The following is a 72089-nucleotide window of genomic DNA, read 5'->3' on the forward strand; positions in this document are numbered from 1 at the left end:
TACAAGAAATTTGGGAATTGGACTATCATGATTTTAAGATTCCTTTGTTCAGATGTAAGTGGGTGAACAACCGTACAGGTGTTCAAGTTGACAAATATGGGTTTACACTTGTTGACCTTGCAACCGACGGCTATAGATCTGAACCATTCGTTATGGCAAAACATGTCACACAAGTTTTTTTTGTCAAGGACCCGAGCAAACCAAGATACCACATTGTCTTTCAAGGTAAACGACATATTCTTGGTGTCGATAATGTCGTTAACGAAGAGGAAGATGACCACTTTGATGATCTACCACCGTTTTCGGTCGATATTGAACCAAGTGATTACGAGAATATGAGGCACACCACATACTTACGTGATGACATTGATGAGATTTATGTTGATGAAGGTTTGATATAGTCAGTTTATTAATATAATTTATCTTTATTTTTTTAAAAATTTTAATAACCAGTTTATTAATAATTTTATTTTATGCAGAATAAACAAGAATGATGAAGATAAATAGACGTGTTTGATTATGAGTGTTAAGGAGACATTGTCGATTGTTTGTGTGATTTCATTTAAAACTTTTAAAAAATATGTGTTTTATTTGTTTGTTTTATTATGAGTGTTCTATATTGTATATTGTTAAGAACCGAACCGAAATCAAACGGTTTTAGAAAATCATAAAACCGAAAGTTTGGTTTTCGGTTCGGTTTTAGTCACAAACCCACCGCACCGAAAAAACCGAAACCAAACTTTTTTTTCCATCAACCGTATTTTATTGTTTGGTTATAATTTACATAAATTAAACAAATTATTTACGTAACTTAAACACCACTAATGTTGTTTTAATAGCCATTTAATAAAAATGTTATCATTTACATAAACAAATTATATTTGGCTTTATATTATGCTGTACACCACAGTCACACCGCCAAATTCCAAGTCACCGCCAAATTCCACCCCCAAAAGTCAAAAGTATTTGACATTCCCTCCAGTGATCTATATCCATTCAATTAGGCGCCAAACTATTAAGTACACCGCCAATCTATTCACACACCACCCCTAATTGCAAACTCTAACTTATCAGTAACTCATTCAGCCCCAATCGGACCACCCACTGAAATAAGCCCCACCCACGACGAACTGTTGACTGAAATTGTACTGCTCGTCAGCCCTCTTTGCCTCTTCAACAAGCACAGTAAGTCACATCTTCAGTTATTTTTGTTAATTGTTTAGGCAGTGGGGAACCTGAACCAAAGTTATTGTTTTGTTTCAATTTCATTATTTATATGTTTGGGCTGATGTGGTTGTGAATAAATAAAGGGTTGTATGTGGTCCTGGCCTGATATTAAAGTGTATTAATTGCACGTGTAGTAGTTTGTTAGATTATATTTAATTGCAAGTGTATTAATTTGACTTTCACTCACCATAGGTATGAGTAACATAAAGAAAACCTCACGCGGGATTGCTGCTTTTTTAACTAAAATTCCCGAGGACAAGTTACCTATGAGATTTGATGAAAATAATATGCCGCTACATGATGATCCAGAAATACTTGGCAAATTTAGTTCATTCTATGGGATGACGGTTCAACATTGCTTTCCAATTCATATTCAAATGTGAAAATTCGAAGACAAAGAGTTTGATTACGTGTGGTCAGAAACGAAGGCACGTATTATATTTTTAACTTAATATGAAATACCTATAAATTATTGGTTATTATTTTAACTTGGTGTTTTTATTCTATAGCAATTTTGGAAGATTGAGACTGATGCGCCTAAAGAATATATGAGGAGGTGGGCTGTGAGACTTGGCACAAACTTTCGATCTAGGACTGCTACAAATTATATATATAATCCAGACCCTAGTCCAGATGCCCCGAAAGCTTATGAAAAATTTCCATTTATTGATGAAGAAGAATGGAAGTTGTTCGTTATACAAAAGACTAGTGAGGAGGCTATGGTATATTTGAATTGTTTATTAATATTAATAATATTATATGTATATGTTTGCATGTAATTAACGACAATTTGTTGACTTATGTAAAGGAAAAAAGAGAAAAAGCAAAAGCTAGTAATTCAAAGAGAAAAAACACGCCTAAGGTAGGACGAGAAGGCTATAGAGGTTTGAAACGAAAGCAAAGTATCAAATGGCCCCAGCTTGAGGAAAGCTACCCGGGACTTAAAGGAATACAAAACTCACGTTCTAGGTTGTTTATAATGGGTCATGCAACAAAAAACAAAAAAACCAAGCTGTATTCACTTGATGATGATGGGATTGAGAAGGCTGATGCTTTGGTAAATGATTATGCTATTTAGTTATATGAAAATGAATTCAGTTTGATTTATTAATGTTATAGTTAGATGTTTTAACAAATGTTTTTTGTAGTATCGAGTCGAGCAAGTTATGATAGCTGATGGAAGCTATAATGAAAATAAAGAAGACCCGCTTGTTCGAGTTGTTGGACCCAAGCACGGCGGGCGATCAAGAACGGTGTCCCAGATCATAGGTAATGACTATACATATATACATATATTTGTTGCAAAAAATCTTTTGTACGCACATTCTAGATTTGTTAATTGTTCATCGGTTATTCCAAAAAAATAAAAAATAAATAAAGATATATATTTTTGTTGTTATGATGCTTGCTATTATATTTTGTTATAATAATGTTGCTATATTTTTGTTGGCACCAAAAAGTTGGTATGCTGCTTCTTGTTATAATAATGTGGTCATGATTTTTTTGTTAACCAAATTTTGCATAGAATCCTCCCCTTTTATATATATATAAATTGATAAAATTGATATTGTTATAATGAGTTTATAGGCTACACTAAAGTTCATGGAGGGTTGTTTAAAAATGTGAACTATGGTAGAAACTCGATACGACAAGTGGACACGTGTACTGATGGACATGTCAACTATCCACCTATCATGGTAATATATTTTAATTGTTTGCTATATATATGTACATATATATTAAAAATGTTGAATGGTCTTGCAGAGCGAAACCCGATGTGAGTTGCTAATAAACGTGGGTGACTCACTAGTGAAGGTGGCTGAAGGTAAGGCGTGGCCGACCATCGGTGCGGTTTTACGTTGTAAGCCAATAATGGTAGATTGTGTCAAGGTTTTCGTGGATGGCATTGTTGATTCATTTAAAGATTTTGAAGTCTACAATGTAACAAAAACAACAGAAGTTAATACGGTTGAGACGTTGGTTGGTCAAATCATTCAGTGGCCAAGAATATCGATAAGGGTATATTTTTGTTTATATGTTTAAATTTATTTTAGTGTTAAAATATATTTTAGTGCATCAGTATTTACTAGAATATATTTTTGTTAAATTGTAGCTTGTGAACCAAAGGGCACCAAGCAAGTCACCAAGTTCCCCGAGAGTGGAGTTGAGTTCTTCTTCACCGAGTCATACAAGCAACTCGCCACAAATAAATGACAATGACAATGACACCGCGAACGCTTTAACTTTATGTTCACAAAAGGTCAACCGATTTACTCTAATATATATTTTTTAATTTAGTTTGATTTGTTTATATTATAACAATTTGTTTGCTATTTTAGACTAATCAAGTGGGTCGTGTCTCCCCACAATTTCACGATGAGAACTTCGCGAGCAGTTCATTTTATCAACCGGTAGCCGGCCCATTTACTCTCATATTTTTTGTTTATTTAGTTTGATTTGTTAGTGTTATAACAGTTTTTTTGTTAATTTAGGTTGATGAAGACAATTACGAGCCTGAAGTGGTAAAATCAAATCTCTTTGAAGATGGTCATTTAAATGCGGTTAGTTTTCAAAAACTGGTTTATATAACAATATGTATGTACACACACATATTTTTACGCAAGTACTAATGTTTTGATAATCGTATATAGTTAATATCTATGGACCAACAACAAATTGGTACAAATGCTTGAGGGCTGGACTGCTGAGGCATCTCAAGGTTAGCGCAAATTCTACCATTTTTAATGTTTGCTTATATCCAACGGCTCAAACCTAAAAGATAACTTGCTGTTGACTAAAATTGTCATAATTTGCTGACTTAATGACCCATTAACAAACTGTCCTGAAATGATATTGTGTGCTAAAACCTGTAGTTTGACTTGTGAGAAGTCGGATCATAAAATATATGTTATGTGCTCAGTTTGCAATAACCTTGAAGCTTGTGACCCAAAATTGCCTAATACCAGAAATACCCTTGATAAGCAAACAACCGATTTGTTTGGAAATTAACTGTAATTTGAAGCTGACATATTTATTCGTTTATGTTCATTAATTAATGCTAGTGAACCGTTTGTTTATTTTGTTAGCGAACAAACATAAACGAACACTTACATTTTCTTGTCGAAAACACTTACATATTTTTAAGCTTCATTTTACTAATGTAATATGTTTTGTTAGGTGATTTCTATGGTTTGACTTGTGATAATAAAGACGTCGGTTCAAGTTGCAAGATTGAAGACATCGGTTCAAGTAGTTAGAATGAAGATGTCGTTTTTGAAAGTTATTATGTATTACTTTTACTTTTAACCTATATATATATTTGTGACACAATGAAACTTTTTGTATATTATCATCTTCGGTTTTTCAGGAAATTCATATTTCATATTATGTTATTTATAATATTATTTGTTTTCTGGAAACTAAAAAAAAATAAAAAAGAATCAAATGGTGCGGTCACAAAAACACCATCTTTTGGATTGGTTCATATTAAGAGGGTTCATATTAAGAGGTGCAGTTCATATTTGGATGCAGCATAAGGTGCGGCTCTCCTTTATATAAGCAGAAGGTGCGGTTTGAAGAAGATGCGGTTGTATTTTAACAGATGGTGCGATGGTATAAAGTGCGGTCCTTGACCCGCACCTTCTAGGGAAATTAACCGCATCTTCAGGCCTCTTCTGTACTAGTGTGTTAACATGTACAAAAAATTTTAAAAATATTTTGTTGTTTAGAGTTCCTAAGAGTTTTTAACTTTACACACATACTAATATAATATTATCAAACCCCAAACCCACACTGGAGATAAAAACTCCTCGCCCCCGCCCTCCGGGGGGGTTGTTCCCGCCCCTTATCGCCCAGATTTATTGCCCACTACTTGTGGTCTTAGTGTGGAATAGGGTTATTAGTTGTCTTTATTTAACCCAATAGGTTATTGATTGTGACAAGTATGTTGATATGTAACCATTATGTCGCCTTTGAGGTTTCAAATTGTCATATTTATATCTTTAAAACACCATTGTATTTTTGTTTATATATATTATGGTTAGTTTTGTTGTTTTTATTTGTATTGTTGTGTTTTTATTTGTATTGTTGTTGTACATGTTGTAAACTTGCTTCATTTGCAAATATAAAGAACAAGGTTATGTATACAAAGTGTTGGATAAAAATTGGAATGACGAGGTAATTATTGAGTTTTGCCCATTTATGATTGGGGAATCAAGTAATTTTATATATTATTAAATTTGTAGTTGGAACTTAATAGTATGCACACATTGAAGTTATAACTGTTAATGGGCTGTACGGGTTTTAAATGGGAAATTAAACCCAAAAAATGAGTTTTGGTGTTATATGATGCGTACTCTACACCCATGCGCATGTAGTGGATGTTCACACTCAAGAGGGCTAATCTAATTCTACGCCAAAAATGCAAGTCAGTGTAGGCTGCACTCAACCCAGCATAGTAGGCACCATTCTTGTTTTCAGTTTCGATTTTTGTTGTTTTTGAGTTGGAATTTGCACATATCGTTGATATATGATAATTTACAACACAAATACTAATTTGTGCTGCTATAATACCTTAGGTAAAGCTCTACGCGGTTGGTGATTAAGCTCTCAAGACAATTACGGAAAACACATCTCGATGTCGGGTTTAAATGTGTCAAAAGATTAAAATGTTAAGTGATAGGGTTCCAGGGGCAACACATCAAATCGGCATGAATGACTAAAAAGTTGCATAAAAATAGTATTCGGAAGTTACCAGACTAAAGCAACAAGTAAGCAACTTGCTACTGTTCAATATCAACTTGTTGATTACAGGCACTTAGCTACTTGTGGGTCAAGGGGGCACCAGACATGATTCCAAGGTTGTGCATACGGCGTTCAAAAGACAATGTTGTTAAAAGAAACCAGGATAATTAATCCCACCAAATACTACCGGTTTACAACATATAACCCGACTCTGAAAGTCTATAAAAGTACAAATAACAACCGTTGACCAAAGCATAAACCAAAAGGGTATAGCTGTAAAATATACCGGGACCGAGACTAAACTAACAAAAGCACAAGCATCTTTTGCTATCCAACTGATCTCATCACCTACCCCATGTACACTTCATTTAGACTCACCTCCTACTACGGTGATGGCGGTCTTCGTTTCGATCCTTCCGGTGAGACAAATAGTCAGACGAGTAAGGGTTCCACCGATCATCATCGTGACTCGAACCCGTTTCACGCACCAACGGGCTTCGTCTTCCATAACTCGAGCCTCGAGAGTCGTAACCAGGGTACCTAGGCGAGAAGCTAGACGGCAAGGACCCGCCAACTGGGTGATCAACCCCAGGCGGTCCATCGTCTCGGTTATCACGGCTCCATCGTTCTTCAGAAGAATAATGATGATGTCTACTAGATGTAAAAGATTCGGTTGAATTGTTGAATCTGTTGTTTGATGATCTACTTTTAGGTTGATCGAACTTCCAAGCCCGTGCTGCCCACCGCCACTCATCAGCATTCTCAGGAATCGGGGCGTTTACTCCCGGAAACAGAACGCTCATTTTCTTAGGCGGTTCTGGTTCGTGCTTAGGCGGCTCTTCGCCACCATGAGGCGGGGATATATCCATATCAAGAATTTCACCATCCTCAGTTTCTTGCTTAACCGCCGGCGCCACCACATCACCAAATATCTCAATCCCGGATGGCTGATCATCGTCTTCTGCATCTGCAGTTTTAAAACACGGGTTTAGAACAAATTTACAAAAATAGTTTCGCAAAACATGAATCGTTTACCTAAATATCCTGGTGGGTAACCGATCTCACGCATTCGGTTAAGCCATGGAGGTGGATCCCGCTCCTAATTAACATAATAATATTAATAATGATGATGATGATAATAATAATAATAATAATAACAACAACAATAACAATAACAATAAATCAATAATAATGTTAATGACAATGTCAAAAGGGTAATAGAATAATCGAAAAACCGTAGAATTTGACTTTTTTTTCTTACCCCAAGGCCGAGAAGATTTCTTGTTTCTGGGTCTAAAGAACCGGGCCTTAAACCATCAAATTTTCCTCCAGGAGTGTCTTGATAGTATCGGGTCGGGTTACACAAAATTGAATTCTGGTTACGTTTAGCTTTGTGTTGTTTACGAGCGTTATTAACAGCAGCATTATCACGAGGCTTTAGGCATTCTTTTAGTGCATGGTTATAGGAACCGCAATTAAAGCAACGAGAACCATCTACTATTTCCAGTCCTCTAATTACAAGAAACGAGACCACCATGAACACATATAATAATGAAGCACTTTAAAGAATATAATTGCATACCCCTCTAGATTACTCGGGCCATCTGTTGATGTTAAGCCGAAAGAATACCCACGATCATAAAGCGGGATTGAATTGCTATCTAAAGTTATAACTTCCTTGCTTTGAAAATTACTAGTTTGACCATCCATCCAGAATGACTACATAAAACAAATAAAAGTAACATTCAGTATCAAATAAAAGTGAATGATCAGTAAAAGAATTAAAAAAAAAGATAAATATACCACTGAAGAAGATTTGTCCAAACCAATACTAAGACCAGGATAATAGGTCCCTTCACCAGACTCAAGCTCAACCTTTGAATCCTGAACAGTAGAGAAATTCAAAATTTTAACAACGTTAAATCTTGTTAAATGACTACTGAAAACCAATACTTCATACAAGTGAAAAAATGATGTGTTTAATTCAAGCATCTATGAAGTAAGTCAAGTAACAGAATTTACAGAAATTAATATGCTTGAAAAAAAACTAAATTAACCTTTTAACTGAAAGAAAATTAATACAAATGCATGCACTTGATTGGTAAAGAAACAATGAAACTATGGCATCCTAAGGTGTGTTTACAATTAGTTACAAGATTTGTAAACTTTGATAATAAAATATAAGTAACAAACAAGCTTACACTAGATGAAGAAGTATGTTTAGCATGCCACTCAGACCACTTTTGTAATAACTCCTCAAGCTTTCGTTTACTCTCTCTAATACACATAAGATATTCGGTTAGAGCTTATACGAAGAACAAAAACTCTGAACCATAAGCCTCTTAAGAGGATATTAACCAGGTCAGAAACTGTCGTTAAAAAACTTGAACAGAAAAGACAAAAAAATTTGTATTCACATATCAGTACTCCATCTGTTCCTACTCAGGTGTCCCTTTCACCTCAAGCAATGATAAAGATAATTATATAAATATGTGGAAGAAAACGAAGGGAAATTATAGATTCTTAACATTTTGAGAAAATGAAAATACAGAGGAGTTGAAAACTGAACATCTAAATAGAAATAACAGAAAGTGTTAAATAATAATGTTTTCCTTAATACCTCGTTATAGAATTATAAATGATATGGACTGAAGCTTGCTGTTCATCAACAGTTATTCGGGGTCTTTTAAGACCAGAAACGGCTAGCATTGCAAGTGAAAACATATTAGGAAACTTACTAACATACTGCAAGGAATTAGATCCATACATGTATGAACCAAAGAAAGAAAATATATAATTATAATTTACCATAATACCAAGTAAAGTTAACAGAAATACATAAAAATTAAAAAGATGTTGAGAAAGCAGTTAAATATACCATCAATCTCACGATTGCCACCTGGACTTCCATTTCTCTTAAGAACTCCATCTTGAACTGATGAACCGTTCTCAGCAACCACTGAAACTCTATTCTCTATAACTGCAGACTCGTTTACTTCAAAACTAAGAGTTAAATCATGTTCCTTATTTTCTGCTAGTGTAGCTTCAGCATGTTCGACTTTGTCAATAACCAAGACATCCCCATTAAGTTGACCTTCCGTAACACCATCACCACTAGGTTGACTTTCAGCTTCACTGTGCATACTATTACCATTATTTCCATTTACACTTTCACCCCCTGGACTATTAAATTCAGGAAGCTTAATGAAGTCCTCCTCATCCTTTTCCAAATCAGGCAAATTTTCCATTTTTCAACAAATTCTAGTAAAACACCCTGCAACATATTCATTTTGTTCAATTCTCGTTAAAGATACAGTAAAATAGCTATACAATTTCCTAATTGCTACTTTTTTTATATAAAAACAACAAATTTGGCATGAAATCTAGATTTTAAATTGACCTGTAACCGACAATTTCACATTCACATATCTATATAACAGAAAATCAGAACCAATTTGCAGCTGCAAAATCTTTAGAAATGAAACACATACATTCAAATAGACATCTAAATTCCTATCAAGACCGCAATATAAAATCATCTTTTGGCATAAACCCAAACCTAAAAGCCTAAATTATAAATCAGGGTTTCCGTAAAAACTCATAAACATTCTCTAAATCTGGCAAACTTTTCATCTTTTTTTTTTCAACAAATTCTACTCAAACGCCCTGAAACATTCATTTCATTCAATTCTCATAAAAGATAGGGTAAAACAGCTATAACAATTTGCAAAGTACTACTTTTTGTATATAAAAACAACCAATTAAGCATGAAATCTAGATATTTATAATTTTACACCAATTCGCAGCTGCAAAATCTTTAAAAATTAAATATATACATGCAATTACACATATAAAAACTCCCATCAAAAACCCAATACACAATCAGCTCCTAGCATAATCCTAAACCCAAACCCAAACCTAACCCTAAAAACCCAAATTAAAAATTAGGGTTTCGTTACAAACTCATAAACATTCACGGCACAGCTGCAGTTCACTTAATTCCCATCAAATTAATAACTAATCAGACAAATGCAGCAATAACACAGCTGAAACATAACTAATTAACCGATAATCGTTCGAATCGTTATCTCGTTTCTGGGTTTTTTATTCAGAGATAATAATAATAATAATAATAATAATAATAATAATAATAATAATAATTAATAATATTCGAAACTGAATCAAGAAAAAATAAGGGTTTACCTGAATTGGGGGAAAAAGATGGCTGTGTTGTGTGTTGGGATCTTGGAATGGTATGGTATGGTTAGTCGAGGAGTAAAGATGAACGAAAGGTCATTTGGGTGTCAACAGGAATCAACGAGGCTAGATATAATTGATTGGTGATTTTAGATGTTTTTGGCCGTACGATTCAGATTAGATGGTTCAATCCGCCAAAAGTTTGCCTCACCTCATTGGGTTATTATTATGTTAGGAGATTCAAAAAAAAATTTAATTTAGTGGTATTTATTTTTTAAAATAGGTCAAAAATTTGAAGGTGAGATAAAGTTTTAAGAGGTTTGGTTCATCCTAGATTTGTATGACGATAATAATAATTTAGAAGCAAGACTAGTCGTCTAGCTTAGGGGTAAGGTTAGTAAAACAAGGGCTTTGAACCCTGACCTTAATGTTATCATATTGGGTTAGACACTTGGAACAATCCACTCAATGATGAGCGGCACATGTAGCATTCGTGCTCGGGTAAAGTGTTGTCACTTGATTAACGACAGAAAGCTTATGCGTTTGTAGAATGTCTCGCGGAACAATCAAAGATCATGTTACTAGTACTAATCATCTGATTGTTTAATTGAACTTCAAAGTACAGACTATGAACTTTTGTTGCATTCTTGCTCTTTATAACCAAATCGAAGTTGTTAGGCTAAGTGTTGTGAAGAGGTTAGTTAATCAAAAAAAGTAATGTCACGTCATGCCACAGTGTTTGCCACATAGGTAGTGAGACGTTAACTAACCAACCCAAAAAACAAGTGTAACACCAAGCGTGGTCCACAACGCTAAAATCCCCCCCCCTCCTTTTTCCATTAGTTGCTTTCACTCATTGGGCCCCACCCTTCCTCACCATCTACGTTGGGTAAATATTTGAAGCTCGAAAACGGTCGGGGCGACGACGTCCCCCAGTGTTTTGGGCCAAAACTCTCTATTACGCTTGGTCTAATGAATGAGGTTAGTTAACCAAGATATTAAAGAAAAATGATTGGTTGAAATGGAGGTGGACCCTATAAAAGAAGCAGCGAGAGAAGGGAAGGTTGGTGGCGCCAAGAAGGTGTTGTGGGAATTGGGAAGGATTGTTGGAGTGGGGCCCCTCCACCTCCGTAACACTTATTAGTCTTAACTGTCTTATGTTTTGATTAGGTGAATCAAAATCTTACATCAAAGTTGTTTGGTTGTGATTTTCAATTAAATTGTCAACGTGACTTTTCTCTTTGAAGGTACACTGATTTGCTTTTATATTTATTGTTATGCTTTTATGTCTGAAGCTTTTCTTTTTGATAATGTTTTTTGTTGGTTTCTCTCGATTATTTCAAAACTTTTCCTGGTTGACAATCGGTTTTGATTTTGCCAAGTTAATTAATGATTATCTGGTCATTGGACTCATTGGCTTAATCCAGAATTCATATAAATGATAGTGTTGTTGAAAAGTATTATGGTACTATGCTGCAATGCAACATAAATCATTATCAAATTTAATTTACACAATTGATAATGCTTTGTGTTTCACATCCTGTAAAATGGTCATTTAGAGTAAAAGTTTGTGGATGGGAAGTGCAATATTCAATATTCATCTTAGTGGACAGAATTAAATGCATTTGGCTATAAAATATCATCACTAGAAGACGTAATTGAGCGCGCAGTTAGTTATGCTGTGCTGCCACAACACTTGGTCACAGGGCGATTTGATTGACCAAATCTGTGCTGCAACATGTGACGTGGTCCAACCAATCATATTTCGAAAAGTGCAGCACAATGCATTTGTTATAAAGCTAATTTTGGAATTGTGATTAATGTCCATGACCCATTCTTGTAAAGCTCAAACAACAAAACATCAAATAAATCTCCAGCTTAAGAACTTGAAATCGTATGAAGTCATCAAAGAGACCATCTCCACCATTGAAGGCAATCAAGTTAAGATTAAATTTAACTTACAGTACACATAGCATTAAGTTCTATATCAATCCTTATTCTCATCATTGATTCTCCATGAAAACACCATCACTACCTGAACCACCACCGTTGTATGGCCGAGATGGGTGAATTAAGAAATGGAGCATATTGGTTGATGACTGGATTAGCCACCCTCCCAATTTTAGACCACACACTTTGATGGTAACCAGCGGTAACAGGCGCATGATACATGAGCTTCAATAACTGCCACAAAAGAATTCAAATTATTTAATACATGTACCTCATTATTTTTACCTTATTTTGGGTATACTACAGTTTCCGTCCTTTATGGGTGTAGCCTACAGGCTACAAATCATGTCCTTTAACTTCACTAAGTATAAATAAGCCACTAGAGTTCCTATGTTGTCACACTTTTCGTCATTTCCACAAACTGATCTTAACTTTTTCCGTGAGTTTGTTTTTAAATTTGTGTAATTTTCACAATTCTTTTCTTTAGTTGTAAGAGAAAATGGTCAATTTGTCAACCTTTTCTTCCTTCACAGTTCACACTAACTAATGTTAGCCTTTTCAGTTGGTTTTTACAGAAATGACCATTTTGCCCTTACAACTAGTAAAGAACATGTGTGATTTTTACAATTATTTTCTCTAGTTGTAACGTCATTTTTGTCACACTTTTTATTCTATTCACTAACTTTCATTAATCTTTTTTTCAGTTGGTTTTATATAATGACCATTTGCCCTTACAACTTAAAAACAAAATGTGTATTTTTTAACAATTCTTTTCTCTAGTTGTAAGGGCAAAATGGTCATTTTTAAAAAACTAACTGAAAAATTAACAAAAGTTAGTGGAAAGAACAAAACGTGTGACAACATATGTGCTTTACAGACGTTTGTTGTACAGTTGAAGTTAAAAGACAAAACCTGTAATTTACCCTACTCTTTTAACCACTTTAACCCAATTAATTAGAAGAATGTACTAACCTGCCAATACATGAAAGTCTGTACTATGTTACGCTGCCACCTGCATTTACAAATAATAAATTCAAAACAACAGCTTACATTAATGTTTTGTTTTAGATTATAAAAGCACGATAACTTACGATAAAAGAGAGACAATCAAAAGAAAGACAACTCCAATCTCAGATTGCGAAGTCAGTATGCTGAGTGTTGCCGTGTTTGACTCCACCCAAACACAAACCTCTTCCAAGTATTTCCTGTATAAAAAATAAATAAAACACAACTTAACATCATTTATACGATCACATTGTTTTACAAACAAAGATAATGTAGATAATGTTTACCTATACATGGAAGAACGACCAAAATTCCGCCTAGTGAAAGCAACTAACATGTAAGGCGAAGATTTGAGGTGACAAAAGTGAGGCAGTAAATGAAATAGATGAAGTCCTTTGTTGTGACTACTGATTGAAGCCAAACTTGCACTTCTTGCATATTCCATGCTCTTGGTTTCTGCAAATGAATGACATTAATATTATACCATCAAAAAATCATAATCATGAATGAAAAAAATGATTTTTATGAGCCAAAAACATTACCCCGTAAAGAGAGTAGAGTGAATAAAGCGAGGAGCATGCAGTCCCCATAAACGATAGTCGATACGCCCTGTTAGAAAGGCTTTTTGGAACGAGTGGGAACATAGCAAGCACAGCCACAACAAGAACCTGCAGAAATAAACATATTTAATAATCAGATTACAAATTTAAACTTCAAAATTATATACTAAAAAATGGATTTAATGCAATAATGCATTACCCAAGCATTGACAGAAAACTGAATCGTTTGTCGGTCCCAGCGCAAAGGCGTTGAACTTGGAGCCGGCGATGCCCCAGTGGATCTTGTACTGGACCCTACAATGATGTCATCGGTTAAATTATAAAACACACGAGTTGCCGTCTTTATAATATATATTTCTAGTACCCAGGAATCCAATATTAGTACCTGAAGTTGCAGGTGGCCTACGTTCGGTTGCAGTTGACGATGACGTCGTGGATGATCTTGTAGGTGGTGAGGTAGTATTTGTAGTCATTGGTTCCACAACAAGATCAGGATCCTGAAGTGAACATCAAGATATATATTTAAGATCAGTATAATAAAGTTAGTTAAAGTCAAACACAATTTATATTGTAATCTCACACATCCCACAAAGATATTTCAAACTGAAACTAACAACATCACTATTTAAATGCAAGTATAACATAGACATACAGGTCAAGTTATCCTACTCCGCCTCCTAAATCTAAGAAGGGTACAAAGACACAACGGATCGCAAAATATAACACCATGCTAAGTAATATAACACAATGTCGAGGAAAAAAAGACACAATGATGAAAATAAACAGAAGAGACAGTGATCTAAACAATATTTTAAAAACTACAAGCTAGATATCAAAAAGCAAAAACCTAAAATCTAGTATCGTAAAGTCCAATGCCGCTGGAGTCCATTTAATACCCTTCCTACAGCTTCCTAGTTTTAAAAGACCAACAAAGGGGATAATAACTCTAACTACAAAGAAGCTAAAAGGATAACAAATTCGAGACTCCTGAGGCCTAAACAAATACGATTCAAATTGGAAAGTAAAACCCTAAGTTGAAGGTCAGAATGAAATTGAAAACCAATTAATTAATATTAATAATAGAGAAGAAAAGAGTACGGACGATGAAGCGTTGGTAGAATTTGCGTTTGAAGTGAGTGATGACGTCAGAGCGAGAAGCCATGTGAGGAGGGATGAGAACATTGGACCAGTAATCAGCCCAACGAGGGTCGTTGTCGTAGTCGTAGGCCGCGGCTGCAATCCTCTTCAACTTCTGCGGATCTTGATCGTCGCCCATGCTGGATTGGATTGGATTGGATTGATGGGTAGCAGTCCCGTGGTTGGTGCCGCCTCTTATTATAGTCGTATTCGGGGATAGATTCTCCTTTCCTTGATAAGCGGTTGGTTGCGGCTAAAATATTAGTTGACCTGTTTGGGGATTCGGGTGGTAAAATTGTGAAACGGGTGGCTTTATCTTGTATTTTGAACGGATTATTAGAGCATTCTCATTCCATACACCGTCTCTATCCCTATAATTTAACTAAAAACACACTTTTCTCTAATATTTGATTATCTTCTAAAAACCTTCCACATCCAATTCTCTATATTTATCCCTATATTATTTTTTTATTAATTCTTTCTCTTTCTTCTACATACAATCACAACTACTAACTATTTTATCTTATTATATTAACAATAAACAACCCAAATTGAAATATTCATTTGCATAATGCAAGATAAAATAATTATAAATGTGACCCATAAGGACTCAAATTAATAATAAACAAGGTTTTATACCCCGCACGTTGCGGCGCACGGGCATGTTTGGTTATCTAGCTTCGATTAGAATGGATAACAATATTACATACAACAAAGCAAGTAAATCATTTTTCAACACTGCTTTAATTTCTTTGCTTAATTTCATCCACCCATTTGCCTTTTTCCTATACTCGTTTTCTATATGCTCCTTTTCCAACCAATGCAGCCTCGAACACTTGCTTCACTCTATGCATTTTGCTTCTTAAATCTAGCTTCTGACTCATTATTGACCCGAACCTATGTTTAAATGTTTCAACCCGGTTTTGGATGGTTACCACCACAACTAACTCTTTTTCAAAATAGAAATTTTACCTTCTTCCAGTTTCAATATGCAAAAATTGAGATAGAAGAGGCACACATTCCTTTCTTCACCTGCCAATAAAAAGAAAAAGTGAAACACAAAGGAAATCTAAGTAAAATGGACAAATTAGTACTTTGATTTCACATAATTTAAACAGAATAGTATATGTATTTCCAGGGAACTCAATATCATACATTTGAATGTCAAGAACTAATTGATAAGACCATAAAACAAACACTGATTGAAACTTGTGAGCGAATATTTATGAACCTCCGCTTATGACCTGCAAAACAAACGACAAATAAAAAAAAGTTGAAATGCAACAAACACATAAGGTGGTGGATGAAGAAATTATTACTAAAACAACATTTGACATCTCCAATTCCGATCCCATCATTCACATATCAATTAATATAATCAATAATTGTGTAAGACTAATACAAATTCAACTTGCACCACATATTCATTAAGAGGATAGTGCAAGCAGGGGAACACTCTAATCCATTGAATACGTTAATGTTATTCTGTTAGAATGGGTTACCGTACCGAATGTCACATGTTCATGAGTCATGACCTGCAACCCCTTTGTGTTCCTACCAAATAACACAGGTCATAATAATTAAACATGTGTATGTGCTCGTCTGATCCCAGTCAAAGTCATTCAAAAACTAGTGCAGGAGAGGGCAAACAACAACCAAAAAAACCACATGAACACAATTTTAACTACACCATAAAAAAAAACCAACTACATAATTTATACATCTAATCACAATTTTAAAGAAACTAAGATATTAAAATAACAATGCAAACACAATGACAAAACATGACTATTTCAGCTTCTAAGCAAGTACCCAACATGAACTCGCATACAATATCATACCTTTCCATCCTTGTAATATCCATTTCCCATCTTTATCAAACACGAAACCTTTATGCTACCTGGCCCGTTTAGAAATCTTTATAAACAAGGCACCACAATAAATGACCCATAACCCAAATTAAAAAAATATGCAGATCCAAGAAAAATTTGATGTTGTGCATATTTTGTGGACTCTTACATAGATCTTAAGATACCTTTTAAAACATAACGAAATTGAGAGATAAAGAGAGAAAAGTACCTATTGCAGGTTGTATCGATGAACACAATTGCTTCGATTTGAACAATAACTCTTTGATTTTGGTGCTTCAAAGGGAATGAAGACAGTAGAGAGGGCCGGTGATTTTCTTCAAAGGGAATCAATTGCCTTCTATTTGCTTCGATTTCTTCTATTTGCTTAAAGATGGTAGATGAACCTTAGAAATATGAGCGGGAAAGAAATGAGAGGGCGGGTGAAAGTACTGACTTTGTTGAGATGGGGTGCTACAGTAGCTTTTTATATATGAAGAGTTACTGTAGCATATTTCCATATTTTAGAGTTGGGGTATAAAGATAGGGAAGGGGATGAAGAGAATTATTGGCTGATTTTTCTAAATTTTAAGGATAGGGGGCATTTTAATGGAGGGAATGAGAATGCTCTTAGTAATGTATGTTTGTATTTTGAACATTGATACACAAATTGATTAAATTAGCATATGTCACGGTTCTCATTTTCTTCAACAACGAGATCGAGGTTACAGGTGAACCGTATTTGATTTGCTCATGTGGTGCAGCTACGTGCTATCGAATTTCCAAGACGGATACACACCCTGGTCAAGAATTCTTGTGATGTGTCAAAGATTGTTATAACTTTTTTTTGTTAATTTTGGATTATATGGTTTTTAGGGTTGAATGTTGTTGGATGCTTGAATCTAATGTATGAATCCCGTTGTTTTTTTAATTTCATTACATAAGGGGAGTTGTGGACAGCTAAGGTGGGTTGATGCTCTCATGTGCCCCAGATGTGAGAATAATCCCTTATTTGGTCAGGACTATTCACAAGAAAAACAAATTTGGAAAAACCAAAGCTATGGAAGTTACAAATTGAAGATTGTGTTATGAATTAACTAAATGTTGTTTGTTTTTTTTGTATTTAGCTTTTGAATAGTCGTGTAGTTTGTATTTGTCTTATGAAAACCTCTAATGGTTCTATTTCTAATGGTCAAATCTGCTCACTATCTTATATTATATTAATAATTTTTTGTTTATTCACATCTTGTATTTTGTGTTTAGATAGTCATCTAGCAACCATCCTGAAGTTGGCAAAACCGATAAGCAATTTGGCACGTTGTAGAAAAAGAAGATGTGGAAAAAGAATATACCAATACATAGAAAGAATAATAACAAAAAGGAGTTGTTGGATAGAAGATCACCGGATGGGGTTAAGGTATAACCACAGGGACACATAGGGTAAAATTGAGGTTTGGGTGCAAGATTACATAAGTGCCCTTATTTTAATGACAATTAAGATAGGGACAGAAACCGATTATGCCCGTGTAAACCACATGGGCATCATTAGTTCTCCTTAGACTAAGTGCAATCCGACATCTTTTTTTTTCATGAACGAGGTTTCAAGCGTATTTCACGCTTACTTTAGCTAGGTCTTCGAGTTCCTGAGTGTGATCAAGAACTTAATCTCCGACTGTTGTCTTTACGATGAATATCGCAAGACCCGCTTTCACCTGCCATTTCCTAGTACTACCATCAACATAATTTTCTGGTTATCTATTCTTGGTGAAGTTCATTACCTACCATATCTTGCCCTTGGAGATACAATTTGATACATGCCGCCCATTGTTTGTAGTTTCTCTGTTTCAACTTTTTGATTCCTCCAACATCTTGTAATTTTGCCATCTATTTGCATTCTCTAATCTTGTATAAGTTCTTTGTTGTGATCTTCTTCAATTAGTTTCTTTAATCACCATGTTTGAAACTATAAAGAAAGAATCCTAAGATCATCAGGAGTTGATACCAAATGTTAACCTAGGAGAGAACAAAAACACGAGTTTGATCACAAATGATCGTCTTTTTTTCTAGTTTGTATTTAGACTAAAACTAATACTAAAAACAAATAGACCCTATGAATTAGCCTTATAGAAAACAAGAAAACTAGATTTATGAAACACAAACAGACTCAAATTCTAATTTTTATTATTATAACATTGTTTCTATTAGTACTTTCAGTTTAGATCTTATCCAACCGCGCCCCTTAAGATCAGTTGTGTCCTTTTTAATGTCCTATAAGCTTATCCGCCTACGAATACAATATTGCTTGTGATATATAGAGCATGAAGGTATGGAGTTTCAAAATCTAGTACCTCTGTAGTTCTATAGCCTAGACCGAATCATTACTACACTAGGTATTGTAGTATAGTATAAATAATTCTATTTTAACCTCATATAGTCATATTGTTTCATAGTTGAAACTCGATACTTGTTGATGCAAGTCCGTTCATGAATTTAAGCTCCTTGATTATTACTCAATTGCTTCATTATCATGAAATAATATAATTCCATTATTTGGTTTATCCAATATAATTTGGTATTTTTTTTATTTTTTTTACTAATTTTTAATTTTTTATTAAATAGAAACATATAGCCCTGCTTGCGGTGCGCACATATGATGTACATATGTGTGAACCCTGATTACTCAATTGCTTCATTATCATGAAATAATATAATTCCATTATTTGGTTTATCCAATATAATTTGGTATTTTTTTTATTTTTTTTTACTAATTTTTAATTTTTTATTAAATAGAAACATATAGCCCTGCTTGCGGTGCGCACATATGATGTATATATGTGTGAACCCTCGGGTGGGCAAAAGTGAAATTGCACTAATTTTGACGTTATTTTACTAATCTCGTGAAAATAACGTTAAAAGTGACGGACGGTTAATCAGGCATCATGTAGTGGCGTTGATAGCCGAAAGACAAGGGTACATGCACCGATCAGCCGGTGTCCCGATGATTGAGTGCTATGTGCCTTATGTCCAAGGCTTGATGCAAAACTACTATCGAGCCGGGGGTCTCACCGGAAGCAGCCTCTCTATCCTTATGGGGTAGAGGTAAGGCTGTCTACATCTTACCCTCCTCAGACCCTACTATAGCTTTGCTATTGGTGGGATATACTGAGTACGATGATGATGATGATGATTAAATAGAAACATAGATATTACATCAACATAGCAGGTAGGTGGGCAACAAGCTGCGCCGCCACCCCCTTTTGAATTGCAAACCCTAATCTGCTAAAGACATACCCCTGCCCCTTTTGAGTCGACACATTGCTATGCACAACCCGTTGGACCCTGGTTAGGAAACAGATAGCTTCCGGTGCCAAGGAGCCAAAGGTATCAAAAGCCAGAAGGACAAAAACATGTTGGTTCTCTTCGCAGGCTTTAACATGTTTCTCCACCTTCTTCGTTTCAGCCCTTTTCATTGCTTGCCCAGCTACAAACCCATTATCCCTCAAACCAGCTAAGGGAGATACCCCTGTGAGGTCAACATAAGCGTGTTTTCCCTCGGCCCAACCAAAGACGAGCAAATTTGCCGGTCGTAGATTGGATCTCCCTTCCGTGGGGTCTGTAAGGAAGTTTACGGGGGCTTCCTTTTTAGCTGATATCCCAGCTCGCCTTAAGATGTCCCAAAGAACGTCCCGCACCCAATCATGTCGGTATTTGAACCCAGGCATCTCCTTGCAATGTACCGCATGCTCTCCGAATTTATCCAGGCAAGCCTTACGGCAGATCGGACATGTTTCGTCTTCTCGGTACATTGAGACCATCAAACGGTACTTAAGAATGACCCTATACTCGACCGCAGACATGCTTTGGCCCAAGCCATCAATCGGGATAACGGTCAGAAAATCTTGGGCATGAGGACCTTATAAGCATTCAATAACCACCTTCTGTCGGGGGGACAATCCAAAAACTTCTCCCAGGCTCTGAGCGATTTGCCAAAAAGGACATTCGCCAAAGTTTTTTGAGGCTTTGGTGGGGCGGTGTCCTTATTAGAGAAACCGCCAATGTCAAAGTCTGGGAGAGCGCCATTTAGGCGTTCCAGGGCCTGCACGTAGTCTGAGTCCAGGTCGACAACTCCGCTATTACTTAAGATGTGATGTGACATTCGTCAATTTCGGGTCACTTTTGTTATGTAAACCGACCCGTTTGTAACCCGAACATTTCAAATATATAAAATATTGGATCTTGTCATTTAAAATATATAAAATATATAAAATATTGGTTTTTTTATATTATGCATTGTTTGACCATTTAAACATACCCATTTTTATGCAAACCATAAAAGAATCTTTATACCCAACCCTTCACTCCTTCCCTATATATACACACCCATCTTCTTCATTTTACTCTTGCTACATCTCCAAAAACTCTCTCAAAACTCCATAGATTCAAGGTTGTTATTTCTTATATATTCTTGAAGTTTTGACTTCTCAAGTCAAACTAACTATAGTCTTTCATTCTAACTTGTTCATCTAACATTACTAACTCTTGAATATGGTGGTACAACATATATATAATACACACCCCTTGTTTCCTTTATTTGTTACTTCACCGACTCTGGTTGGTTAAGTTTCGAATGTCATAAGACAAGGCTTCATGGAGGACTTCGTGTTCTTGATATATATTTACACACACATAACTTATTATACATATCACTTATGACTAATTTCTAACCCTTTAGTTTGTTCATCTTATTTACAAGTTCCATGGTGTGGGTTTGTATAAGACTAACCTCGGTTTAACCGAAACTAGTCCAAACCGGAAACCGAACTTTTGTTTACTAGTTTTGTTAAAATAGTTGTTTAAACATGTTTATTGCTAGATTTGAGTTTCAAAAATCATTTTTACAAGTTCTTTGATATTAAGCATATGGAATCCATCTACGAACTCGTTGGGAGATGGAAACCGAACTAAACCGAAACTTTTGCTTAAAAGACTTGTAGTTAACTTTTTTTGTTGGAAAATTTAAGTTTTCTTCATTTATAAACCAATATACAAGTTCTATGATATTTGGGCATGTAGAAACCATCTATGAACTATTTGTGAGATGGAGACCGAACCAAACCGAACTATACCGACTTTTACTCGCTTAACGTGCGTTGTTAGTTCTAAACAATAGATCTACATACTTGGTTAAGTGTTAGTATGTTTTAATGAGTTATCTCATAACAATTAATATTTTGAAAAGTTGACTTTGGGTTTGACCATTTGTCAAGACCCGAACCGACAACCCGAACACTCGTTAAAAACCCGTTTTAGTATCTTTAGCCTAATGGAACTTGCATTTTAGCATTTTCCCCACCTTATTACTTAACATTGGTTAAGTAAATATTAAGGTTAGATACTTTAACCCGGTTTTGAGCAAACTTACATTTTTTTAAAGGGTTATTATTATAAATTCTTAAATAGTTACATTTTAAACCTTGAACTTTAATTGATTAGTTTTTGCAACAATTATTTTATTTAAAGATCTTCAAGACAACCTTTCTAAATCCAAGACTTTCTTTTATTTAGGCTTCATACGTTAAACTCGTGGTTCCGGCAAATCTCCAAATAATCAATCTTTCAAGTTTATACATGAGTAACTTCATACCCCGTTTTTTATCTTTTATTTTGGGGGTGACATTTCAACTTATCTAAACTAAATGTTTTATACTTGGGTCTTAAACCACCAACGTTGTTGTATACCTTACTTGAATAATTGCTCGATTTGGTGTTCTATGCTTATTTGACTATGCGTTTATCGCTTTTGGATGGTGGAACTATAAATCCTAGACCATGTGGCAACCCCTCATGGAAAGGTGTCATTAACGTAATGCAATTAACGATAACTATAAAATCCTAAACTATTTTGCAACCCCTTATAGTTGGGTGTCGCTAACTTGTTAGCGATAACTATTTATCCAAGTTTATAGCTATTATTTATGGTTTTTGTATACTAGTTTTGTGGCTTTTTATATTATATATTTATTGGTCAGACTTATGAATTGCTCACCAACCTTTGTGTTGATAAACTTTATTTTATGAAATGTTACAGGTTTGCATCTAGGTTGATTATGGAGTTCGGTGAAGAAAACGTCACAAATACCGTTAGGATATTAGCAAAAATGAACAATATTTGATTTGCTATATTTTGTTATATTTTGTTGTATTTGAGTTATGAATATTTGGTTATGTGACATTTTCGATGTTGTGAAATGAAATGAGTTTGTTAAATATTGTCGCTTTAAATAGTGTCATGCGCTTGTGAGCAATCGTTGCACCCCGGCATGTTCCGCCGCCTTTGGTCGGGGTGTGACATGTGATTCTGTAGCTTCCAAGACTGAGCCCTCGACGCTACAAAAGCGTAAACCCCAACATCATGAGCCGAAAGAAGGCCTAAACCCCCCAAGCGCATCGGTAAAGATGCAAGTCGCCACTAAAGATCACCAAAGAATGGGCCTCCACGTACAACTATGTCTTCAATGGCTTCTCGAAGCCCCTTATCAAAACAGGATACCACATCATCCATCATATTGGGGTGGCATGTTCGTAACCCAAAAAGCAACTTAGCAATCCCCATGCAAGACCTAAGCAGGAGGAGTTCGATCTGGGGATCCCTAAGGCAAGGTAAGAGTTTCATAAGATCAACCGCACGAGATGCTCTCCGCCTCGCCAACTCCTTAATAAAGTAGGGATCTCGACTAACAGCCCCTCCAAGGAGCTTTACCCCTCTCTCTGGTCTACCAATCCCACTAGGGAAAAGCCCATCTTTGACTTTCACCCCATTACACGCTGGCCAAAACACCTCGGTTTTCTTAATATTAAGTTGCAACCCCAATGATGGCCCTTCTGAGCTGATAATGTCTAGGACTTTAGCGACTTCGTTGGCACCACCAATAATACCAAGCATGATATGGGAGGTTACATTCATTTTGTACCTGGAGAACAAGAGGGTGTAATGCTAAGGCAAAGAGGAAGGGCCCAAGGGGGTCTCCCTGCTGAACCCCAGTAGTAGCTCCTATACAGTCATCACCAACATACAACCTAGCCTGCTGGGCATAAAGGAACTGGACCCATAGATAGATAGACGGGCAATGATGATGAACCTCCCGGAGAAGGGTTGTGCGATCGACCATATTGAAGGCGTTGGAGAAGTCCACGGTAAGCATAGCTAAAGAACCATCAGCGTGAAAGGAGTTAAGAAACCGGTTCGCGCTGTGAAGCACCGCCTCTGCCCCATTAGGGGTCCCTACCCCAAACTGAAAGTCCCCTAAATACTGAGTCATTTCCTTCCCAACCATCTTCATAGCCACTTTAGAAACCAACCTACGCCAGATAGCCCCCACAGCAATGGGCCGAATTCCATTATCCGGCTTTAATAAAGGGGTAAGGGGGGCCGAAGCAATAAACTCAGCGAGCACCTTGGGGCACAGACCCCCTAGCCATAAGTTGACGACTTTAGTGATGGCTGAGAGCTGACCCATGGAAGTCACTGATCCCTCACCACTAAGAGCGTCCAACAAGTGTTGCGCCCGCATCCCGTCTCTCCCGCATGAGGTCCCTTTAGGAAATGATCGGATACATCGAAGCACACAGTCCCCATCCACAGAGAGAGTAGGCAGGGCGACAGAGCTAGAAGGCAAGGACGGAGGCGGCACCACTGGGTGTTTATCAATGAGGGCTTTCATGGTTGAATCTCCGAGAGGGGCAACCCCACTTGAGCATAATACCTTGACTGCAGCTGTGAAATGACCATCCCTGACTTTCCTGAGACATTGTTTAATATTGAGGCTGTTTTCATAACCCTCCTCCCCTCCCACCTCTCTTTTAGAAAAAGTGTTTCCCCCCACGTTATCAAAGAGAGAAAGAACCAAGTCAGCAAAACCAGATCCATCTTTCCACACCGCAAGTGCTTGCTGAATGCTACTATATTGCAAAGACTTTCGATTCCCTAACCTGCGTTCCTGCCTAGTGGAAGGTTTCACTACCCTTAAAGTACAACGCGGCAACAATAGTAATTTGACCCAATTCTCAATCGAGCCTGGTGAATCCACTACCTTGCGCAAAGCGCATGCCAAAGTCTGAGCAAACGCCAAACGACAACTTGGGGACCCTTAAAGTACAACGCGGCAACAATAGTAATTTGACCCAATTCTCAATCGAGCCTGGTGAATCCACTACCTTGCGCAAAGCGCATGCCAAAGTCTGAGCAAACGCCAAACGACAACTTAGGGGGATGCTCTTAACCGTTTGAATGGGAAGAGAGAAAACCCGTTCCAAAAGGGATACATCCCCAACCACTCCTACAGATGGACCTGGGTCCCTATCCACAGACACACGATTAGGTTTCTGGATCCCAACGATGAATTCTCCAGCATCTCCAGAATCCACAGAAAAAGAATAGACACCATCAGCATGCTTGCACCCCCTGCTAAGGGCATGCAACGTCATGCACCTCCCACATAACCATTTATCTCCCGCCCGAAGGGTTTCCCCAACATCTATAAAAAGGTCCAAATCCTTGGAGATAGCATCTTTTAAAAGGTTCTTCCGAGTATCCGTTTTGAAAGCATTTCCACGAGTGTAAGGATGGTAGACCTGGGTCCTCGCATCTTTTAAAATGCTTAAAGGGGCATGACCTTAAACCGTAAGTGGAGCTAGGACCAAGCCCTCCTGTATTTACGTTTCGAATTCTTTTTATGGTAGCCATGTAAACACGAGAACAGAAAACAAACAAATCACAAAAGACACCGGATCCCTAAAGACCCCGACTCGAGATTAGTTAGAGCAAGAATCAAAGACCAAACCCCTCACACTCGAATGAGGGGAGCAACTACGGGTTGCTCACCCCCCATCTAGCACCCCACAACAACCGCTAAGGCATAATAGGAGGGGGTATAACTCCAAAATAAAGCAAATTGGGTAGAACTCCAACTCAAAATACCCCCTTAAGCACCCAAATGCAAGTAAACAACCTTTAACTTATCCGAACGTAAGTCGTAATTTCGTCGAACACCTGGCGTGCAACACGTATTAACCACCAAAATAGATAATTTGAATCAACAATCTGGGCAGGTGGTTAGGCAAAAAGGTATCTTTTTCACCTCTGACAAAGGACTGGGTTCGGTTGAACACAAAACTAAGAACTTAATGAACAGCGGTGGTGTATTAGGGCGGCAAGGTGTGGGAGTGATTGCCGGCGGTGTTGATGTCAGTGGTGCGGTGGGATGGCGGTGGTGACTGTGGAAACGTGGAGGTGAAGTTGGTGCGGTGGGAGAAGGATGACGGCGAGGGTGTAGGTCGGCCGGAGATGGTGAGGTGGGGGTTTGGGATTTCCGGCGGTGAGGAGAGAGAGAGAGGTGACAGTCGTAGATGGTGTGTGGTGGAGTGTATGTTAACTACGGTGGAGGTTGATGGTGTGACGGTGAAGACGTACCGGAGGAATCGGAGTTGAGTCGGAATCCAAGAAAATAAAAATTATATTGAATAAGATAAATGCTACTTTCATCGAAAATTATTTACAACATGTTGACATATACCATACACACACTGATACACATATAACCTTTTGAATTTCAATGACAATAATGACCATACCAACAATGCCTGCCTCCTCCCTCATAACCTTCATCACCTTCATCTCTACTATGAATCCACCACAACAAGTTACTCATAGAATTCCCATCATCATGCCCACTCAACTTTCTAATCTTTTCAAGAGCAGCCTCCTCATAAACACCTTCCAATGCATACACAAACCCCTTCCACCCTTCACCTGCACCATCCCTATTTACCGCCGGTAAAGCCCACTCCACAAGCTGCCTCACAAACCGCACATCCGAAAACAAAACCTCGGTGATCGGCAACAATGGCAGCACCTGAATACCCAACCTGCATTCCTTCCATTCCCCTGGAGCAAACCACAACCCACTGTCCCTTTTATTCGCCCACAAAACACCCACCACTCGGTTTTCACGTGTGAAATCTTGACTATACAAACTATCCTCTTCTCTTACATGCCACCATGTTTGAGCTGCATGGATCTCCATGGCTAGTAGCAACGAACTCGTCGAAACAAGATGCGTGTCTCCATACGCTAACCCCATCAACGCGGCTGAATAATAAGCGTTCACTGCTTCACTCGTGCTTTCTTGATTCCTACCATCAGCAAATTCAGTCAGACCGCCAGCCCATGAATGCAACTTCCACAAATCAAAGCATCTTAACCTAGTATACTTTGGGTTTCCACCTCTGCCCAATGTCATGAAATCCGCCATTAACGAGTAAGCTTGAGGTCTATACGTTCTTCCCCAGACAGGGTCTAGTTTGGCTAGAACCGCGATCCCATAAAGAAAGTAACCGATATGGTAATGGTGGTCATTGTATATCCCAAACCCGAAATCAGCACCCGAATCTTGACACCCTTGTTTTGTTATTATTCCACCCCATGTTTTATCATATAGAAAACCATTCCCATTAAAGGTTCCATCTAACCATGGTTGGATCATATCTTTCAAATACTTTACAACTTTAGGTATTGCATCAACTTGACCGATTTCCTCAGCGATTAACGCTAATCTTGCTGCTCTAGCAACCAACTTTCTGTAAAAGTACGATGATGTTGTCGATATTGAAGTTGAATCCAAATCATTGACATCTTTCACAAGAGCATTAACGATTTCAGGGTATGATTCTTCTCTAACTCCTTTGATCGAATGCCACGTAACTGAAACCGGGTCGGTTTTCAAAACCCATGAATCACCGATAACACCAAGAAGTTCGCCATCGATGCTTTTGTATTTACAATCGTCTAGAATCTTGTTCGAAGAACTATGATCGAGAAGACGGAGATGAAGAGGGTTTGCTAGCATTAACAAATCACCCCAGCCTCTCTTTTCCCATTTGTATTCAACGCAAAATGGCGAACTAAACACAGCGTCACCGGATACAGGATAACAAGAACTGAATTGATCAAGAACCTGTTCGAAGTTTGGGTCGGAATTTGGAACTATTGCGATACGGATTATGCCAGAAAATGGTAAAGATGTGATCTTTGACATCTCATATGTTAGATCAATACGTGAAGATGAATACAACACCCATGTTTGACCGTTGTTGAGATTGAATTTGTATTTGGTTCTTGAAGAATTAGGAGTAAAATCAAGAATTGCATGAATAGTTGAAATGGAGAGTGTGACACTTTGCATGGCTTGACATGTTAAAAATGGGCTGCCTCTAACGAGGTAAAATCTTAAATTTGGAATGTCTAAAGTAACACTTAGATCATTAAATGAAGATATTATATGGGTTTGATTCGGGTCAGGGTTGTCCAGTGCGGAAATGATGAGATCGGCATTGAATATTTCATATGTGAACGCGGTGGAGGAGAATAAAGTCGGGTAAGACATGGAAAGAGATGAAGGAGATGACTTGATCAAATACGGGTGGATGTATTCGGGTTGATCTCCATTTTTTAGGACAAAGTTTTGAAAGAATGAGTTTGTGGGGAGAGGGGATGAGAGGAGTTGAGAGGAGAAGTAATGGGAGGGGTCCGGGAGGACGGTGGATTGGGATTCAGGGAACATGAAAGGATGGGTCGGGCGGTGGTACATGGTGGCGGGTGGTGGTGGAGAAGGGCAAGGTGATGGTGGTTTTATAGAGGGTTTTCTTGAAGGTTTTTTGAAGGGTTTGGTAATAATTCTCTCCACTCTTCTCCCAATTTTCTTTAGATTAACCATGTTGATAGGGGCTAGACAAATGGATATATTTCGTTACTTATAAGTATTAGTTTAATAATATATACTATGACCAAATGGAAATTGAATCCTTCACTCAAAGATTTAGTTTCCAAAAACTAATAATTCAAAGAACAACTTAACTTTAGGCTTTTTCTGGTTGAGTTGTTGCACAAAACATTAGTTTTTGCCAACTTAATCGGATGACTAACCGAACAACTATAACGGTTTATTGATAGTTTGGTATAGATTATACGTTCATCGATCGGATTTTTGACTTGTGATGAAGAACATAATAATAATAATAATAATAATAATAATAATAATAATAATAATAATAATAATGTTTTTGGCAATTTGAAAAGGGAGGATTGGATTAGAAGTGAATTATGGTTGAAGGATGATGATTTGAAGGCACTTCTATAAGTAGTGTATTAAAGGAAAATATGGTTGAATATTTCAAGGAAGGCATAATTGTGAATGGGTTCTTTTTTATGTGCTTTGATGGTGAGTCAAGCAAAATTTAAAATTATATAAAAAGAGAAGTATTCCTGTCAATCAAGTTGAATATGAGGAAATCTTGCCTTCAATTCAAGGAATACTAATTTCTACGTGTCAAGTGAGACTATGATATAATCTTAACATGATAAAGAGATACCCAAGATGAGATGGCCATAAAAGAGTTCCGAATCTATGCATTTAATAGAGATTCTTCTAAAATTTTAATTTTAACTAGTAAATATGACCCCGCGTTGCGGCGAGACACGACATAAGTTGGTTAGTGTTGGTTTGTACTTTATGATATTGGTTTGTTGCGGCGATGGCATAAACACAAATAACCAACGTTTTAAATTGAAGATTATTTTGTTATTCTATAACAATTGATAGAATCTTTTTTTAAATAAATGAATTTACTTTTATTCATCTTCACTTTAAGGCTTAAGCTTATATTTGTCTCTATTTAGAATCAATCTACACTATACTTTTTGTTTGTACATTAAAAAAAAGAAATAAATAAAACATGGGCTAATAGAACCATGTCACGTGAACCAAAAGAAACCAACAAAAATGAATAGTGATATTTTGTTGGGGGGGGGGGGGGTGTTGGTTATTTTGTTTTTAATATATAGTTAGTTAATATAGAACTAGGATAACACGGGGGGTTGTGAAACATAGTTGAAGCTTAGATATTGGTGATCGAGTCCATTGAATATTCTTGATTTTGATCATGGCTTTTGAAAAATGATAAACTAAGTTTTGAGAAATTGTTGATGGTGTTTCAAATACACCAAAGACTTCTAGTCGTCTACCATGATTTTGCTTTGCAGCTGCAAAGCTAGCTTTTCCTAAATTGTCAAAATAAGCAATCTATCTACTATTATAATAAATAAAAATGATGTTTGTGTCACATGACACCTAATTGGCTTATTTTTGTGCCAAGTGGCACCCTTCTCTTGTAACATTTTAATTCATAATTTTTCTAATTAAAACAAATCAATTAAAACTTTCCTTAACAAGCATATTTATTTTAAACAATTCTTAATATGAATGAAAGACTTAAATTAATTATACTTATTTATATTTAATTTTGGTGTTATGGGCTAGATATATACAATTATCTAACCAAAATAATAATTTTCAAAAAATAATTGTTGTTTTATTTGTTAATTTATCAATTAACAACTTCCAATTAATATGTACTCTGAGTAGAGTATGTTGATAGAAGTTTTCCAATTGTGAAGCCTGGGAAAATTTTTCAAGACATTCTACTTTCTTTTGAGAGGTAAATGAGTAATTTTATTTTCCACACATAATATTTTACTTATGTATATGTAAAGACATAATTAGTAATTTGTTATGATTTGTTTGATGTATATTTGCAGAGAAAAGTTAAATTATATTGTCCCTGTTATATTAAAGCATTGACTCATTTCGGTATTGCCTTGGATTAATTCAACTATGGCTTATACAACTAAGTTGACCATCTCTAACCATCTTGATACTTTTTTTTCGCATCATCTGTTTCATAGTTCATGGGTCAATAAGTTGAGTATGTTTGATTGAACAACTAATGTATTTATAAAGATAATTAATTAATTTATTATACATGTGAATTGTGCTAAAAGGTAAAATCTATCTGAGGTCTTATAGTGAATTGGTAAATTGTCATTAGGTTTATTTAAACAAATGAAATGCCACTCAAAGTATAAATATAACTTTTTTTTAACTTACGTTGTTATTTTATATTTATGTAGGAACATAAGCTTCTTAAATGTATTTTATGTTTTTATTAGTATTATCAACTTTCATAGTTGATAGAAAAATAGTCTACTATGTATAGGAGATTATTTTGGAGAAAAGAAAAGGGAGAACTGGACAATTAGAAGAGGAACAATTGGAACGGGTTAAGAAGTCAAAAAAGTGATGTTTTTGTATTTGATATATGAATTTTAGCATTTTAATTATTCAGCCCGTGTAACACACGGGTTTTTAACCTAGTATATATATATATCATTATACATTTCCAAAACAGAGAGTAAACTTAATCCATCAACATCTTATCATGTCAAATATGACGTAAAACATGCACGCTTGTGAACATTTTTTTGTCAAAACAAATGAAGATCAAAATGTGTATGGCACCTCTATGTATGTCATCACATCCTTTTATAACCATTAAAGTAACTTCAATTAATGCTAGGGCCTGGGGCATTTTACAACTTCCCAAAGCTTTAGTGTTCAACTATAGATTGTTGCAAAAGATATAAAGAAATTATAATTAAAGAAATGGGAAACATTTAGCACAAAACAATAATAAGGGTAAGTACACAAAACTGTTCCATGTAGCTTCAAGTTTCTGCAGTGATTATATAGTGTTTGACTACTTGGTTTAGGAGCATTTGATATGCTTTGATCGGTTTCAAACCATCATAATAGCATAAAGAAATATAAAATCAATTTTTTAAATTCATCCAAACCATATCAGCTTCAAATGTTGACCATCATGTGAGACACTTAAAAGAACCAATTATGAGTCTAACCCGAAGTCTCACGAAACATGGGTACACAACACCTAAACTACCTCAACTCAATTAAACAAAACCTGACATACCCGAACCCGATTAAACACGCCAAACTTATGACTCTTTAATCCAGTCATAACAGTAGTTCTCATTCTCCTTCTTTCGGAAACGCAAGGAAACTAATTCGTAATCGATGGTGTCGTTTTTAATCGTAATCAATTTTCAGAACTAATTAAAGAAAAATAAAAAATGACGCACCGGCTGCAACATAAGTTGCCACGACACGCCAAAGTGCGAATCATCATCATGGCCATAAACGAATCTGATGACACAATTAAAAATTAAACCCCTAGAATGTACAAAATAAAATTGTTAACCCGAGGCGGCTCTGGTCGGTATGACGGTACGTTGCTACACCAAAAACCGAACCATCATCATAGCCATAAACCGATCTCAATATTCAAGCAATATTGATAGTATCCACATACCTTCACACATATCAAAGTCGAAGAAACCAAGTTAATCATTGAATTAAGTTTCGAAGTATAACCTTGTGCCAAACAAAGACAAACCAAACTCCCAACACACATACCAGTAGCAAAATATCCATACTGTCATATCTTGCCCCGCCATTAATCATAGCAAAACAATATCCAATCAACAGTATTGAATTAGATGATATATAGAGCATTCAAACACGAAGACAATAATGAAAGCAACACCAAGATGTTGATAACTGAGAGGCAACACAATTAGAACAACCATCATTTCCTGTGCTTCTTTACTTTTTTTGTTAACTATCTCTTTAAACAAACTATATAATTCCATAATTAAATACTTGTAAGATAGTTGTTGATTAGTTTTGCTAGCTAATGGATCATTACTTTTTTAGTGTAGTTCAGAAAATTATTATAGAAAAAGTAAGATCAAATCGACCACCGTTTTCGGAATCCGACAACAGAAAATTCAAGGTAAGTCTTCACCGGAAGACGAACACTCTGACATTCATTATTTTTTTCGGCATTGGCAACCGGAGAAACACAACCCGACGACCGTCGCCTAGGGTTCCAAATTTTTTTTTTGGAACCCGGCAACAGTCAAAATCGGAGCCACGGTCGTACCTCCGCCACCGTCGCCTAGGGTTCCCAAATCGAACCCGGTAACAGTGAAATCAGAGCCACGGATGTGGCAGTCGTACCGGAAACGTAGGCGTCACCCAAAACCCAAAATCATATTTAACTCACCAACGGCAGAGAGTACCGGAGAACACAAATGTGAGCTTTGATGACAGAGAATCACAATGTTGGAATTAAGAAATTGAAATTGTTGACAATGGGTTATGCAGAAGAAGTTTTAAGATTCTACCTTGGGGAATACTTGACATACTAACCAATGAATAAAGGACACCTGGCCAGGCACAATATTCCAGCCAACGAAGTCCTTTGCTGGGGGCAGAGCGCGTCCATTCTTTTTTAGTCGAGTCAGGAGATCCGCTGCTCAGTCGTACAGCTTCCGTCAAATCGTGAGTTCGGACTATAATTGTCGGGATGCCCCAAAACATTAGGAGCATAAAAAATAAAAATGGAAAAAAAGATAGCAAAAGCTACCCAACCTACTAGATCCTTCGGCCTTCGGGGTCAACCCGGCGGCTTCTATTAGGAAGGCGGCGCAAAGGAGGCTCGAGGGCTTGTTAAGGAAGGCGGCAAGGGCCGACCCAATTTTCCTGTTCAAAAGAAGATATCTCTTCTTCTTCATTCTCAACAGGAATGCATCAAACTTCCCTTCCATATAGATCGTCGTGGCATGAACTCAGAATTGATTCGCTTCGATTCCGCCCCTACTTCAATGTTCTTTTGACGATGAACCACTCCGGTACAACAAGCTAAAGTGACCTCTACGCTTCGCCCCCGGTGCGTAGGGCCGCTCCCCGTGTGCTAGAGGGAGGACCAGAAAGTTTGTGTTAAGCATATAGTTGGTTCTTGTCTTGTTTAGGCATTTGGTGCCCGAACGGTTCCGAAATGACACGCTATTCCGTCTCATCCTTTCGCCCAGGATGGTAGGAATAAGATAAAGGAGAAGGACTTAACCGTGCACATGGCCAGAGTATGACTGATCCAAGTGATCATCTCCAGAACTTAGTGGCGGTAGGGGGTGTTAGTGGTTGGACGCTCCCTTATTGGTGTCATATGTTCGCATTGTCATTAACAGGAGCAGCGAGAGAATGGTTTGAAAAATTACCTGATGGTCAAGTTTCCAGCTGGGATGACCTTGTAAAAAAGTTTTCTCAACAGTTCAGCCAGCAAAAGAAACATACGCGAGACCAGTCAGAAATTTTGGATGTCGTCCGCCGCGACAACGAATCCATAGAAGATTTTATCACCAGGTTCAACGATGAAAGTCTGAACATTGGTGGGATAAGTAAGGACATGCTCCGTGGTGCTTTTCGCAAAAACGTCAAGTGCGATGATCTAGTCCGCACCCTTACTGGCAGAGATGGAATGCCAAAAGAGTGGGACGATCTTATGAATGCGACAAAGGTGTATGCTAACACTGAAAAAACGTTGAGGATTGGTAACCCGAAGCAAAAATTTAAAGTCGAGTTTCAGACTCCGAGACCTAATAGACAGGCAAAAGGCCCTATCTGGTCGAGACTCCAGCCGAGTGCGGACACATCAAAACCATTTGTGCAAGGTCCCTCATAGGAAACAAGAACAAAGCGGGACCCTTGAACCGAGGTCCCAACAGTTGGACTCCTCTTTCAAAGACTCCCGCTGAAATTCTCACTACAGAAAATATAAGTTTCAGAAAGCCACAACCACTGACAAGAAGGTCATTCTTAGATGCTAAGAAGCATTGTTCGTATCACGATGACATCGGTCATAATACGAATGAATGTAGATCATTGAGAAATGAAATCGAGGCAGCTGTTAAATCTGGAAAACTCGGACACCTGGTGAAAAATGGGAAACTTGATAATGGTAAAACGCCCGTTCGGGACATCCAAGGCCCGAGTAAGAAACAAATTAAAGATTTGAACGTTCATATGATACAAGGCGAGTCCCATACAGGGAATAAGAGGAAAGAATCTAATGATAAAGAGTGGAAGAATGAGCCAGTAATCTTCCCTCGAATTAAAAGGGGCCCGAACAATAAGAATCCCCTTATCATCACTGCTCTTTTCGGGCATTATCGTTCTCATTACGTCTTCTTCGACACCGGCAGCACATCGGACATCATGTATGAACAATGCTTTGAGCAGCTTGACGAAGAAGATAAAGAAATATTGAAACCCATCCACGCTCCAATGTCGGGATTTGGAGGGGAAATAATGCATCCGCGAGGGGTAATTTCATTCCCAGTTACCTTGAGCGACGGAATTCATTCGAGGACCGAGGAGGTCGAATTTCTGGTTTTGCAAGCAATATCGAAACATGACATTATTCTCGGACGAGAAGCAATTGGTGACTTCAATGCCCATCCGTCCACAGCACACGGTGCAGTAGGAGTTCTAACTTGTACTGGCATCGCAATAATTCATGTTAACCGGCACAGCTTTGCAACCGAGAGCTCAAAACCTAGCAAGATTCCAAAACAGTCTCTGAGGACTGAACCGGAAAAATGGGTTTTGAACAAAAAGTTTCCTGATCAAACTATAACAATAGGAACTGCTATTTCTGAGATAGTACGGACTTTCTTGAAACAGTTATTATCAAAAAATGTTGATGTGTTCGCATGGTAGCCCGCGGACATGACTGGTGTCCCGCGGAACATTGCAGAACACAAATTATGGGTAAACCCGTTGTTTACGCCGATTGTTCAGAAACAACGTAAGATGGGTCCGGAACAGACAAAAGCAATGAACGAGCAAATCCAAGACCTCTTGCAGGCCGGGATCATCCGTCCAATCTGCTATCAGACATGGGTTGCTAACCCAGTCATAGTCCCCAAGAGAAACGGGGCATGGCGGATGTGCATTGATTTCAAAGATCTAAACAAAGCATGTCCTAAGGATTGTTATCCTTTACCAGAGATTGACCTCAAGGTTGATGCTGTAGCACCATTCAAATTCAAGTGCTTCCTGGATGCCTACAAGGGTTATCACCAGATCCGCATGGCAGCAGGTGATGAAGATAAGACAACATTTCGCACAGACCAGGGCACTTTTTGTTATTAAATGATGCCTTTCGGACTAAAGAATGCGGGAGCCATATATCAACGATTAATGGATATAGCGTTCAAAGACCAAGTTGGTCGAAACTTAGAGGTGTATATGGATGATCTCTTAATCAAAAGTGTTGAGGAGGACTAGATGTTGAGAGATATTGAAGAGACCTTCGAAACATTGAAAGGTATTAACATGAAGTTGAACCCAGCCAAGTGTTCATTCGGAATGGAAGAGGGAAAGTTTCTAGGAGTAATTGTCACGGATGCAGGCTTCAAAGCTAATCCAGATAAAGTTCAAGCTATAGCCCGCATGCCTTCCCCATCTTCCCTCAAGGAGGTTCAGACACTCAATGGCCGGCTCGTTGCTCTGAATCGTTTTTTGGCAAATCATGCAGCCAAATCTCATCCATTTATCTCAACACTAAGAAATTGCCTTAAGAAAGCACATTTCAATTGGACTGCGGAAGTAGAACAAACTTTTGTGGAGGTGAAAAAATGTTTGATGGAACTGCCCACGTTAACAGCACCTTGTGCGGGAGAACCCTTAACGTTATATTTATCGGCTTCAGACATTGCCATCGGGGCTGTCCTTCTGACAGATCGAAAGAATGTTCAAACGCTGATTTATTATGTCAGTAGAACACTGTCGGATCCAGAAACAAGATACTCCATGCTTGAAAAACTTGTTTTGGCGCTTGTCTATGCCGCCCGACGCCTCCGCAGGTACTTTCAAGGGCACCCCATCAATGTTTTAACCGGATACAAGCTCAAAAATGTCCTCAGTAAACCAGAATTGTCTGGACGCTTGGCCAAATGGGCCATCGAGCTAGGTGAACACGCAATAGAATACAGACCTAGGCCAACAATCAAGAACCTGAATTGATCAAGAACCTGTTCGAAGTTTGGGTCGGAATTTGGAACTATTGCGATACGGATTATGCCAGAAAATGGTAAAGATGTGATCTTTGACATCTCATATGTTAGATCAATACGTGAAGATGAATACAACACCCATGTTTGACCGTTGTTGAGATTGAATTTGTATTTGGTTCTTGAAGAATTAGGAGTAAAATCAAGAATTGCATGAATAGTTGAAATGGAGAGTGTGACACTTTGCATGGCTTGACATGTTAAAAATGGGCTGCCTCTAACGAGGTAAAATCTTAAATTTGGAATGTCTAAAGTAACACTTAGATCATTAAATGAAGATATTATATGGGTTTGATTCGGGTCAGGGTTGTCCAGTGCGGAAATGATGAGATCGGCATTGAATATTTCATATGTGAACGCGGTGGAGGAGAATAAAGTCGGGTAAGACATGGAAAGAGATGAAGGAGATGACTTGATCAAATACGGGTGGATGTATTCGGGTTGATCTCCATTTTTTAGGACAAAGTTTTGAAAGAATGAGTTTGTGGGGAGAGGGGATGAGAGGAGTTGAGAGGAGAAGTAATGGGAGGGGTCCGGGAGGACGGCGGATTGGGATTCAGGGAACATGAAAGGATGGGTCGGGCGGTGGTACATGGTGGCGGGTGGTGGTGGAGAAGGGCAAGGTGATGGTGGTTTTATAGAGGGTTTTCTTGAAGGTTTTTTGAAGGGTTTGGTAATAATTCTCTCCACTCTTCTCCCAATTTTCTTTAGATTAACCATGTTGATAGGGACTAGACAAATGGATATATTTCGTTACTTATAAGTATTAGTTTAATAATATATACTATGACCAAATGGAAATTGAATCCTTCACTCAAAGATTTAGTTTCCAAAAACTAATAATTCAAAGAACAACTTAACTTTAGGCTTTTTCTGGTTGAGTTGTTGCACAAAACATTAGTTTTTGCCAACTTAATCGGATGACTAACCGAACAACTATAACGGTTTATTGATAGTTTGGTATAGATTATACGTTCATCGATCGGATTTTTGACTTGTGATGAAGAACATAATAATAATAATAATAATAATAATAATAATAATAATAATAATAATGTTTTTGGCAATTTGAAAAGGGAGGATTGGATTAGAAGTGAATTATGGTTGAAGGATGATGATTTGAAGGCACTTCTATAAGTAGTGTATTAAAGGAAAATATGGTTGAATATTTCAAGGAAGGCATAATTGTGAATGGGTTCTTTTTTATGTGCTTTGATGGTGAGTCAAGCAAAATTTAAAATTATATAAAAAGAGAAGTATTCCTGTCAATCAAGTTGAATATGAGGAAATCTTGCCTTCAATTCAAGGAATACTAATTTCTACGTGTCAAGTGAGACTATGATATAATCTTAACATGATAAAGAGATACCCAAGATGAGATGGCCATAAAAGAGTTCCGAATCTATGCATTTAATAGAGATTCTTCTAAAATTTTAATTTTAACTAGTAAATATGACCCCGCGTTGCGGCGAGACACGACATAAGTTGGTTAGTGTTGGTTTGTACTTTATGATATTGGTTTGTTGCGGCGATGGCATAAACACAAATAACCAACGTTTTAAATTGAAGATTATTTTGTTATTCTATAACAATTGATAGAATCTTTTTTTAAATAAATGAATTTACTTTTATTCATCTTCACTTTAAGGCTTAAGCTTATATTTGTCTCTATTTAGAATCAATCTACACTATACTTTTTGTTTGTACATTAAAAAAAAGAAATAAATAAAACATGGGCTAATAGAACCATGTCACGTGAACCAAAAGAAACCAACAAAAATGAATAGTGATATTTTGTTTTGGGGGGGGGGGGGGGGTGTTGGTTATTTTGTTTTTAATATATAGTTAGTTAATATAGAACTAGGATAACACGGGGGGTTGTGAAACATAGTTGAAGCTTAGATATTGGTGATCGAGTCCATTGAATATTCTTGATTTTGATCATGGCTTTTGAAAAATGATAAACTAAGTTTTGAGAAATTGTTGATGGTGTTTCAAATACACCAAAGACTTCTAGTCGTCTACCATGATTTTGCTTTGCAGCTGCAAAGCTAGCTTTTCCTAAATTGTCAAAATCAGCAACCTATCTACTATTATAATAAATAAAAATGATGTTTATGTCACATGACACCTAATTGGCTTATTTTTGTGCCAAGTGGCACCCTTCTCTTGTAACATTTTAATTCATAATTTTTCTAATTAAAACAAATCAATTAAAACTTTCCTTAACAAGCCAATTTATTTTAAACAATTCTTAATATGAATGAAAGACTTAAATTAATTATACTTATTTATATTTAATTTTGGTGTTATGGGCTAGATATATACAATTATCTAACCAAAATAATAATTTTCAAAAAATAGTTGTTGTTTTATTTGTTAATTTATCAATTAACAACTTCCAATTAATATGTACTCTGAGTAGAGTATGTTGATAGAAGTTTTCCAATTGTGAAGTCTGGGAAAATTTTTCAAGACATTCTACTTTCTTTTGAGAGGTAAATGAGTAATTTTATTTTCCACACATAATATTTTACTTATGTATATGTAAAGACATAATTAGTAATTTGTTATGATTTGTTTGATGTATATTTGCAGAGAAAAGTTAAATTATATTGTCCCTGTTATATTAAAGCATTGACTCATTTCGGTATTGCCTTGGATTAATTCAACTATGGCTTATACAACTAAATTGACCATCTCTAACCATCTTGATACTTTTTTTTCGCATCATCTGTTTCATAGTTCATGGGTCAATAAGTTGAGTATGTTTGATTGAACAACTAATGTATTTATAAAGATAATTAATTAATTTATTATACATGTGAATTGTGCTAAAAGGTAAAATCTATTTGAGGTCTTATAGTGAATTGGTAAATTGTCATTAGGTTTATTTAAACAAATGAAATGCCACTCAAAGTATAAATATAACTTTTTTTAACTTACGTTGTTATTTTATATTTATGTAGGAACATAAGCTTCTTAAATATATTTTATGTTTTTATTAATATTATCAACTTTCATAGTTGATAGAAAAATAGTCTACTATGTATAGGAGATTATTTTGGAGAAAAGAAAAGGGAGAACTGGACAATTAGAAGAGGAACAATTGGAACGGGTTAAGAAGTCAAAAAAGTGATGTTTTTGTATTTGATATATGAATTTTAGCATTTTAATTATTCAGCCCGTGTAACACACGGGTTTTTAACCTAGTATATATATATATCATTATACATTTCCAAAACAGAGAGTAAACTTAATCCATCAACATCTTATCATGTCAAATATGACGTAAAACATGCACGCTTGTGAACATTTTTTTGTCAAAACAAATGAAGATCAAAATGTGTATGGCACCTCTATGTATGTCATCACAACCTTTTATAACCATTAAAGTAACTTCAATTAATGCTAGGGCCTGGGGCATTTTACAACTTCCCAAAGCTTTAGTGTTCAACTATAGATTGTTGCAAAAGATATAAACAAATTATAATTAAAGAAATGGGAAACATTTAGCACAAAACAATAATAAGGGTAAGTACACAAAACTGTTCCATGTAGCTTCAAGTTTCTGCAGTGATTATATAGTGTTTGACTACTTGGTTTAGGAGCATTTGATATGCTTTGATCGGTTTCAAACCATCATAATAGCATAAAGAAATATAAAATCAATTTTTTAAATTCATCCAAACCATATCAGCTTCAAATGTTGACCATCATGTGAGACACTTAAAAGAACCAATTATGAGTCTAACCCGAAGTCTCACGAAACATGGGTACACAACACTAAACTACCTCAACTCAATTAAACAAAACCTGACATACCCGAACCCGATTAAACACGCCAAACTTATGACTCTTTAATCCAGTCATAACAGTAGTTCTCATTCTCCTTCTTTCGGAAACGCAAGGAAACTAATTCGTAATCGATGGTGTCGTTTTTAATCGTAATCAATTTTCAGAACTAATTAAAGAAAAATAAAAAATGACGCACCGGCTGCAACATAAGTTGCCACGACACGCCAAAGTGCGAATCATCATCATGGCCATAAACGAATCTGATGACACAATTAAAAATTAAACCCCTAGAATGTACAAAATAAAATTGTTAACCCGAGGCGGCTCTGGTCGGTATGACGGTACGTTGCTACACCAAAAACCGAACCATCATCATAGCCATAAACCGATCTCAATATTCAAGCAATATTGATAGTATCCACATACCTTCACACATATCAAAGTCGAAGAAACCAAGTTAATCATTGAATTAAGTTTCGAAGTATAACCTTGTGCCAAACAAAGACAAACCAAACTCCCAACACACATACCAGTAGCAAAATATCCATACTGTCATATCTTGCCCCGCCATTAATCATAGCAAAACAATATCCAATCAACAGTATTGAATTAGATGATATATAGAGCATTCAAACACGAAGACAATAATGAAAGCAACACCAAGATGTTGATAACTGAGAGGCAACACAATTAGAACAACCATCATTTCCTGTGCTTCTTTACTTTTTTTGTTAACTATCTCTTTAAACAAACTATATAATTCCATAATTAAATACTTGTAAGATAGTTGTTGATTAGTTTTGCTAGCTAATGGATCATTACTTATTTAGTGTAGTTCAGAAAATTATTATAGAAAAAGTAAGATCAAATCGACCACCGTTTTCGGAATCCGACAACAGAAAATTCAAGGTAAGTCTTCACCGGAAGACGAACACTCTGACATTCATTATTTTTGTCGGCATTGGCAACCGGAGAAACACAACCCGACGACCGTCGCCTAGGGTTCCAAATTTTTTTTTTGGAACCCGGCAACACTCAAAATCGGAGCCACGGTCGTACCTCCGCCACCGTCGCCTAGGGTTCCCAAATCGAACCCGGTAACAGTGAAATCAGAGCCACGGATGTGGCAGTCGTACCGGAAACGTAGGCGTCACCCAAAACCCAAAATCATATTTAACTCACCAACGGCAGAGAGTACCGGAGAACACAAATGTGAGCTTTGATGACAGAGAATCACAATGTTGGAATTAAGAAATTGAAATTGTTGACAATGGGTTATGCAGAAGAAGTTTTAAGATTCTACCTTGGGGAATACTTGACATACTAACCAATGAATAAAGGACACAACCGTGCACATGGCCAGAGTATGACTGATCCAAGTGATCATCTCCAGAACTTAGTGGCGGTAGGGGGTGTTAGTGGTTGGACGCTCCCTTATTGGTGTCATATGTTCGCATTGACATTAACAGGAGCAGCGAGAGAATGGTTTGAAAAATTACCTGATGGTCAAGTTTCCAGCTGGGATGACCTTGTAAAAAAGTTTTCTCAACAGTTCAGCCAGCAAAAGAAACATACGCGAGACCAGTCAGAAATTTTGGATGTCGTCCGCCGCGACAACGAATCCATAGAAGATTTTATCACCAGGTTCAACGATGAAAGTCTGAACATTGGTGGGATAAGTAAGGACATGCTCCGTGGTGCTTTTCGCAAAAACGTCAAGTGCGATGATCTAGTCCGCACCCTCACTGGCAGAGATGGAATGCCAAAAGAGTGGGACGATCTTATGAATGCGACAAAGGTGTATGCTAACACTGAAAAAACGTTGAGGATTGGTAACCCGAAGCAAAAATTTAAAGTCGAGTTTCAGACTCTGAGACCTAATAGACAGGCAAAAGGCCCTATCTGGTCGAGACTCCAGCCGAGTGTGGACACATCAAAACCATTTGTGCAAGGTCCCTCATAGGAAACAAGAACAAAGCGGGACCCTCGAACCGAGGTCCCAACAGTTGGACTCCTCTTTCAAAGACTCCCGCTGAAATTCTCACTACAGAAAATATAAGTTTCAGAAAGCCACAACCACTGACAAGAAGGTCATTCTTAGATGCTAAGAAGCATTGTTCGTATCACGATGACATCGGTCATAATACGAATTAATGTAGATCATTGAGAAATGAAATCGAGGCGGCTGTTAAATCTGGAAAACTCGGACACCTGGTGAAAAATGGGAAACTTGATAATGGTAAAACGCCCGTTCGGGACATCCAAGGCCCGAGTAAGAAGCAAATTAAAGATTTGAACGTTCATATGATACAAGGCGAGTCCCATACAGGGAATAAGAGGAAAGAATCTAATGATAAAGAGTGGAAGAATGAGCCAGTAATCTTCCCTCGAATTAAAAGGGGCCCGAAAAATAAGAATCCCCTTATCATCACTGCTCTTTTCGGGCATTATCGTTCTCATTACGTCTTCTTCGACACCGGCAGCACATCGGACATCATGTATGAACAATGCTTTGAGCAGCTTGACGAAGAAGATAAAGAAATATTGAAACCCATCCACGCTCCAATGTCGGGATTTGGAGGGGAAATAATGCATCCGCGAGGGATGATTTCATTCCCAGTTACCTTGAGCGACGGAATTCATTCGAGGACCGAGGAGGTCGAATTTCTGGTTTTGCAAGCAATATCGAAACATGACATTATTCTCGGACGAGAAGCAATTGGTGACTTCAATGCCCATCCGTCCACAGCACACGGTGCAGTAGGAGTTCCAACTTGTACTGGCATCGCAATAATTCATGTTAACCGGCACAGCTTTGCAACCGAGAGCTCAAAACCTAGCAAGATTCCAAAACAGTCTCTGAGGACTGAACCGGAAAAATGGGTTTTGAACAAAAAGTTTCCTGATCAAACTATAACAATAGGACCTGCTATTTCTGAGATAGTATGGACTTTCTTGAAACAGTTATTATCAAAAAATGTTGATGTGTTCGCATGGCAGCCCGCGGACATGACTGGTGTCCCGCGGAACATTGCGGAACACAAATTAAGGGTAAACCCGTTGTTTACGTCGATTGTTCAGAAACAACGTAAGATGGGTCCGGAACAGACAAAAGCAATGAACGAGCAAATCCAGGACCTCTTGCAGGCCGGGATCATCCGTCCAATCTGCTATCAGACATGGGTTGCTAACCCAGTCATAGTCCCCAAGAGAAACGGGGCGTGGCGGATGTGCATTGATTTCAAAGATCTAAACAAAGCATGTCCTAAGGATTGTTATCCTTTACCAGAGATTGACCTCAAGGTTGATGCTGTGGCACCATTCAAATTCAAGTGCTTCCTGGATGCCTACAATGGTTATCACCAGATCCGCATGGCAACAGGTGATGAAGATAAGACAACATTTCGCACAGACCAGGGCACTTTTTGTTATTAAATGATGCCTTTCGGACTAAAGAATGCGGGAGCCATATATCAACGATTAATGGATATAGCGTTCAAAGACCAAGTTGGTCGAAACTTAGAGGTGTATATGGATGATCTCTTAATCAAAAGTGTTGAGGAGGACTAGATGTTGAGAGATATTGAAGAGACCTTCGAAACATTGAAAGGTATTAACATGAAGTTGAACCCAGCCAAGTGTTCATTCGGAGTGGAAGAGGGAAAGTTTCTAGGATTAATTGTCACGGATGCCGGCTTCAAAGCTAATCCAGATAAAGTTCAAGCTATAGCCCGCATGCCTTCCCCATCTTCCCTCAAGGAGGTTCAGACACTCAATGGCCGGCTCGTTGCTCTGAATCGTTTTTTGGCAAATCATGCAGCCAAATCTCATCCATTTATCTCAACACTAAGAAATTGCCTTAAGAAAGCACATTTCAATTGGACTGCGGAAGTAGAACAAACTTTTGTGGAGGTGAAAAAATGTTTGATGGAACTGCCCACGTTAACAGCACCTTGTGCGGGAGAACCCTTAACGTTATATTTATTGGCTTCAGACATTGCCATCGGGGCTGTCCTTCTGACAGATCGAAAGAATGTTCAAACGCTGATTTATTATGTCAGTAGAACACTGTCGGATCCAGAAACAAGATACTCCATGCTTGAAAAACTTGTTTTGGCGCTTGTCTATGCCGCCCGACGCCTCCGCAGGTACTTTCAAGGGCACCCCATCAATGTTTTAACCGGATACAAGCTCAAAAATGTCCTCAGTAAACCAGAATTGTCTGGACGCTTCGCCAAATGGGCCATCGAGCTAGGTGAACACGCAATAGAATACAGACCTAGGCCAACAATCAAAGGGCAGGTATTGGCGGACTTCATCACAGAAGTCTCGCATAACAAAGAAAAAGAATGTTTAATCGAGCAACAACCCCAAGTACCTCCGGAATCAGGACAAATTTGGTCTTTATTCACGGACGGAGCTTCAAGCAGTGAGGGATGTGGCACAGGCCTCAGGCTAGTCAATCCCGAAGGCCATGAGTTTACATATGCCATAAAGTTGGATTTCAAAAGTACCAATAACGAGGCGGAATATGAAGCTTTCTTGGCAGGCTTACGGATAGCCAAAAAGCTTGAGTTAAACATTTGGAAGCTCGGGTAGATTCCATGTTGATGGCGGGACAGATCAATGGCACATACGAAACAAAAAATGATATCATGGCTTCATATGTGTCACAGGCAAAGGATTTGATGCTACAGTTCTCTTCTTGCAAAGTCATTCATATAAAGAGAAGTGAAAACAAATCAGCGGATGCTCTCAGTAAATTGGCTTCAACGAACTTCGAACATTTTGCCAAGGACATCCGCATCGAAGTATTAGATCGCCCATCTGTTCCGCAACATCAGATTTTAGTAATCCAAACAGGAGTAGAATCCTGGATGACATCCATTATAACATACTTGTCATCCGGAGCACTCCCGGAAGGAAAAGCAGCGGCCCGAAAGATAAAGCACAAAGCCTTGAACTACTAGATACTTGATGGTGTTTTATACCGACGTTCCATCCTCGGCCAACTATTCCGATGTGTGGATGCCGAGGACGCGAATTACTTAATCAGAGAGGTTCATGAAGGCATTTGTGGTCTTCACGCGGGTCCGCGGATGGTCGTAGCAAAGGTAATGAACGATGGATATTACTGGCCGGGGATGCATATGGATGTTGTATGTGAAATCAGGAAGTGTGATTCATGTCAACGCCATGCTCCTAACACGCTTCGACCAAAGAACAAGTTAGTCCCAGTCACTTCAGCTTGGCCATTCCAGAAATGGGCAGTTGACATAATGGGACCTTTCCCTGAAGCCCCCGGACGTGTCAAATTCCTGATAGTAGCCATCGACTACTTTACAAAATGGGTGGAGGCCAAACCAGTTGCTTCTATAACAGCAGCAAGTGTTAAAAAATTCTTGTGAGAATTCATCATATGCCGTTTTGGCCTCCCTCTAGAGCTCGTTAGTGACAACGGGACACAATTCGCGGACAGTAGGTTGCAAGAATGGTTAAAAGAGTTACACATTTCTCAAATCTTCACCTCTGTAGCCCACCCGCAAGCGAATGGTCAAGTCGAGAGAACCAATCGGACGATCAAAGAAGGAATCAAAATGAGTTTGGGAACGAAACGAACGGGATGGGTGGACGAATTGCCCCATGTACTATGGGCCTTCCGCACTCAAAGGAATTCCAGTAATTCCGAAACCCCCTTCAGTTTAACATACGGCACGGAAGCCATGATTCCCGCCGAGATTGGTATCCCATCCGCCAGAGTTCTTATGATTGAGGATAATGATCATGAACTCCGGATGAACCTTGACCTCCTCGAGGAAAGGAGAGAAATGGCATCGATCCACGAGCATAATTACAAACGACAGTTGCAAAAATATTATGACTCGCGGGTTCAAAGATGTGAATTCGATGCGGGGGACTTTGTCTTCCGCAATAATGAAGCCTCCGGGCAAGAGCCTCCGGGCAAGTTGGCCCCTACCTGGGAAGGACCTTATAGAATCCAGAAAGTTCTATCAAAAGGTGCTTATAAACTAGAAAGGTTGGATGGGACGGAAATCCCTAGAACTTGGAACGGGGCCCAATTGAGGAAATGTTACATTTAGTAGGTTTGTCTTTTGGCCTGCGCGCCCAACTAGATGTTAAGAACCTTTGTAATTTCGTTTCTTGTAATTTGGCTTATGCCTTAGTTATGAAAATTTTCATTTCAGTCATTTGAGACTTGTATTATTATGTAATCCTTTATTCGTACATAAAGAAGATCCTATAAAAACACGTATATTATAAAAAATAAACAAAGTGTGCCGGATACAAATAATAAGCCTTCTTCATTCATACAAAAAGGGATTACAAAGACATGGAGGAGCCTAATTAAAGAGAAAAAAGAAAAATCTATCTATGGCGCGGCATCTTTATGTTCCACATCGTCGCTTCCCGCACCTTCTCCTTCCTCTTCATCTTCTCTATCAAGCTCCAGAAGAGTCTTTAGCTGCCGAATACTGTCCTCCTTATCAGCAAGTTCAGATATTTGATCAGTAAGAGAATTTCAACGAATCGAAATCCTTTGATTTCTGCTTAAGGATGGCAACAGTGTCTTGACCAGCTAAAACGTACTCCTCCGGAAGCTTGGAAGTTGAGCCAAACTGATAACCTTCTTGGAAGCCCAGTTGGCGACCAGCTTGCTTTGAAGCTTTCAAAAGAACAGCAACATAGTTCCCGAGCTCGTCACTCGCTCGAACATCAGCGATGACCTATTGAAATAATCATGCGTAAATAACTCTAAACACTTAGATTATTTATAGCAAGTAAAAGGTACATACCTTGGGAATAGCTTCCGCCAATAGCCATTTTTGGTCCGCCTTGGCCCGGACAAGCTCCATTTTGTGTTTGGCACATTCCAAAGCTTTGTCGTGGTTTCTGGCGTTAAGATCAGTCAAGCGCTTGCCCTTGGCCGCTGATTCAGCTTGAAGGGCCTCCACTAATCTGGCTTGTTCATCCATTTGTTTCTGGAGAATAGCTTTGGCTTCCTCAGCAGCGGACCGAGCAGCCTTCTCCGCCTCCAGGGCCTGGCTGGCCTCCCTAGCTTCATTTATAGCTTTAAGAGCTTCTTTTTTAGCATCGGAAGCATAGGCCGCCAGTTCGTCCCATTGCTCATTCATCGCTAACCAGTCCCTGGTTATTTCATGAGTAGTGGAAATAGTATTCGCCAAGTAATAAGAATGAGAGTTTAGCAATTCTTGGCGGATACTGAGGCGACGTCTCTCCTTTTCACCATCCGGAAGACACTCCCCCAGGAACTCAAAACATACGTCCACGTCACGGAATGTCGAATCCCGACGTAAGGACCAATTAGGTTGATGAGGGGTGGGGTCTTCCTCCTCAGGAGTAGGAGAGGTTTGGGAAGCATAAGGGAACGTGCTTATTCCCCCTTGATCCCTGAAGTGGTAAACATTACAAGAAGGTGACGCCTTAGCATGAACAGTTGTGTCGGCCTCCTTCTTCTTTAATGGGGAGTCTTCCGCCACAATAACCGGATCCGAAGCGGTATTAGGAGGTGGTGGTGGTGGACGAAGAGGTTAATCCTTCAAACCAGAAATACCCTCAGAGAGGTTATCCAGGTTCACTGTAAAACATTAATGAAGGGTTAAGAACACTCCAATACAAATAAAATAATAAAGTACAGAGAGGTTTTGCATACCTAATGAAGGGTCTTCAGCATCGAGCTGTTCCAAACGCACTTCTAAGGCGGCATGATTTGTCTTTTTGGATTTTTTTTCTTCTTTAAGACAATCTTTACCGGGTTAACCTTACGTTTGCCCACCACCTTAGAAGCGCCCGCGTCAACGACCGGACGATCACCCTCAGCAGTGACATCCTCAGAAACAGGTCTCTTACCTTCTGCTAAAGTGGTAGCATCGTCTTGATCTGTTGTCTGGTGGGACACAGCTCGTTGACGGGTGAGACCTGCAGTTGAGCCCACAACTTTGATAACATCAATCGAACATATTTCTCCGCAAAGTGATGACTCCTCGCTAGACGAGAAGAGCACAATCACTCCGCTAGAAGTAATAGCAGTCACAAGTTTGGGTTTCAAAGTGCCCTCACCTTTCTGGATGCAATCGTTAACATATGCCTCACCTTTGGCATACATCGCCTCGGAAACTTTGGGTTCCGGGCGGAAAGCTGTGGGAAACACAAAATTAGAACGGGTGCGCTCAATAAAGGACGCATCCCTTTTATCAATTGGGCGGCGCACCATCATTCCTCCCTCGCGATCCAACAAAGTGCTAAAGGCGGAACCTTCACATACACAAAGCAAGAAACACAAGTTAGAAAATACTTGATGACAAAACAGAGATAACAACAAACTTACTCTTGTTGGTCTCCTCGTAGTACGGTTCCAGATTTGGAAACGGCCACAGGCGGCTCATCTTTGCACACACCATTGCTCCTTCGTGGATTGGGCGCATGGGAGTTGGTGTGGAGATCAGCGTTCGGTACCATGACTGATCTTCATGAGCGGAGGCCGCAACCACCGGCATAGCCTCTTTCGCCTTTCGTTTATGCATCACGAAAGGAATGACATCCTCCCGGATCCAGAAAAATTTGGGTTTCCAGCCATCGAGGCTACGGAGCCATTCCATGCCTATAACCCTCTTTTCCACAGACGCAAAGCTGTACCATCAGTCACGGAAGGTCATCTTATAAAAAACGGCGAACATGCCAACAGTCGGTTCAAGGTTGCGAGTCTGGCAACAGAATTTGAAGTGTCGAATCCTCAACATCCCGAAGGGATGGATCTGGGAAAGATGAATCCCATAAGTTGTTAAGACCGATTGGACAAATTTAGTAATCGGAATCCGGAAGTTCCCCGTGGTAAAATGGTCCACATAGACATCCATCTTCTTCTTCGGAGGATTAGTGGCGATAGAACCACTAACAGGTCGCTCCGGTTCCCACTCCGTCGTTAGTCCATACACGTTAACAACATCATTATAATCCTCTTCTTTAAGGCAGACTTCAACCTCGTTGATAGTAGGGGTACCCTTCTTTTCTTTAGCCATTTCAATTTCAAAAAGATTAAGAAACCTCAGAGGGGGAAGAAATCTCAGAGAAGATTGAGAAGTCTCGAATGTTTAGAAAAAATATGAAAGTGATAAAGGTTAAATGGAAATCACAAGGGTTGTATTTATACTCATCGCAATTAATGCGATAAATAAAGTGTCATAAGAAAGAGAAACCACGGACCGCCAGATGGTTGGCACGTCAGGCGGGAAGTTCAAGATAATGAAAACAGCCTGTCAAAGGCGTCACATACGTCTTATCAATTGTCCTCAATGAGATTCTCTCTCCGCCACGTCATCTTAGTTATCCAAAACTATTAAACATTTCAAAATGTTGTAAATTTCAAAAATATCCCCTAAAAGATATTTCCTTTGAACAAAAGATTATTCACAAATGACAAGGATATCTTTTTAATTAATCATCCAAAAAATAATTACAAAAAGAGAAAGAAAAAATTACAAGTCACAAAAATTTATGAATCTATCCTAAGGGTTTGCGGTCTTCCGGAGCCTTCGACGACGTATCTTCCGAAGAATCGTCCTCAGACTCTTCACCAAGATAGATCTTCAAAAGTTGTAAGCCATCATCCGCGGACGCAAACTCCGGAAGCATTTGCTGAAGTGGATACACTAGGTCATCATGTTCTTTTACCCGCGTAGATCGGGCTTGCTTAACGTCAACTCCATGAAGAGAATGATCTTTAAATGCGCGGTTGCTCTGAGCATACTTCGTCGCTTCATGAAAGCCCACAACACGCCCAAGTGAAGAAGAAGCAGCCATCACATTGGCGAAACTGTCATTCAGCTCCTTACTTCCTTTGATATGGCGAACGACCTGTTAAGACAAAAACATAAGTTCCTAGTATCAAAAAGTGAGAGTAAAATAACAAGCAATAAAGAATAACTTACAGCATCAACGCCCCGAGTAAGGAGCCATTGGTGGTCATGCTCCGCACGTTCCGCCCGCGCTCGGAACTCCTTTGATTCCGCGATGGCTTCCTCATGGGCTTGAAGAAGAGAGTCATAGGCAGTCTGAATTTCAGCAGCACTTTGGTCTTTAAGTTCGACTCGCTCCTTCTGCAACTTCAGCTCCGTCTCAAGATCATGGATTCGTGCACCTTAAAGAGCCACTTGATTTTCCAGAGCTGAGTTTGTTTCTTGGGCCCGGACCAAGTTATCATTTTCCTTTTGAGCTTTCGTTCGAGCAGCCTCAAGAAGGGAATTTTGCTTCTCACAAGCTTCCTTCCATCGACGTGCCGCACTAGCATTACGATCTTGCTCACTTTTGAGGGCATTCTCCGCATCAGCCTGCCTCCATTTAGAAGTTTGAGCAGCAATACGATGCTCCTCAGCCTCTTTCTTGGCAGCCTCAGTGGCCCTCCGAGCCTCTCCCACTTTCCCGCCTAAGGTACGCCACTCACTTAGGACTTCTTGGCTACCGGCTAAAGCATTGGCCAGGTGGTAGGCCACGTTGGTATGAAGGTCATGACGGGACAGATCACGTTGATACGCCATCTCAGTAGGTGGCGTACAATGTTCAACAAAATCCATGCAAGTCCTAGGGTGAGAAAACCGGGACCCATTTGTAATGTCCCATGAAGGGACAGACAAATCATGACTGTCACCCAGGTTCATATCTCAAAAATAGCGGGAACTCGAAGGCTTATGGCGAAACGGGGTAGAAAAAGGTTGTTGTGGAGGAGGACGATGAGGAGATTCTGCATTCCTCAAACCTTCTTCGTTAACAGCAGGATTGTCCTGCTGACCACCAGTACCACACCCAGCCTGAAACAGATAGTCGAAACGAGTATCAGTTTCAGACTGGATATTAGCTCCCTCTGTTGAAGTATCAGCCGGCGGGGTCGACACCCTATCTTCCACGGTAGTTTCAGTTGGAGGAAGGGTCGATTGACCTTCTGCATTAAGGTCACTCGACATAGTAGACAGCTTAATCTCAATATCTTCCCTCGGAGGAGGAGATGGTGGCTTTTCGGATATGTCCTCACTAAAGATCAGAGGATCTACATACAAAGCTTTACTTAGCCAAACATCCTTAAAAATAATAAAAGTACCTAAAAGGCCAGCACATACCTTCTACAGTATCAATACGGTCCGCAAGGCTGTATTGTGGCTTTTTAGGACGATGAGTTTTCCGTTTCTTCTTTGATGGTGCCGCCTCAGGATCCACAATTTTCACATCCGCATAACCCATCTGAGAAGCTACAAAAGCTCTTTTTTTCTTCAATTCTGCTAATAAGGACGAGACAGAAGAAAATTCAGAAGCACCCTCATCAGAGTCTCTTTTTTCTTCCGAAGCAGAAGACTGAGAAACATCCCCATCATCATCATCACTGGATGATAGGATGGCAAGCGTTCCGTCGGAAGTAATGGTAGTAAGGGGAAAAAGGTTTAGAACATATGCACCTGTTTCAAAGGTGGCATTCGAAGTCACAGGTTCAGCTCGAACCTTCTTCGGAAACAAAAATTGGTACTTCGTTTTCTCAAGTATAGGTCGGTCCCCCGCCTCGCGGATACTCTTGCGGACACAACCCCGGTTCCCAAAAAGAACGTTAAACATGGAACTCTGACCTGAAAAGACAGAAACTTGATCATAAAAGTATTCACAAAAATGAAAAGGCAATAAAAGGCAACTTACGCTCATTAAGATCCGCAAAAATAGGTTCCATGAACTCTGTCGGCCACAAACGACTCATGCCCGCCCACACTAAAGCTTCTTCCGGCAAGGCACGCATGGGTGAAGGCTCCATGGTAAGAATACGATACCACTCATGACCTTCATGAGCAGCTGTGATAACCTCCGGAAGGGCGGAATTCACAGGACGACGAACCATGGACAGTGGCACCACATCCTCAGATATCCAGAAGAATTTGCTACGCCAGTTTGTAGGCAACTTTTCACCTTCATACCCAAGACTTCGGTCGGACAACCCTTGACACGTATACCAACCATTACGGTTAGTAAGACGGTAAAAAACTGGGAATCGATCTATGTGGGGAACCATATCACGTGCTATACATACAAATTCATTATGACGAATTCGCATCATAGCACGCTGGTGCAATTGGGATAAATGGATCCCATAAGCAGTTAGAAATCTCTCAAAAAATTTTGTTATGGGTAAACGAAAATTCCCATAAGCAAAATAATCAGCATACAAAGCCATCTTCCCAGGCGGTGGGAAACTGGCTATAGGACCAGAGGAAGGGAACTCTGGTTCCCACTCGGGTGGAATACCATACGTTTCCAATAATTTTTCATACTCTGAGTAGTCCCATGAAACTTCTATCTCATCAACTTCAGTCTGAACGTTCGACATTACAAATAGAATTGGGTAAGATAGAAAAAAGGTATATGGAAAATGCAGGGAAAATTAAGAAGATAATTAGAAGAAAAGAGCGATAAAACTTCAGAAAGAAGGAGTCTCTCCCTATTTATACCCATCGTAATTAATGCGATGGGATATGAACAGTAGAGAGAGAAAAACATCACCCAACCAGTGATTGCCACATCACGCGGGAAACTCGAAAAAGAAAAAAAGTTGTACAGTCGGGTACAGTGACAGCCATAAAAAACGTTCCATCATCTGTCCACACGCCTGCGAGTGGTCAACTTGTCTTTTTTCATGATTATCCATACCAACAGAAGATATTTTCTACTTAACCTCCGAACAACAAAAATCCCCAACATGCATTAAGTCAAGAATTTCACCCGTACGAAGACTACACGTGGAAGAAATACTGGACTGGGGGGACTTATATAGGTAGGGTACCAAAAAGACCCAAATACCCTTAAGTACCACCCGCGGGTCATAGAGAATCCTCTTGTAGGCCACCCGCGGGACACATGGGTCACCCGCATGTCACAATTGAGGAGGAACATCCTCATAACACACGCGGAAGCATCCTGGCATCTTCAAAAGTCATCCGCAGGACAGGACATCTGTCCGCCTAAACAACCGAAAGGCAGTGCCAGCGGGACAGCTGTCATCACTCAAGTACTCTCTAGAAGAAGGTTTAAGATTCTAACTTGGGGAATACGTGACATACTAACCAATGAATAAAGGACACCTGGCAAGGTTGTTATGACCGTGCACATGGCCAGGGTGCGATCCCTCCTATCACTGGGCGACACGTGTCCAGGTTGTTATACCCATGCACATGGGACGTATAGCTCAACCTATCACAAGAGGACACACGTCTAGGCAATTATCAAAAATCTTCTAGAAGAGGACAGCTGGCCCTATCACCTTCCTACATCCTTCGGCTATAAATACCTTGTCAAATGGTATGGGGATTCATTCACTCACCTATATTCTGACTACACTTAGTCTTTATACTTCAGTACTTTCTCGATTATGAACGTTACTGATTCTCACGCCGGAGGGTGGTTACAGGAAGACCCCCCCTCTTGTCCTTCCTGTAACGAGACTCACGGTGTCTGTTTTGCAGGTTCCGGTCACTGGACTTTGGGAAGGATTACTCATATCGTGTTGGTAGTTACCGTACTATACCCTGTGGACTCATTGGATCCAGGACCCATACCCGGGGATTGGATCCGTGTTTCTTCACATGACAAACCAAAACACAGTCCACTTAAAAGAATGTGTCAACCCAATTAACACCACTCATTAAAATGTAGGTTCACCTGGCACCAATGCGCATGGTTCCAACGTTTCGCTGACGTCATTATTTTTGCACCAAAACAGACATGATATGGCATACTTATTTATATGGACAACATTATTCTAACCACGCCCACACATCAACCTCTTGGCTGATCTAGCCAATGAAAGATATGGTTCCATTGAGTTATTTTCTCGACATCGCGGTTACTTGGCAAGGTAATATAATGTTCTTATCGCAACAAACATACACCAATGACATAATTCACCAGGCCGACATGGACTCTTGTCGGACCATCCCTACAACTGTCAAGACCAAACTCAAAATAAGCGCTCAAGATAGGTCTCCGTTTAATGATCCCACTCTCTATCGTAGGTGGCCGGGGCACTACAATAACTGACATTTACCTGCCCGGACATATCACAAGTCATTCAACAGATATGCACTAATATGCATGCCCCCACTTTCACTCATTGGGATGCTCTAGCTTCACCGCATCATCCGATATATACATGCTACTTCATCATATGCACTCACCCCTGGACCGCTTCAGTCTCTAACACTTCGTGCCTATTCTAATGCCTATTAGGCGGGTTGTTCGGACACTCGTAGTTCCTCCTCAGGTTACTGTGTATACCTTATCTCCTTTCTTGGTTGTCTAAACTCCAGCCCACCATTTCCCGCTCTAGTGCCGATGCCAAATACCGGGGCATAGCCAACGCTGTAGCATAAATTTGTTGGCTCCGAAATCTATTCCTTGAAGTTCATCGTCCGCTGTCACATGCCACTCTCATATACTGATAATATCAGCGCGATCTATTTGTCAGATAATCCGGTCCAACAACAACGCACAAAACACATCAACTAAACAATCATTTCGCCCATGAACAAGTACACCGGGGCAACGTTCGATTTTTACATTTACCCTCTCGATACCGGAAACCTGACATCTTTACTAGATGCCTCTCGCGGATATTATTTAATTACTTTCGATCCAGCCTCAACATCCATGCTTCTCTTTCTTCGACTACGAGGGTATAATAGAATCTGTATATTTAGGAAGATATCATGTTTATTTTGAACGATATATTATCTCTAATATAGGAGATCTGATTGTAGGGTAAAGTTAAAATACAAAGGACAACAAAAATGAGAAGGGTGAGAAGGAATCCAGTCCACTGATCTTAGATTTGAACGGCTGAGATTAATTTAATAAATAAAAATTGATGGAAAGGGCATGAAGGTAATAACCCACATTTGTTGACTTTCTCTCTCCACATGCAAGGCACATGTCATTTCCCTCATCATTTTAAAATGTCTATAACTTTTTCATACGACATTATTTTTTTTAAAAAAAATCACCCTATTAATAAGCGTTTTTTTATCTTTAATATGAGTATCATATTGTTATATAAAAATAAAAAAGAATTAATGGGTTTTTTTAATTGTGTTTTTTTTGTTGTTCATTGTGTCTTTTAGTTGAGTTTTCATATGAATTGTATTATAGATTTTGATCATTATATTTTTCAATTGATACTCATATTAAAGACAAAAATTAAAACAAAGATTACATCATTGTGTCTTTTTGTTCGTCATTAAGTTTTGGTCATTGTGTAATACGTTCATTGTCTTTTATTCGGATTGACATATGACAAATTCATTTAATTTGAGAAAAATAGTATTGCGTTCATTGTATATTACGTTCAAGTCATTGTGTAATATGTTGTTTCCATTGTGTTTTACGTTTCAAGTCATTGTGTTATATATATTCACCATTGTGTCTTACGTTTTAGGTCATTGTGTTATACGTATTCACCATTGTGTCTTACGTTTTTGGTCATTGTGTTATACGTATTCACCATTGTGTTTTACGTTTCAAGTTATTGTGTAACATGTATTAATCATTGTGTTTTATGTGTTAGATAATTTGTTGTTATTTTATCATTATTTTTACATATTATTATTACACAACGGTATTAGCATTTAAAAAAACATAATAATGAGTTGAAAGACACAATGACGAAAAAAGACACAATGATAAACGAAAAGACACAATGGTGTACGAAAAGACACAATAACGAAAAAAGACACAATTATAAGCGAAAAAACACAATGTGTGCGAAAAGACACAATGGTGTGCGAAAAGACACAATGATGAAAAAGACGCAATGATAAGCGAAAAGACACAATGGTGTGCGAAAAGACACAATGACGAAAAAAGAAACAATGATAAGCGAAAAGGCACAATGGTGTGCGAAAAGACACAATGATAAGCGAAAAGACACAATGGTGGGCGAAAAGACACAATAGTGTGCAAAAAGACACAATGACGTAATTTTTGTTTTAAATTTTATATAACAAAAATCATACTCATATTAAAAATAAAAAAACGCTTGTTATTAATATTTTTTTTAAAAAAATATCATATGAAAAAGTTATAGACATTCTAAAATGATGGGGTTATTAACATGCGCCTTACATGTGGAGAGGGAAATGTGTTCAATTACCTCTATACCCATTTTCTTTTGGTCCCCACTTGACACATGTAAATTATTTATGGCTTCTCACACTTCTCATTTTTGTTACCCTTTGTAGAATAACTTGACCCTTGATTGTAACTGTAACTATTTATATAAGAAAAGCTTAATGTAATAGGCAATCAATTATCACATTCCTTCACTAATTACTTTTCAACTCTTAACAATTTTATTCTAGTTGTAATTGAAGACGTTAATCTTGAATTTTAGAAGATAAACATTAAACGAGTTATAGATAATTCTTGGTGAATTATTTATTGAGTTTTTATATTTAATTAGGAATACTATTTGGTTTATTTTTGTTAATGTATTTGGTTTCCTTGTTGGAGTCTAACTAGTAGTCTTGGTGAACAAGTTAAAGTTTTAGTATAAATAGATGGTTAGGGGTATTGTAATTTGCGTGCTTGGTATTATAATAATAAAAAGGAGTCGAACAAGTTGTTCAATCTCGTGTTTCTGTGTTCGATCAAGGGCCTGATTTCTAACAATTGGTATCAGAGCGGTTTGACAAAGGGAGCGATTTTGAGAGTCGACCTTCGAGTAGCGGAGTAGCCCCTGTAACGTCGGGGGCTGGGGAGAGACGTATAGCCAACAACGGATAGTTTTGGTGGCAATCTATGGCAATAAAGGAGTTGGAATTAAATTGTGAGGAACTCCAAGTCAGAGATAGGTGACAACTTCTATTTTTTTTTGGGAATATCATTCATGATATTAAATTAAAAGATGGTGTCGCTACAATAACAATAATTTGGTAACTTGGTGACGTGGTGTTGAAGACTTGATGCATAAATAGGAGGTTCAACCTGGCTGTTTGATTGTGTTTTATTGTGTCGGACACTCTTTCTAGCCATGGAGAAAAATCACAGCGAGGAGTTCGATTTTTATGGCGGAAAAACCAACGGGTGTGTCGCGGAAGAAACGAAAGAGCAAGGAGCTAAGGAATTCGTTTGACGACCGAAAAGACGGAATAGTGGGGTGCTATTGTGTTTGTTGGTGGTTGATATTAGTGTGTGCATATCAAGGAAGAGTGTGACAGGGTGGTAAAATTACGATCAAATAAGGGTTGAATCTATTTAGCGGAGATTTGCGGGTAGGAAGACGAAAGAAGATTCGTCAAAGCGGGAGGCTTTGAATCTTGTGGTGTCTAGCATGGGAAGAAGAAAACGGTGGAAGCGGGGAGCTTGTTTTTTCTTGTTCGGTGGTCAAGAACGGTGTAGTTCTAGGACAGGAAAGAGGGATTGAATTTGTCGATCATGGTATGGGTGTGAAGAAACGGGTCAAATTCAAGATTAAGGGGGAAAATGAAGACTTTAATCTTGAATTTTAGAAGATAAACATTAAACGAGTTATAGATAATTCTTGGTGAATTATTTATTGAGTTTTTATATTTAATTAGGAATACTATTTGGTTTATTTTTGTTAATGTATTTGGTTTCCTAGTTGGAGTCTAACTAGTAGTCTTGGTGAACAAGTTAAAGTTTTAGTATAAATAGATGGTTAGGGGTATTGTAATTTGTGTGCTTGGTTTTATAATAATAAAAGGAGTCGAACAAGTTGTTCAATATCGTGTTTCCGTGTTCGATCAAGGGCCTGCTTTCCAACAATTCAAGTCCCATATCGATAATCAAACACGAATAAACGACTAACTCTCGTTTATATTAATCAGAAAATATGACTCAAAAAACTGATTACAATATCTATCAAACCCTAGCTCGGTTGGACTCTTGAGAAACCCTAACTCGGTTACATCTCGTGTGTGCCTCTTAGATGAACCCTAACTCGGTTGCATCTCACACCACACTCTATAATGTCAAACCATGACATGTTTATATAGACTAACTTGCTATCAAAGACATTACCTATTATAATTACAGTACAATTAGGAAACATAACGTAATTAGAAAACATAACCAACTATGACCTGCTTGTCAATATTGATCCCTCAAGTTCACTGACTTGTGACTTAGAGTTTGAAATTACTTCCAACAGTAACTGCCCATTATTGGTTATATGATTGTTCTCATTTGATTATTCTAATCTCGAGCTAAATATATGAATTCAAGTTTTTTAATTGGGAATGAGTAATTAATTAATTAAATTGTTTCTGAGCACAAGGTTTTACTCATATTCGTAAATGAGCATAAAGCGTGTCAATCCGAAACACGACATGACTTTTAAACGTGTTTGGCACAACACGACACAAACAAATATATGGGTCGGTTAGAGTTTAAGAATCCAGCCTGCCAACCCCCAACCCGCCTACCCAATTGGATGCATGTTATTGCAGGCCTGCACAACTGAGAAAACTTACACTGCCTTAAGAAATGCTGCATCTTATAAAGTTAATACTGGAATTATTGTAATAATAATTGAAAACTTGTATTCTTATTACACAAGGAAACAGACACAAAGACCACATTGATAGATACAGTGATTATTACATGAGTTGTCACTCAATTATATATATGTACTAGCTAATTATCCTGAAGGGTAAAGAGTCACCATCAGAACATGAACCATAAGGAATAATATAAAATGACATGAGTCATGACATCCAACATAGTTTGATCAGAAGAAGAGGACAATTCAACTTTTTAAAAAGTAATTATCCACATGAATAACAGACTGTTCATGGGCATTATGGTTTAACTTTTGTTGCATATGCAACAGCCAATTATGGCAGATCAAAGAAACTGAAATGACAGACAACATGGAGAAAATGACATGGAAGAAGAAGGCTAGCCAACAAAAGAGGTGACAGGTAACCAGATTATTCTGTTGTTTATTATGCATCTGCAGTTACTTTCCCAGCACATGACCATATGCTGCTTAAATATAATTATATGACTAAAACTCGTGTGTTGATCTACAAGTGAGCTGATAAAGACCTTTAAGGGTATATATATATATATATATGCGTTGGAACGATGGTTGAGGTTGCATATATGTATAATTTTATTATTATTTGATTCATATAAGATGAATATCACCTCTCAAGGTTTGATGAGGAGTTGATCCCAAAGTTGGTAGACTTGATCGTTTTGACAAATATGGGAAATATCACGTAAAAGGCCCAAAGTTTAAACAAACATAACTTGTCTAGGAATAGAGTTACGGGGACTATAACCAACAGACATAAAGGTCTTGATGAGCAAGATTATGTGGCAAACAACCATAGACGGTTTGGCCCAGCTGTCATACCCAAATTTCTTGATTTAAATGCCTCATTTCATCAATCAAGATTTTTCCTTAATTTCGTCGATCTTTAGTACTTTTTTTTTCACGCTTAAAAAGCTTAAATCATTAACTAGCATGATTTACATGTGTATATATGGTTTAATCTCATTTTTTAAAATTCAGTTGGTAATTTCAAAAATTCAAAAAACCTGTCGAATAGAAAATCCTTATAAAGGGTACCTCTTGTAATGGTTATTCCATTCCATATTTTATTAAAGTTTATCAAATCAAGAGTATTTATCTATTATTATTTGTGCATCCTTTTTGCATCAAGATTAAAGTATGTTACTTAGTAATGCACATATGACGGTCATATAACGCTATATGTATATACTTTATGGATAACTAGTGTTTCCACCGGCATGTTGCGCCGGACAAGTTGGTAAAACTCGAACGTTGGTAAAACCCAAGCATTAGGTGTCAGCTTTGAGGCGGTAAGTCGACACGAGTTTGGTCAGTTGTGGTTATGTGCGTTATGACATCAGAACTAAATCTAATAACAATTTAAAAACTGAGGTGGACCAATGGAATGGTGTCGGTCATTAAAGCTTTGGCTTTGGTGAAACCCGAGTTTTGTCGATCCCGGGCGTTGAGACAATAAGTCTGCACAAATTTGGTCGGTCTCCGTCACGTTCGTTACGATACCGGAACTAAAAAAACAAAACAAAAATAAGAAGAAAATTGTTATCCGGTCAGTTTTCGTTATTGTACAGATACTAAAACTAAATGCGGTGATTGTACGCAAATTTGGTCATTTCACTTAACAACACAACTATCCGGTCCACACCAAAATTAATGTTAAAAGACAAACCATTCATTCTACCATACACAAAATCATATATAACACAGTTAAAAAAAACAAAAAAAAACGTCATGGCTGTATGACAAACCATTCTAGTATTCTACTTACAAAAATATAAATAAAACAATGAAAAAAGAAACCATCATTACCATTAGGGATTCAAACCTTGGTTGGTTTCTAGTAGACACACTTTATACCTCACAAACAACATCATCCCACCAACACCCTCACATATGCTAACTATCAAAATTATTACTACATATATAAAAACAAAAGTAGCCACTTTGTGACATCAAAGTTCTATTTTATACTAATTAGATAATAGATAATTTATAAAGGATGAATAATAAAACTCACAACAATAGCCATTTTTATACCATATTGAGAGAGAAACAATAACTTACATAAAAATTTCATATCCAAAATATTCAATAAAAGGGCATTACAAAAGCCTCTAATAATATTAGTAACAAAAATATGTAACCAAATACAATGTAGACAAGTAAATATTCAACAACTTCTATTTGGGCCTATCCTTTGGTGTGTGATTTCTCTTCTGCTGATCTTAAACCCTCCATCTTCAAAGTATGAAGTAGGAAATCACTCCACGTGTCAATGGGCCCAGGCAAGCACCAATGCACACAATCATTATACAATGTCACATTCTCATTGGGCCAATGTCCATATCTACTTGGGTGTCCATCAGGCCTCAGTAACATGGCCTAAAGATGTTCAAAACGGTTTGGGACTAGGAACCGGAACCGGTTCCTAACCGGTTCCTATATTCAAAACCCCCTTTTAAACCGGTTCCAGGCTCGAACCGGTTAGGGAACCGAACCGGTTCTCCCACCCTCGGACCCCTAACCTATCTAACCGGTTCTTACCGGTTCCTAACCCGGTTCCTGTACCGTAACCGGTCAAAAACGGCTATTTTTGACCCCAACGGTCAAAAAAAGGCCAAAAAAACGGTTAGGAACCGGTTCCGGTTCCAGAACCGGTTCCGGTTCCTACCCGCCCCCACTCAGAAATGCAAGAACCGGTCACGGATCATCGGGTTGAATCAGATAGGGTCCGGTTCCTACAAAAAACGGGTAGGAACCGGTTCGGGTCCACCGGTTCGGTTCCCGGAACCGGTTTCGTTGAACATCTCTAACATGGCCTGTGTTGTGTCCAAAAGCCTATACTTTAAACCTTTACTTTTCCCCATCTTTTCACCCCTCTTAAATTCTTCTATTTGTGTCATATACAACTCCAAGTTAATACCCTCTAAAGTTATCTCACTACTCTTAAATGGCATCTTCCTTACACAATCTCCACCACTATTCCATTCTCCACCCTCAAAATGCATCGGCGCAAATGTTCTTAAAATCGTTATCCCGTTAAACTTATCTCAGCTGTTGATCGCGTTAAATGCGGTCCTTATCGCCTTTCTATAACCAAATGTCATTGGGTAGTCAGTGATGTTCTCTAGCTGACAGAATCTACAACCAACAACCTGGCGGTTGACATAGTACAATGCGGGTCTCCAAAACCAGTGGCCCGCATTGATGATCAAATAGTTAAAACCATCTATTTGGGTTGTCCATTTCTCGTCAAACTCGTCTAGGTAAAGGTTGAACAAGCCCGTGTGGGTCGGCCCGTCTGAACTAGCCTCTTGGGCTTTTACCAAAAAGGGTGACCAATATGTGGCTAGAGTGAAGTTGTACGACACATAGTACCAATGTTTGAAGTTCTCGTCTTTTGTTGCTGATTTATCGATAGGATATTCAACCTGGAAATATTCAAATAAATAATATTAAATTAATTTAATAATGGTTTCGAAATTAAAAAAGGCTAAATACATAAAAGATAAGATCTATATTAATTTTAATATTTGATAAACAAATCCACTACACACAGACATGGACTACATGTTTGCCAGCACGATTATATACAAAATGTCACCAACTAATTTATATAATATAATCCAGATCTACAAAGTTCTAACCTAATCATAAGTTTTGTCATATTTATTCATATATGCTTCAAATTTAATTAAAAAAAAGTCATTATATGTTTAATATAATTATATAGGGTAATTTATCGCCGTATGTTTTATTTTCACCCCTAATCATATCATATATATAAAACTTATTTGGAATTCCTTTTTTATTTGAATAGTGTGACATGGACCTTGAAATAACAAGACCTATCATATACCAATCTAAACAAACTTTTACAAAAGTCTTTTGATTAGAACTTGATAAGAAAATTGTCTAGTGTAAAATAGAAATTTACTTTTTAAAGGAAAATATCTAAAAAGGTATCGTATTCCTTTATAAAGAGTGATATATACTTCATTAAGATTCCTGAAATGTTCGTGATGGCATTCGGGTAAAGACCGGGTATTAGATTAGTTTTTAAAAAATTTCTAGATATGTTACGAATATGATATTAGGTGAAACCGAATGCTACATGCAAACATACCAATTTTACCACAAGGGCATCCCCGTATGTAAGGAAAAGTTTTACAACATGCTATTTATGTATGAGAGTAAGATAACCGATACTTAGTCTATTATGATCTTTGCTTAAGATTTTCTAATTGTCACCACAACATGCTATTTATATTAATTATATTTTTCTTATAATTACTGTTAAGTTAATTTTAATCATATACAAACTATCAACTTTTTTTATATATTTGTTTGTATATCCATAAAATTTGAAAGAAGCATAATCATTATTGAAACAAAACAATAATAAAAAGACAAAATTCGTTACGAATAATTATATTTCACGACTCTTTTTTTTCGAAATGTGCTTACTTTATGCTACTTACTTTACACCAATAAACCAACACACATACAGATACACACATGTATTACATAATATATATTATATATATTATTGATGATCAATTAGTTTTATGTGCAAGGTGTAAATTAAAGAAATTAAGAGGTTATTTGGTAGTCTTTTAATCATTTTTTTAGTGTCTATATGTTAATCGGTCAGAGTAGACTAGTTTGTTGTTTTTAGTGTCTATATGTTAATCGGTCAGAGTAGACTAGTTTGTTGTGTTCACCTAAAGAACACCTCTTAGTAATTACGAAACATTTTAATAAGTAAGTTTCAGAAGTATATCGAACCATTCAAAGGCTACCTTACTGCTGGTTCAGCAATACCAAACAACCCAAGATGGAATATTGAACTAAACCACATCATTTTAGTAAGTAAACAACTAATCATAAAAGTAAGGAAATGACTAGTTAAAAGATATTTGAATGTCAAATGATTATGATGAAACTCTTAGATGAAAATTTGATGATAAGATCTAGAAAAATGAGGACCAAATGTTAATCATATATAATCCACGTAAGCTCGGGCCCACCCATGTGCATAATTTGCATAAGATGCCATCTAAACTCTTGGATTATAAAACTATAATGAGTTCAAATTTGTTTTTCCTTTGTCCATTCTTCATTTGTCATTTTACGTAATTTGTTCTTTTATTTTCTTCACACACATATAATATCAATAAAATAAAATAAAATAGAAAAGTAACATTCAGTTTCCAGAAATTAAATGTTTTAAAAATATTTGCTTTGTTTAAACTACTCTTTTACCAATACCATCTTAAAGTCAATACCCACCTAACCTAAATATGACCACCTATATATATAAGTGAATATAATAATAATATCCGTGTACAAAATTGGAATGAGGCCGGGTATTAAAATGATTTTTTATTTAACATATAACTAATTGTCACCAATAATATATTTTACAAATTGACTGACACAACACATACCCTTAATAAATAGAAAAATAAATTGTTAAAAGAATAAAATCTTAACCTAAATTAAAAAAAAGGTTATAATTTCAATTAAATAAATTAATTTTACAAAATCTTGATAATTAAAAAAATAAAAAGAAATGAATGATGTAGATAAACTTACCCTGGATAACATGCAAATCAAGGATTGCATTTGGTTTCTACCCACAGAATCACCAACAAAAGCCAAAGACTTATCTCTCACAATCTCCAAGAACTGATACGGGTTGAAGATGGGTAGATCACACCCATCGGGTTTCCACCTCCACTTCATGAAATCCGAATCGGGTCGTCCATATTTCTGGCAGTTTTGGTGTTCATGGATCGCCCAACATGTCATGTTATTATAATATGGAGCATTGGGGTTGGGTATCCACTCACCGGAAAACACATCACATTTGTGGTGGTTGTCGTTGATGGTGATGAGTTCATCTTGAGGGTGGTACACCGGTGAGGTGGTGGAGTCAACGGTGGTGGAAGCATGGGTTGATGGGTACCGGTGGAGTGGGTAGTAAAGAGGTACAACTGTGAGGATGATGAGTGTTAGGGTTACTAGTAGTAGGGTTTTGGATGTGCTTCTAAGTGTTGTAGCATTTTGATGGTTAATATTCTTCCCATGAGGAAGCTCAGCCCCTGTCACCTTCATTGAGAGAGAGACTCAGAGAGAGAGAGACACACACACACAGAGAATTTATATATTTGTATATATATATATCATGTGAGAGAAAGAGTGGGGGGGGGGGGGGGGTACAAGTCCCCAAAAAAAGGTGGTGGGTTGGTTTCTATTTTATGTTATGGAAATCTTTATTTAAGTTTTTATACAATTTAATTATGTGTGACATAATTCATAATATTCTTGGTTGATTAGGGAAATACGTTATTCAAAAAATAAAGGAACAATAAATGATGTGGGTTGCAAATCTTGTACTTATTATGTGAATAAATAAGAAAAATAGAAATAAAGGAATCAAAGACAAATTTAATAACGTTTTAAAAGGGTCTAAATTATGCGTAATTTATATTTTTTTAACGATCAACAAAGAAGTCTTCACTCAAAACGCTAGCAAGTCGCTAGAAACATCATTACAACCATTAATACTAAAGAAAAAGGGAAAATGCATGTCGCCCAAAATAAAACAAACACACCAACACCCCAAAAGCCACCCAATTACACGTGTTTATAATCGAAAACTAAACCATTCCTAACTCCTCCCATGAAAGCCATCCCTTTTCCTCTCTATTTTTTTATCTAAAGAAACCCAACACCTTTATCTGGATATTGAACCCACACACTTTTAAATTACGTAAACTAGCTAATTAGGCTCAACTAACGGACACGACTATTTATTTTTATATTACATTTTAGGGGGGTTTCAAGAAAACAACCAGCTACCCCATAGGGGTACACCGCGTCGCGTGGCCAGCCTAGGAGGTTGGTTGTGTGGCGTGGCTTGCTCCATTTGGTCTGGTTAGCGTGCCAGTTCAATCCTGGTTCGCCCCGGTTCTCAATTTTAGCTCGTTTAGCCTCATTTTTCGTTCTTTTCAACCTTGTTTATTGACCAAAACCTAAAATGTAACATTCGTTAATTTTCAAACCCGAAACCCGACCCGTTTTGTTTTCAATGTGATTTTAAACATTTATAATCAATGAAATGTTACATGTCTATGTTTTAATCATGTTATTGGTTATTGATACTAAAGTTATATCATACTTTCTATGCTAACATATTCGTGAGTCTTGACGAATCAAAAATCGTTACCTCGCATTGTTACTTATACTATGTTAAGTATTTAAAGCGTTTGGAAACTCGTATAACATAGCTTGGTAGTTGGAGTCCCTAATAAGTCATATATATGTATTTTGCCTATACATAATAAATTATAACTCATAAGTGTGTTTCTTTCATTTTATAACGCAATAAATTGTTTCATGGACCTTTATACATGTAACTAGCCTAAGTACTATATCTAATTAATTATTGTAGAAAATGTTCCTTCATATATCATAAAAATACAATATAATCCAACCCAAAAGACCCCCCAAACCGTTCACCCCACCCCCTTTCCCATTCTCCAAGTTTTACAACCTTTTACAAAAACAAACTCTCCTAATTTACCCCCTTCAAATCTTTTTATTTATATGAGACTATCATCCCCTCTTTTTCTTTTGTACCATTATTATTCTTATTATTATTTGAAATTCAAAGAAGAATTTATCTTCTCTTCTCTCCCCCTCTCATCTCCATCTAGGGATGGCAATGAAACCCGAATCTGATGGAAAAACCCGAAACCGACATAAATGAGATGGGTAATACCCGACCCATTAGGGTTTGGGATTAGTTTTAAAATTTTTCGCGGGTTTTGGACGGGTTTGGGATTTATAATATATCCGATTACATGACCCAATTACCCGATAACATAAACATATTTACCTGATTATATACCCGATTTACCCAATATAGCTTATTATATTATATATATACTATATTCCGAATATACTATTTGTCAAAACTTGTTTATAAGTCAATTATTTGAGATATTTTATCTTTATAGTAACAATCTTTATAACGGATTAGTTATATTTTATCAAAACCCGACGGGTTTTAAACCGAGTATACCTGACGGTTATTTTATCAAAACCCGATAGAAAACCCAAAACTCGATGGGAAAACCCGAAAATCGAAGGGTAATTACCCGATTAAAACCCAACGGGTTTGGGACGGGTTTGGGATGAGTTTTAATAACCGGGTATGAGTTTGGGAATACCTAAACCCGTCCCAAACCCGACCCATTGCCATCCCTATCTCCATCTTCTTCTTTTTTTATTGTTACTATTTTGTCAAAATATAAGATTAACAAGTTGTTGTGTAACACTAGGTGTACTATTTATAAGGTTTCTTTTATTTTTTGTTTATCTTCTTTATTTACATGGTTGCAAAGCCATCATATATTCATGTAAAGGATCCCACATAATCTATATACCATGGTGTGTGTTGTGGAGGAGACAAAGAACTAAAGGTTGGAAGATGATCTTTAATGGTCACACCTTAACAAAGTTCTTACATTCCTTGTAACTTTATGTTTTAATTTGATTTTTCTCTTATAACGTAACCATGAGGGTTTGATGACACGTATTCTTTATATGATGTATTAATCACCCTATCAATGACTTATAATGTATTTCCATAAAAAACCATTTTAAAATGTAAATGACATTACTAATTGTAATTATTCAAAATTGACAGAATTCTTGAACAACAAAGGTTGAGTCATAACTTTGTCATAAAAATGGAAATTGTGCAAGACCAAATTCTATGACTAAATTCATTGAGTTGTGGTTCTAATGACGTTTTATTTGTATTTTAGACCATTTTTATGACTCCATAGTGGTCAAACTAAAATTAGTGCGTATATTTGTACCATTTTAGAAGAATGACTGTTTTAGCCAATCTCGGGTCCGAATATGACCAAACTTTCTAAATGAAAGTTGTTACTAACATTCTGATTTAGTTGGCTGGAGTTTTTTTTTAATTTTTTGGAATTTTATCTTATTTTTTAATAATTTGTCTATGCTGTGACAGCAAGCTGTCCAAATTCTGTTTTCATCATTCTTTACCTTTTTCAAGTACAAGCTATCATATCATCTTACCATTTTAATCATTCGTTAATTATTCATCAAACACAATCTAAATTAGCTTTATTACTTTTCTTTATGGCTTACACGCGAGGGTATTCACACGTTTAGCCAAGATCTTAATCTTTCAACCCATCAAATTCAATGTGAGTTTACATACCCCTTTTCCATCTGATATATTTTGAGGGTAGCATGTATAACTTATTCACTTTTACTCTTTTTTTATTACCCCATATATTCAAAACACAATTCAATATATGTGTATGTGTGATTATTGCATGCTCTATGTGCTTAAATGTTTATTTTATGTTTGGTGGTTGGTATCTCATCCTCATCTATTCTTATCTAATACTATGATCATACATTTACCCAAGTACGCTGATTTTGTATCAATATGAACGAGTTCACATCTATTTAATTGTTTACATTTTCATAAGATTTGTAATGCTCACCATTTACATATGAATTGTGATTTACCTATATATATATATAACTTATGTATTCTCACCAACTTTCGTGTTAACAAACTCTATTTTTATACATGCTACATGTACAAGTAATTGGCATTTATCAAGATCAAAGAAATTAGTTTTAGCTTAGGATATTATTCAAAATGCAAAAACATGATGTATTTGTTTATTATTATTGAATGTGTGTACGTGTTTACTGTTAATGAAATTAAATAATTATTGTCAATTAATTAGTGTCTTTTGTGCTACTGTCTAATCAATACGTTACGTCCCGACATGTTCCGCCGCCTTTGGTCGATGTGTGACATAAAAGACATAAATAAGTTAGTAATATACAAATTCTAAACGAAAACTAATCAAATACGATACAAACTATACAAGGGAAAACATGTGTATTTAGCAATATATCAATAGAGTATAAGTAGAATATAATACTCACATGCGACCAACACTTTCTCTTTCACTCCCTTTTCTCTCTAGTCTTCTACTTTATTTCTCTAAGGGTTTGGCAGAACATGATCCGAGTGACTATAGTGACTTCCGTTCACTATATCACAGATTGATCCGATACGTTGTTAGGAGATCCATCCGGCTCCTACATCATGGAAAGTAAAGGGAACAAAGACACACAATTTACACCATTGGGTGATCTTGTGCAAATCCAACACAACTTGGAAACTAAGGAGAAAAAAGACGCGCAATTTACAAAATTGGACGATCACATACCACAATGTTTGGGCCATACCAAATGAGATGAACATGTGTTCTGTCGTAATCTCCAATTCGCCGCATATAGGCCAAACTTTGGGCCTTACCGGAATATTTAAAGAACGTATTTTCAGTTGATAAAACTTTATGACATAACAAAAAAAACATATTTAAAGGACGTCTTTTCAGTTGCTAAAACCTACTCCTTGTGGATGTAAATTGTTGCAGTCATTATCAATTACGTTTGTAATGGTACCGTAACTAAAACGAAAAATATATTCGTAAAAACCCAAATACCAAAACTTAACATATTTAAAAAATTAAATTAGAAATGGCACTGGTACAAAGCCAAAAATAATATATTGAATTCGGTTGATAAAATCGCTCGTTTTGGCCATGAGTCGTTGCAAATTCGTTCAATATCGGCTAGGTTGTTACACTTTCATAATTAAAGCCAAAAGCCATTCACCATTGCCCCAATACCATAAGTTAACATATTAAAAATAAAACTTAACGGGAAGCAGTGCCGGAGTTAAACCCAAAAAATAAATGTGTTATCGTATACCCGCGTATTCAGTCCTTATTGGTTAGGTTCGTTAAAGTATCGAATGTAAGACAAACTATAATAAATCATATAAACAATAAAAGCAAATAAAAAGTTCAAAAATATAACCAAAAATTTATAGAGATAAAAAAACAAATTATTAAAAATTATAAAAAGAAGTTGTGACACCAAACCCCGCTTCCTTTTCTTTTTTAAAAATATAAAAATTTTAATATAACGACGCAAATTATTCTCAATAACAACTATGTACATGCTCTCTTAGGCTATGTGTAGTGGATTACAACTTTAGGGGGGGGGGGGATAAGTGACATGTAGCGCCCAATCAATAAAGAAAGATTTTTTGTTTTATGGGTGTAATGGTTTTGTACCCCATAACATCACATGTATATATATATGTGTGTGTATGTGTGTGTGTGTAGGTAAAAGTTCTAATACATACGTTACGTACACGACTTCCTACACCATCGATTTCAAAAACACGCAGTGGAAATATTGTAAGTTCTTTCAATTCGTTTCCATCCAATTAACCATTACGACCTTCAACTATCGTCACTGAATCCATTGCAGACACTCCAATTGAATTGAAAAATCAAAAAAAATGATTTCAACTGATAAAAGTTTAAATGCGTTCCACATCTGTTCATATTATGAAAACGATGATCAAATTGATGGCCGATTGATGATTATTTGATGATTACGAGATTATATGAAGTGATTTTAGTGTCCAATTTCATGTTATAGAAAGCTTAATTCAGATATGATCTTGTGCACGTTTAAAGGTTTGTGATGAGTGTTTAAAGTTTTTATTTTGATCTACGTAGTTTTTTTGTTATGAATTCTTAGATTTTTGTACTAAATTTCTTAGCCTTTTGTTCTGAACTATTAAGTTTTGTTCGAAACTTCTTAGATTTTTGTTCTAAAATGTTAGACTTTTATTCTGAACTTCTTATATTTTTGTACTGAATTTCATAGATTTTTGTTCTGGACGTTTTATGTTTTGAACCGAAGGTTGCAGTTTTGTTCAGAACGTTTAAACATAATATTTTGAACCCTAATCAGAGCTCAACTGAGTGTATAATTCTGCAATTACATAATCGATTGATGATTGTAAAGCCTCCTACACATCAATTCGATTGATTAAATCATCAATTTTTGATCAATCTGAATATTCATTATGTTCAACGACGTTCTTTTTTATTTTGGTTTTTAACTTTTGAGATTTCATACTTTAAGCTGTGATTAGGGTTTAAAATTAGATGAGATAGAGCGAGGAGTTCAGAATTTGGATCAGGATCGACTTGTAATCCACCCATATATATGTACGATGTACGATAAACCATTATTGTGCAATAACACACCCATATATATGTATATGTATATACGTATATTACACACGCATACCAAATATAATAATGTTAAAGCACAAAACAACCAAGGCGACAAAAACCCGTCCCCCCTCCCTCTGTCGCCTCTCTTATCGCCCGGGGCGGGCGATGTTCCATGCGTTTGTCGCCTAGAATGCCGCCCACTACGCATACACTTAGAACAAACATGCACACATGACGACTTCTCTATTTATTCATACATTTTGATGGGATAAAATCTTTGAGGATCTGCCATCCTAATTAATTGTTATGTATAGGATTTATCGTCCATGATTGCTTTTAAAAATATCTTTAGCTAAGCATGCCATGGCCTAATACTCACGGTTAGTTTGATGTAAGACCCTAGCAACAATAATATATAACATTATCACAAGGATAACAAGCTATTTCTTTGTTCGACAGCTACATGTTCAGTTCCATAAATCAACTAGACATGATATGTACCTCTCTAATCAACTCCAAATTTGTGTTGTTCAATATTGGTAGCCATCCTTCTCACACCTTTCGAAATTGGTTTCTAGATTTACCTTTTTCCATTTGGTAAGTACACGTGCATATTTACTTTTCCCATGTCAAGCCGTCGTTGCCTGAACATGGCCAATAGCCGCTACTGCTAATCTTCTTTTGACCGCCCACCATCGTCGATCTCTCTTCAATTTGTGCCGCCACCTCTTGACCATGGTTCGTCCGCCACTAATCTTCTTTGATCTTCAAACTACCAGCAACACATTCCTTCTCTACATGCTGGTCACGTGTCTTCATAACTTTTTATTCCAACACAAGCGTCTGATTTCCTATCATGCCGACGCCATATGGATATATTGTTAGGGTTTACTATTGTATTATTACAATGTATAAACGATATTATTTGATTATGTTTCTTTA

The 72089-nt window shown here is 37.4% G+C and overlaps 2 protein-coding genes, 1 long non-coding RNA gene and 2 pseudogenes across 6 annotated transcripts; 1 reads left to right on the top strand and 4 right to left on the bottom strand.

Moving 5' to 3' along the window:
• Positions 1 to 807: 807 nt before the first annotated feature.
• Positions 808 to 2454, top strand: LOC143595251 (uncharacterized). Its single transcript, XR_013146489.1, has 4 exons — positions 808 to 1185; positions 1420 to 1949; positions 2036 to 2284; positions 2376 to 2454. It is a non-coding gene; the product is annotated as an uncharacterized LOC143595251 (long non-coding RNA).
• Positions 2455 to 6102: 3648 nt separating this feature from the next.
• Positions 6103 to 10443, bottom strand: LOC143595803 (uncharacterized). Of its 2 annotated transcripts, none has more exons than XM_077074739.1 (9): positions 10174 to 10443; positions 8861 to 9244; positions 8591 to 8672; positions 8172 to 8247; positions 7774 to 7854; positions 7553 to 7689; positions 7232 to 7481; positions 7006 to 7069; positions 6103 to 6937 (listed from the first exon to the last, which is right to left on the bottom strand). In XM_077074739.1, the coding sequence occupies exons 2-9, from the start codon at positions 9216 to 9218 to the stop codon at positions 6345 to 6347; spliced, it is 1641 nt and encodes a 546-aa protein (XP_076930854.1). In that variant the 5' UTR covers positions 9219 to 9244; positions 10174 to 10443; the 3' UTR covers positions 6103 to 6344. The 2 variants fall into 2 exon arrangements, with proteins under 2 accessions (XP_076930854.1, XP_076930849.1); XM_077074734.1 differs by having other exon boundaries at positions 6104 to 6937; positions 8849 to 9244; positions 10174 to 10441.
• Positions 10444 to 12033: 1590 nt separating this feature from the next.
• Positions 12034 to 15000, bottom strand: LOC143595815 (uncharacterized; annotated as a pseudogene). The gene is made up of 8 exons (XR_013146596.1): positions 14785 to 15000; positions 14068 to 14179; positions 13882 to 13976; positions 13665 to 13790; positions 13410 to 13578; positions 13209 to 13322; positions 13090 to 13129; positions 12034 to 12351 (listed from the first exon to the last, which is right to left on the bottom strand). The product of XR_013146596.1 is annotated as an uncharacterized LOC143595815 (transcript).
• Positions 15001 to 26189: 11189 nt separating this feature from the next.
• Positions 26190 to 28711, bottom strand: LOC143595826 (glucan endo-1,3-beta-D-glucosidase-like). Its single transcript, XM_077074752.1, has one exon. It carries the CDS (start codon positions 28435 to 28437, stop codon positions 26275 to 26277), a length of 2163 nt encoding a protein of 720 aa, XP_076930867.1. The 5' UTR covers positions 28438 to 28711; the 3' UTR covers positions 26190 to 26274.
• Positions 28712 to 61058: 32347 nt separating this feature from the next.
• Positions 61059 to 65168, bottom strand: LOC143595835 (protein trichome birefringence-like 19; annotated as a pseudogene). Its single transcript, XR_013146599.1, has 3 exons — positions 64567 to 65168; positions 61788 to 62399; positions 61059 to 61350 (listed from the first exon to the last, which is right to left on the bottom strand). The product of XR_013146599.1 is annotated as a protein trichome birefringence-like 19 (transcript).
• Positions 65169 to 72089: the final 6921 nt, after the last annotated feature.

The sequence above is a fragment of the Bidens hawaiensis genome, unplaced genomic scaffold (assembly GCF_021521415.1).
Source record: "Bidens hawaiensis isolate Kalapana, Puna unplaced genomic scaffold, B.hawaiensis_p1.1 tig00001721_1, whole genome shotgun sequence".
NCBI lineage: Eukaryota > Viridiplantae > Streptophyta > Magnoliopsida > Asterales > Asteraceae > Bidens > Bidens hawaiensis.

Bases quoted from the DNA above. Each gene is read 5' to 3' on its own strand.
- LOC143595803 (XM_077074734.1), bottom strand. From the start codon at position 9,218: ATGGAAAATTTGCCTGATTTGGAAAAGGATGAGGAGGACTTCATTAAG. The intron at 8,673-8,848 runs GTATATTTAACT...TTGCAATGCTAG, and splicing joins TGGCAATCGTGAGATTGATG to CCGTTTCTGGTCTTAAAAGA. The intron at 7,690-7,773 runs GTATATTTATCT...TGTTTTATGTAG, and splicing joins TGGACAAATCTTCTTCAGTG to TCATTCTGGATGGATGGTCA.
- LOC143595826 (XM_077074752.1), bottom strand. From the start codon at position 28,437: ATGGTTAATCTAAAGAAAATTGGGAGAAGAGTGGAGAGAATTATTACC.